The 55,161-nt window shown below is 33.2% G+C and overlaps 2 protein-coding genes across 3 annotated transcripts; both read left to right on the top strand.

The window, feature by feature from the left end:
* Positions 1 to 5,079: 5,079 nt before the first annotated feature.
* Positions 5,080 to 24,829, top strand: LOC118195056 (uncharacterized). Its single transcript, XM_035366289.2, has 6 exons — positions 5,080 to 5,138; positions 6,833 to 7,031; positions 15,263 to 15,537; positions 18,401 to 18,560; positions 19,359 to 19,508; positions 24,567 to 24,829. The coding sequence occupies exons 2-6, from the start codon at positions 6,847 to 6,849 to the stop codon at positions 24,673 to 24,675; spliced, it is 879 nt and encodes a 292-aa protein (XP_035222180.1). The 5' UTR covers positions 5,080 to 5,138; positions 6,833 to 6,846; the 3' UTR covers positions 24,676 to 24,829.
* Positions 24,830 to 32,533: 7,704 nt separating this feature from the next.
* LOC118195057 (uncharacterized) lies at positions 32,534 to 49,590 on the top strand. Of its 2 annotated transcripts, none has more exons than XM_035366291.2 (4): positions 32,534 to 32,691; positions 36,840 to 37,029; positions 40,189 to 40,454; positions 49,365 to 49,590. In XM_035366291.2, exons 2-4 carry the CDS (start codon positions 36,854 to 36,856, stop codon positions 49,370 to 49,372), a joined length of 450 nt encoding a protein of 149 aa, XP_035222182.1. In that variant the 5' UTR covers positions 32,534 to 32,691; positions 36,840 to 36,853; the 3' UTR covers positions 49,373 to 49,590. The 2 variants fall into 2 exon arrangements, with proteins under 2 accessions (XP_035222182.1, XP_035222181.1); XM_035366290.2 differs by having other exon boundaries at positions 32,538 to 32,695.
* The last annotated feature ends 5,571 nt before the right edge of the window (positions 49,591 to 55,161 follow it).

Raw genomic sequence — 55,161 nt, forward strand, 5'->3', positions numbered from 1 at the left:
GAGATTATTTACAGATGAAAAGAAATAACCGTTTTTTACACGCAACCATCTTTCAATACCGTCATCGCCCTAATAATCGAACCGTCTGTGTCGTAGCATCTGAAAGCAAAAGTTCCTTCACACAAGTTGGCGCGTCCTCCAATTATTATCGACGATGCCATCTCACAACTGCTCGTACATCCTTCTGGAATGCGACCTCGCATTCTGGTAGTAAGACCATCAACATCTGGGAATCTGAAAAATAAAATAAAAAGAGATTTTTAGTTTGCATTGAGGAAAAAGCATCTTAAATGGTTTATTTCAGCCATTTTCTCTCATCAGCTTAACATCTTCAGAAATAATGGCTCTATGTCTTCTTCAACATCAAAATCAGATGAAAAACCACAAAATTTAGGCAATCTCGCTCTATTTTTTCTATCACCTACAATTCCAAACACAATTTGATGTAAAAGTTTAATAGATTTCGTAGCCCCAGTTCTTAAAGAATTAGAAATTCTAGGAATAGAATTTAAAGTAGTCACCTTGATTCACAATACCGTAAAACACTATTCTTAGAATTAACAATGGGGAAATAATCGAAACAAACTTACTCGTTTTCTCTTGTAATATTCGTCATGGTTCTTCCTAGGCTCATCGCAGCCTAAGCTCCCGAAATCTGTAGGATCGGTATTTATTGTTTAAGGGCTTGAAATAACTAATCCTATTTATGGAAAACTCGAAAATTTAATGAAAGCCTGAATAGTTGCTGTAAACTACAAAGTAATTACATGAACACCTGGAAAAAGATGAGATTATTTACAGATGAAGAGAAGTAACCGTCTTTTACATGCAACTATCTTTTAGAACCGTCACCGTCCTAACGCCCGAATCGTCTGCGTCGTAGCATTGGTTAGTTCCTTCACACAGCTTGGCGCGTCGTCCAATTATTATCGATGATGTCATCATATATGTAGCATATATCTACTCCCTTATCCGGCTTTTATTTTCTCAATCATTGGTCGTAGTTACATACTTCCGGTTACAGAAGTGTTTTAAATGACGAAAGTATTCATGTTTTAACTACGCTCAAATTTATAAAAAAAAAAAAAAAAAAAAAAAAAAAAAAAAAGAATCTAACTTTTAATGCATTCTCTCGGTTCCTATACAGTAAGACCCCGCTTAACGCTGTTTCGTTTAACGCTGTTTCGGTTTAGCGCTCTTTTATTTCAACCCGGGGATTCCACGAAATCGCTCGCAGCATACGGGGATTCCCCGAAATATTATGCAGCTACAGGTTTCAAATACATATCCGAAAGAGTGTACTTGTATTTCTTGTTTGGTGCGGTATTGTACAGACATATTTTGAAGGGGTAAATGTGGAAGATGTCGAAGAAATAATTCAAGAAGCAGCGGCTAGTCTTTCTAATGATGAGCTCAAGGAATTAACTGAACAAGAAGAAAACAAAAATGTTGACAGCAGTGATTCAGAAGAAGAGCAAAAAGAACTTTCGATGGCGTTTTTAAAAAGGAGTTTGTCTACCATAACTGAAATAATGGATCAATTCATTGAAAATGATCCGAATTTTGACAGGAGCTCAAAAGTAAGGCGTGGTGTTAGAGATGCTCTATCCGTTTATGAAGAACTTTTAAGAGAACAACGCAAAAGAAAAAAGCAAACAACATTAGATGCTTTTGTCACAAAAAGGCAGAACACTGAAAACGCTGAAGGCTAACTAAATATGACTGACTTTTTTTTGTCTTTGAATTTTGAATTTTATTTGTCTTTTTTAAGAATATTTGTTTTGTTATTTATATTTTGTTTTTATTTTTGTAAGAAATAATAATGTGGTATTAATTTGGGCTTTAAGAAATAAATGTTTGGTTTTATTTTTATTAAAAAACATACTTTTTAAATTTAATACCTAACCAATTTCCTAGCCATCTTCCCCTAACCCCAATATTTACATGTAAAGATAGCCTCGTTTAGCGCTGTTTCGCATTACGCTCTACTTTGATGGAACGTATTCCCCGCGTTAAGCGGGGTCTTACTGTACTTGTATTTGGAAACTCGTTATAAAAATGAACTTATAAGAAATTTGATTACAGCCAAAATTGATCTTGATTAATTCCAAAATTTTCAGTTTTTGACATCATTTTCATTTTGCATTGAGGGATTAGTTAACTAAGTTAGAATAATTTCAGGAAATACGTTTAAATGAAGTGCAGCAAAACATATGTGTATAGTTTAACAGACTTTACAAGAAACTGATGTTGACACTATATTATTTTTTATTAAAGAAAAGGAAGATGTCTTTTCTAATCCAATGGTAGAATCAGGTATTTCCATTGGAAGAAAATGGTATATATATATATATATATATATATATATGCCAGTGATGAAAGATTACTTGGATTTTCAGAGCAATGGCCATTTTCCTATTTTTTGCCATCATTTTGAGAAATTCATTTAAAATTTTCGTAAAAGTCCTGGACATTATGCATTACTTTCACCTTTCTACAGTTCGCTCATGAGCACAGTAATGTTTTCACGTTTTTGAAACTACTGGCTTTCCGGTTTTACTAGCAACTAGGGCTGAAATTTTCTAGTTTTCAGCGGGGCGAAAACGATAGCGTAGAAGGAAATTATACTTTGCTCTCCCATCTTAACAAATCTCTCCCTTGAAATCCAGTGGTGGCAAACTAAGTATTTTTTAATCCGGCAAAAACCTGCAAAATAAACTCCAGTCATCGCAAATGAAGTTATCTTTCTTGTCGCACTTATCAATTAAACCAGGTATGTCTTTTTTGTGATTCATATTTGACATTTCATCAGGTGTCCTTTCTCCACTGAGACAGTGATTTTCAGTCCATGTTTAGCTTTTCAGGCCATCTCCAAGAAACTGAAATACAGTAGAACTCGAGTTATCCGAATCAATTGGCACCAGACCCCATTCGGAAAGTCAAAAATTCGGATAATTAGACTTTAATTAATTGCTGTATGTACTGTATGTTGATAATGAAAAAAAATCTATTTTTAAAGAAAAAGAGGTTTTAATTAATTAAAATGAAAACGCAACACTTTTAAGTACATGTTATATATCGTACTGCACGTTACTCGCAAGTGCTGAAAGCCATTGCTTGCAGAACATTTCGGTCAAAGTAAAGTTTTTGACAGTTTTCATCCGTTTTCCGGCAGCCAAGACAAGCGTCCGCTTGACAATGAGAAGTTGCATGTGGTCACACTCGGTCTGACGCTCCATCCACTTCAGCATAGTTTCAAGGTCGGCAAACCCTTCACTAGCTTATGATCCAGTGTCTGCTTCAACTTTCAGATTTAGGTCATTTTCTTTCTCGACACTTTGTTCTCTCATAATTTCATTTAGAATTCATTTAGAAGTTCATCATTTAGAATTTGAAACCCAAGGTCCGAATAATCACACACCATCCATTCTGCTGTATCCTCAGCTCTAACTTCTAAACGTCCAGGAATTTTCAAAAGAATGTTTCTCAATTCCTCAAGTGACACGTCATCCTCATCTTCTTCTCTTCCCTTTCCTTTACTTGAGCTTCTTTTTCCTTTTCTCCTTTTCCTTCTCTTCTTCAGTTGATTGTGAAAAATTCTGAAAGCGATTCGCATAGTCGGAGTTCGAATAATTGGAGTTGTACTGTATTTTCAGTTTGGGGCTATTAGGCAAAACGAATCACACACCATCCTTTTTATTTTACTAACGCACTGATAGCTGCAAAGCAGAAGCTCGCCTTTTTATGGAGCATTGTGTCAAAGCGGATTCCAAACTTTAACGAAATTCAGACCAGAAAAATTTCCCTTCTAACTCCTGATGGAATCATCTTTATTTCCCTATATCTCTTTCAAGGCATATACCGGCAAGTGGACTATTTTACCTCGATTCGGAAGTTCGATTTCATGCAATTAGGGTTTTTCTCCCTCTTGCTTGAATTATTTCTTTCTTCAATAAGATGGATAAAACCTTTCTTTCCTCATAAAATCTTTATATAAACACTTAAAATCGGAGACAAAAATTACAAGGATTTCCTTACAATACATTTAGAACGCACCAATACTCGGACAAGTAGAACAAGAAATGACTGGGAAAGAACCAAAGCTCTGCGTTGAGTGAAATTAGGAAGATAGAAGGGTAAGGTAACCAATGAAATAGTTGAAGCCTGGTGTTTTAAAGAAGCCCCTCTAAGAAAACATTTCTTAGATTGTTCAAAATACCATGACTATATAAGAATTATAAGGTGTAGTAAAATGGTAAAATGAGATTCATTTGTCTGAACACAAGTTCAGTATAAACTTAAGACAGCAGCCAGCAAGCGAGATACTTAAGCATTATTTTCCTATTACTAACGCAGGTACCTAGAAAAATCGTCTTCTAGAGAGTGAGTTCAGAAGTGACATATAACTGAAGTTTCTATGATTGTTTATTGCAGATTTTCACCTAAACTACACCGAATTTCACATAAAACTTTGTATTTTGTGAGTGAGATAGTTTGCTTTAATTTTAATTATTGTAGTATTAGTTTTGTATTTCAACTAATATTAATTCATTTAGAAGTCGACGAGAGTAGAAAATATAATAAAAGCAAAACGTTAAGATAACTGATTCAAATTAATAATATCTTACAGCTTCAGAAATTTTATTTCCAAAATGCAAAAATAATACTTAGGTATATTTGAGAAAACATTTTCTCGTGTTGTGACCATTAAGACATTTTATTTAAATTACAAGCATTGTTTACGGTTCATTACATAACTAAGAAAAAGAAATGTCATTTATCTTTAATAAATTCTAATGACAATAGATTTCATGAAACCCTATTTACTGAAAGGCCTCTCTTTTTGAATACCTTAAAAATCAAACATGCAGGCTGAGGCAGATGTTATTCAGGTAAAATAGATGGCAGAGATCGAGGTAATAAATAAATTACTATGGACACCTTGTCATCATTGTAAATATATAAACAGATGTTCCTGAAATACAATAGACAGCAAAAAAAAAAGAGCTGCATCAACACATGTTTTTGTTATAACGTGTACAAAAAGGCAACTGTATAAATAAGACTGAACTTCAAATTCCTGTTCTGGTACACTGATCTAAGAGAAAAGCTTCTTGTTGAATACAAATCAAAACCAGGTAAGGTACTATGAATATATTTATTTATCCGTATTATTTTATATTTCACTGTAACTATTGTAAAAACAAAAAAAACAACAACAAAAAAAAAAAAAAAAAACTAAAGCAGACAAACTGAAAATTCATTGCCGAATTAATGTAAATTTCAAATTTACATAATCTATTCATCTTTTAGAAACTCAATAATATCAAACGTCTGATCCAATGCAGAGAAATATCCAGTGATCTTTAAAAGAAGTAAACTCACAGACATACCATGTTCCTGCATTTTAAATATTTGCTTTAATTTTTGCCAAGCCTCTGAAACAATAAATCATAGAGATTTCTTTTCATGAAATATCATTATTTTTATGCAAGTAGAGAAATGTTTGAATATTGCAGTTTTTCTGTATGAAGCAACTAATGTCAGCAAAATAGAAGGGGTACTAGTATCATAAAGAACTGAAATAAAATCACTTGTTTAATTTTTTAACTATCGACTCATAATTGGTGACAAGAAAAATATCTCCGAAGGGCTTATTGTTTTCATTCTGGTATCAAATTTTGTTTGCGAAATGTACGCGCTGATGCCAACTGATAGTACATAATATTTTTTTCTTTTTTTGTTATAATACTTTGTTTATGTATGTATTATCAAAACGTATTATTTAATACAGAGTAAATGAAACTTTAAAAATTAATTTTACTTCGGTTATTTAATAATACTGTATCTTATTCACAAAATAAACCCACCCCTTTTTTTCTTTGATTTGAAAGCCTGTAATTAGACAGAAATAAATTACTCTATGTATGATATTTTTACGAACGGTTGTTAAAAGAACGTCTGATTTCTGCTATATATGCTGATCAGGAAATTATCAGCATATATGTTTTCGCCTTCAATAGATTATCTGATAGCTTTTTCTTTGGAATATATCACATTTTAAAACTCCCTCATTTTTGCTCTGGAAAATAATCCATGCATTTCAAATTTTCCAATATCTACATTTTGATGATGATACATGATGATGATGGAAACATGATGCGTCCTGAATAAGAGCAGGGAGCTTACTCAAGCTATGTTCAAGATTTGTGTGTAACAGATGACACAGACAGGAAGGGTATACGAAACCCTTTATTTTTTATATTTTTACAAGTACTCCCGAAGTTAGGGATACAAAGACCAACCACTTGTGGTCTGAACGTAAGAATATCAAACTACTAACTAAAACTCTAACTAAAAGCTAACTTTGAATTAGTATACAAATGCCTAGAACTAAGACTGGCCTTTATTTAAAAGGGTACGTATGTAGTCCGCCGAGCTGCTGAAACTACAATACGTTTACAAATATCAAGAGGGCTAAACCTCTGGCCTTAAAGGCCACCAGCAACTGAGTAAAACTCGTAAAACTGCAGTGGCAAGCGGCTTGCTTTCTAAATCTCCTTCTCTCTCTAACTCTTGGCAAAAAGCCACAACTTAAGTACTTGGGCGTTAGCAAGACAGTTTGCATAAACAAGTTAAGGCATTTAATTCTGGCCGGAAGTAGAATATAAGAAGTGATAGTACAGTTTTAAAATAAAATAAACGTTAGTAAAACTTAGGATCCTTACACACTGTAAAATATAAGCTTTTTTTCATGTTATTAGCTCCTGTTTCCTTTTTGTATTGCTATGCTCTTATTTTTTCATTCTTAAGAATTCCCTCTTTCTATTAGTTCATCAAAGAATCATGCAATATCTGACTATACTCTTGTCAGTGACAACTTTGGTATATGCTCAGAACGTGCAAACCAAGATATTTTCCATTCAGGAACTACCTGATGTAGCCAGCAAAGTTCTCCTAATAGTTACATGGTCAAATAATCCTCAAAAGGAAATACCAAAAATAACAAATTGTGAAATATTTTCAGATGAGTAAGTATTTCTTTAATAAAATTATATTTTTCATAACCTACATATAATTTAGGTAAAATAAGAAAATATCGATTATCCTATTAAATGAATAGCGTTATAATTTTATTTTCCCCGTAATTTAATTTTAATTTATGTTTACTCCGATATAATCAGGAAAGTCTTTATAGTGGTTAATGATCAGTGATGCAATCTATAAGCTTTCACGTCAAAATCGTGGCTAGCGATCCTCGGTTCATCCCTAGAAAGCAGCAAAAGATACATAGTTATAATATATTAATAAAAATCTGATGTGGACGCCACATGACTTCCTTTTGCGGTCTATTAAATTATATACATTTTGTAATGGACTTCATTTAAACCTATTTACTCGAAATATTCAACTTAATTAACCGATCTCTTGATCACGAAGTTGAAAATAATATCAAAATTGCAAATGTTGAAATTAAACACCCCTCTCAGTTTTTATCGTATGGGTGCCAAATTTCTTATAATATTATTTTGTGTCAAAACGAATATAAAACGTTTTCTAGTATAAGTATAGAAAACGGGAGATCGCACTGAAAGTTAGATTTTTGTTATTGGTGAAAAATTAATTTTTTTTCAAGTTTAACATTGCCCAAACATGAATATTTTCGTCACTGAAAACACTTCTGCAATAGGAAATATGTCTGTACGACCAACAGTTACAAAAACAAGGGTCGGCTAAAAGTGTAATCGCTGCTCAAAGGTAATCTCGTGCCTACCAAGTGTGAAGAGTGTCTGCGAAGTGTGGATAGCATTCACAGAATTACCTGTGTTAGAGTTGGATTATTCTTCTATAGAATGCTATGATATCATTAAGAGAGTCGACAATACTGTTATCAATGGCAGATATACTCAAGTTTCAACTATAATAAATTTATCCAAATGAATAGGAACACAATAAGAAAAACACTTCATGATTTGTTGTCTGTGTAAGTTAAATATATATTTTGCTATGGCTAATACGATTAGATTGCAAATCAAATTTCTTTCAGTTTAAAATAGAAGTTTGCAAATCAGTCAGTTTTAAGTTCTGTTGATAAAGCTCTAAACTGACTTTTACGAGATTAAAAACATTCAAAACAGACTTGGCTGTAAATTAGATGAATAATCTGTTGATTTTGATGCTGCTTAAACGAATGCTTTCCCATTTTTGAGGAATTTAATTGTAAAATACATTGTAGTGGATATGCTGCGAATAAATATTGACTACATTTCGGTGATTATATAAGATAGTTCATTTTTTTAAAATAATATTGAAATTACGGAAAACAACTTGAAATTTGTAAGATTAAGAGCCTGTACCAAAACCCTATCCTATGCGTAGACAGAAAAATAATTGTTGGGTTTAAAAGAACGAAAAGGCTGAAACTTTTTAATCCAGTGTTCAAATATGAGGTTTCTCAGTCAAATCAATTCCAGTAACATGTTTCATGCCAGTAACATGACGGAAAGAGACCGTTACGGTGGTCCTGGAGTGTTCTCATCTGGAAAAACATTATGCTGCACGGACGGACAGAGCTCCACGTTTTCGACAGAAGTTCTGTAATCGGAGATCGCTATTTTCAGGAGGTGATCCTTCCGCCATATGTGTCTGTTCCGAGGTGCCATGAAAGCAGAATTCGTTTTTATGGATGACAATGCACGGCCACACCGGACTTCTCCTGTTCAAAAGCTACTGGAAAGAGAAGATACACGCGAATGGATTGGCCAGCCTACTCCCCTGATCTAAATCCCATAAAACATATGGGATGCTTTGGGGGAGACGTCTTGTGGCCCGATTACATCCTCCGAGGAGTATTCAACAACTGAAAAAGATGCTGAGTGAGGGATGGGAGCTCTTACCTCTACATCTGTTGGATAATCTAGTGCTGTGTATGAAGAGACGCTGCGAAGCAACCATTGCGGTAAGTGGAGGGCATATCCCATACTAAGGAACATCTGCTTGCTGTTCATCCTCTGCTACAGACAATTATGTGTAACAATACTATGAGTACAATAAAGCCTTTTTACTTTGATTCCATACTGTACACATTGTAGCCATTTTTGTGTAACTATGCTTTCGTCATCGTTTAAATACAAAATTCTGTCTCTTATTTCTGAATTCCATGTCTCTCAGATGATTTTTTGTGGAGTTATGGCAAAAAGAACACCAGTTGCTTAAATTTTGCACACCAGTGTACTACGTATATATTCTCTAATAAGCTGAAAACTAATAGAAATTTTTCAACCAATTATATAAAATTCTATAACGATCAATATCTGACTTTGATAGTAAAGTAATAAATCTGCTACATATTTGTATTTTCCTTTGCGAAAGATGTGGCATCATCTTAACAACAGCGTTTTTAAGTAAAAAAATAATTCTTTTGGATTACTATTATATGGAATTCAACTGAAACTTATAACATTAATTTTACACAGTTTATTGTTCAGTTAAATGTACATTAAATTCTAAAATGATTAAAATATTCCAATAAATACTTAGCAAAAAGCTATAGCTGAGGATTGCTACCTAAAAGAAGTTATAGGAACAAATTTAGCGGTTTATACTTTATTGGTAGAAATATGAAAGTGCAAACTACTTCCGCAACCGATTGGAATTACCAAATATAAAATTTTATTGATTGGTATAACTGTGAAGTGTACTCAAAGCTTTTTTAAGAATGTAAATTTCCGTAACTTTAAACTAAGTTTAAAACAGAAGAAAATTTTTTGCCCTCTATATTATCACCGCTAATCTAAAAACTCACAATCTTCATCTTCAATTTGTTGGTTTTAATCGCACATATTTTGTAGATTATTTCTTAATACTTTAAAACATTGCTAAAACATAATGACATATTTTTAACACGAATATTACGAGTAATATATAACACTAACACGCTACAAACCCATTTTTCTCAAAACTAAACACTTAAAGCACTATTTTCCTTCCCCGGAACAGCTATTTTATAGATCTGCAATTTTGATCTAGTACTGACATTTATTGAATTGCTAAATTGTTTATCAGGTTAATCGTGTATTCATCGTGTATCTAGTAGTGTATAGATTCATTCAAATGCTGTGTAGATATTATTTTCCATTAATTAGATTTTATCTGCTTATGATGTCAATAAAATGTTTTATAAAATCTCAAAACAAAACTCTCAAAATTTGTTCTAGAACCTTGCGATCAAAGATACAACAAAAGAGACTGTTTACTCATATGAGACCTTTTCTGTTACACATTACACATTTTCGGGTATTTGTATTCGCAAAATCTCCCCAAAATTGCTTAAATCTTTAACTATATTCTACGGTCTCGCTTAGTATAACGAAAGTAAGCCTCAGAGGTTTTAAAGGCCTGTTGTCAGTCTGTCGCTCATTTGAAATACAGAATAAAGAAGAGAAGTTCCAAAGTCATATTTTAAAATTTCTAAATAAGTCAAGAATGAAAAACATTTTTTCAAATAGCTTTTTTTGGAAAATACAGAGAGTGTTAGCCCATTTTCAGAACAATTTCGATAAAAAATTATAATGTTAAGGTATAAAAAATTCTGACAATAACGCACAATTTGAAATGAGAAATACCGCCTGATAACTTTAAAATTTATTATTGTTTAAAAAATGTCGCACGTAAACGTACTTATGTTTGGTTTATTCCATTACGGTAAAGTAAGCCAGAGCTATCTGCTTGAGGGAAAAGGACGGACTTCATGAAGGACTTCTTGAATAAAACTGATTTGTATCCACGCGGAGTGATATGCTTTTTGCCCATAACGAGAAAATTATTCTTACTCCGTACTTCAAAAATAAACAACAAGCTTTATCGGAAAGGAAAAATTCGTCAAAAATTACTTTTGAATGGAACCAAATCCAAAACGACGGTGCTTCTAATGTTTTTAAAGTTATAAGGGAAATGCCCTAGTTATAATGGAAAGTTCGCAGCAGCAGAAATGAATTGCAAAATCTTTGAAGAGATCAGTATAGATAATAAACAAAGATTTCCGGAGTAAAATAAATTGTTAAAGAACAGAAAGTTTACCAACTTTCGCCAAAGACAATAATTGAACCTTAAAATATTGTGGAGCTAAGAACAAACATCGAAATAAATTTAATTTCATAATAATATCGCTGTTGAAACTGCTGTGGTTTGCTTTATTAGTATCTAGCTAAATTAATGTTACTTGAAGCTAGAAGTTGGTAGCCACTGTACAGACATTAGGGTTTTTTATAGGAGGAGACATGAAAAATGAGCAATGCCCTGGCCTGGACTCGAATCTGGACCTCTCGAATACGGGCCGAGTGTGCTACAGCACGAGTGCATATTGGAAGGAGAGAAAAAATAACATTATAACCTAAAATGACTACAATTATAAATGGTGTTACGAAACCATGAGCTGATAGACAAACGGCCCTGACTAACAGCGCTCGAGCAAGGCAGATGATTTTGAATAAAAATAAACAGTTGAGAACTTGAGTAACGGAAAAAATGGTCCCATGAAAAACAAATGAAGAGCTGTAATAAATTGTTGTGATGTATATGTTTTGTAAATAGACTGTAATAAAATTTGTTCTAATAGCTTCACATTATTGGATTTGTGAAGATCAACTTATTCAGAACTGTCGAAACTGGTCACACAATTATCGACGTAAAATGATTATTTTAATTTCCTGGCTGTTTCTTGAGTTTTCTTCTCCACATTATCCAAGTGATATGCTAAGAAGCACCTAATAAAAAAAGGGCTTGAAGTTACTCGAAATGGTACTCTGCAATGTCTATAGATTACTAAGTTATTTGGATCACCATTTTGATACCACAAGAGCCTCAAATAATCTCTATCTTGTGGATTCAAATTTATCTGCAAAAAGGCTTGACGTATATCAGCTGTTACTCCGTATCTTTTCAGTCAAAATCGTAAAAGTATAGAAGGTTCTAACAGATTGGGACCCTTTTCTAAGCAAGAACTGAGAGAAAAAAATTCTTTTCATGTGCTGAAGCGTCAAATACTGGTCTGAATTTAGTAGTGGAAGAATACTTTATTACTGGATAAGGCGGTAAATAGAGTCCGAATAGATATAGTAATGGAACTTTTTCTATATTACCTTGTAGAATACAGTCCTTAATAACTTCTTGATAATCATTCAAGTGACCGTTAGCAGCAAGTTTATGAACAGCAGTCAAAAGTCTCTTTTCAGAGAGTTTTCGACAATTAGAAATTGGCGGATGCGTTTTCAACCACGACAGCGATACTGTATATTTACCATCTTCATCTCGCTTTATGGTTTCGTGAAATTTATACAACGTAGCCGCTTGCAAGCCTTGTTTTAGAAGGCTTTCTGGAGGATCTGTGATACCTATAGCTTCAAGCTTCCAAAGATCGGCAACAGCACTTTCATTAATGAACAAGGAAAAAACAAAAATAGCATCTTCATGTGTATACACATTCCGCAATTTTCCTATTACTGTTCACCCTAAATAAGTTTCAATTGCAGTTAATCCGAATTTCAATTTCCTCACGCTGCCAGTGGCCGCTTGCAGATATTGCTTCCCAATAAGAAGTTGTATTTTTGCAGGTTGCAGTAGAAGATTTTCCTCCTTATTGTAATCACTTGTTCACTCTTTATTATAATCAGCCATTTTCCTTGTCGTCTAAGTTCTTTCGTCCACATTCTCTTTGTCACACTTTTTACAGCAGCCCATATTTCGTTTTGGTCATTAACTTCAAAATTTAATTTATAAGTACCTTCTATATTACTTATTATCACGCGATATTTTTATGTTCCTGTACTAATTCTGTACCTCCAAAAAGACTATGTTTCATTTTTTCTTCAACCACTGGTTTATACCCCATATCTGATGCCAGTTCTTTCGTAATATATGATATTTGAGACCCAGTGTCAACGAGGGCTCTAATAAGCTGTTGATTCTGATTTTCATGAATTCGGACCTTCAGAGTTTGCATCAGTATTTCAGGCATACTTGTCTGATTCGTCACAAAACGCCCTGTAATTTCGGCAATCTGATCATGTTTATCCTTTTCGGTTTCCCTGCACTCACTTACGTTGGGACACATAAGCAAATAATGTTTACTAAAAACACTTTGTACACTTAACAAATTTTCTACAATCTTTAGATAAATGACCTGGAGTTACACAAGTAAAACACACACCTTTCTTTAACAAAATCTGCTTTCTTTGATCTAAAGACATACATCTAGCAGATTTACATTCTACCCAATAGTGGTTCTCACCACAAAAAGTACAATTTCCCTTTTTGTAGGATTTACTTTTGTCGATTCGTTGTTTTAAAGTCCCGCAGCTGCCGGTATTTCATTCTGCCCTCCATGTTTATGTTTCTACATTAAACCCTTGTCTGACCATTGTTTTCTTTCTTCACCTTCAACTTCTTTCTTCAGAAATGTCATCAAAAGTTCTAATTTGTTTGTTGAAATACCTTGTCAGCTGAGGCTAATTTTTTTCCCCATATTCTCAAAATATGATCGGGTAAACAGGCTTCAACAAGAGGATACAGCATAGCTGCATACCTTTAAACCTTTAAACTTTCTAATGCACGTATATGTGTTTCTATTTTATCATACAGTTTAAATACCGAAATTTTATTCGCAGAATTACTACTATTTTTCTTCACTAAACAGCGTAGTTCCCTCACATAAATTTCAACCAAAAGATCGTCTCTTCCAAACCTATCTTTCAAATATTCGATAGCTGTATTATAGTTTTCAGAAGTAGGTACAAAACTCTCTACCAGATCTCTAGCTTTAGATACAGGTTCCGGGTACACTGTAGTAAATACTGATATTTATCTTCGGGGTCAATTTCCTGATCTTCATGAATTTTCCTAAATCGGCCCCAAAATCCCAACCATTCTTTTGCCTCGCCATTAAACTTTTTAATTCAATTTTAGGAAGTTTAAATTTCCTTTTAACAGCTTCATTTTTATCTTTAGGTAAAATATTTTACTTTTTACTAAAGTTCTGTTCAAGTCTAGTTACTTTCGTTTTAAAATATATAAATTTATCATTGTATGATTCAGTCGTTTCGATTTCTTTTGCAAATTCTTCATTAGAACACTTGGTATCTTAACTGTTCAATAACTCTAATACCTGTTTATCCAAAGTATTTATTTTTTTTCCATTTATCATCAAATTGAGCGAAAAGAACTGTAATCGTATCTAAATCTAATGTATCGACCTTTAAAAGTTCATCTAAATTATTCGCAGTTTTAGTAAAATTTGTTCTTAAACAACCTCTAAATCGTTAAACAACCTCTAAATCGTTAAAGTTCTTCCATAATTGAAATCAAAAGTAGTGTTATTACTGTCCGCAAACCAAATTCTTAATAAATAATTCAAAGTTCAACAAATGTTCATTACAGAATCAATCATTCAAATTTTAATAGTAATACCCTCTATTTAAAATAAAAAATCAAAACTCTCTATTTCACTGTAATAAATTTTGAATTAAAGCTACTTGGCGTCCTGTCCTGATGTATACGTTTTGTAAATAGACTGTAATAAAGTTTGTTCTAATAGCTTCATATTATTGGATTTGGGAAGATCTACCTGGTAGTTAGACTGAAAGTAAGTAAAAAGTAAATTCAATTTTGTTAATTTGATAATTTGTATTTTTACGTAACGTAACAAATGGTTTGTTTATTACCCAAAACAAGGAGAGAAAGATGTGCAAAGCTGCCAACGACAATGTTAAAATCCTTTCGAGGAGGAGTTTTTTACCGTAACAGGTTTCATCTTCAATATAAAATTTTAAAATAAAAAGGTCATTTAACATGAAACTCATGATGCAGACTTTAGTCTAGGAAAAGAACAATCAACAGAATACGTAAAAAAGTGTTCACACTTTAAATAATAATTTAACAGCTTTTGAAATTATTCTAAAAGTGTGTTAAAATTTGCAATTAGAAATTTGCAGTGATTATCGCAAGCATTATTTAAGAATACCTATTTATATCCGAAATTTGAATATGTCACATTCTTTGAAATACTCAGTTTTTTCAAAATTATTCAGTGCAAATGTTTCATAATTACAAGCAAAATTAGAGTATAAACATATGCTTTGTGCGTAATTCATTATATTTTGCCTGTAAATTTGTAAATCTAAATGTATAAATAAATATTATTTTTTATATAATTTACCATCAGTAAACTGAAAAAAAAAATTATAACTTTACTTGTACCTAAACTTAGGAAGATTGTCGGACACATTTTAAAGGAGGCTGGAGAGAGTACCGTCATTAAACCAAGCATAGAAGAAGTGGTACATCTTGTTAAAGATTGCACGGGACTTTTGTCCCGCAACTCAGAGACAGAAATATTTCGCACTGCACTTCAGAGATTTGAGCACTTTAGGGAGATCAGGAGAAGAGGATTTCCAATATCAAATGATGCAGAGATGAGGACTTCTGAGGAGACTATGGAAAAATGGAAATCTGACTCACATGATTCATGGTACATTTTTCCGGGTAATTAGACATACATTTACCCTTTTCGTGTCTTGTGATATTCATAAATTTATAATTTTAATTATGAATCTTAATCGTTGATGGTAAGATGATGTCAATCATTGATGTCTGCTATCTTGAACTATGCAAACTCAAAAAGGGGGTGAAAGACATCGACGTTCAACATCGATAGAAGAAATCAATGTTCCAGGTCTGTTTTTAAAAATATTTCTACCCTTGTATTGAGTTTTGGTCTTAACAAGACCCTTTCAATAAAATTTTTAGCTTTCTTTACTTTTTATTATAAATTATAAATTTTAAATTTAATTTTTGGTACATTCTCAAAGTTTAAACTCTATAAGCTAGTAGGTCCTCCCATAAAATTTTGTATTTTTTGACTAACAGCAAATCGCTATTTATTTTATTTTGTACATTGGCATTACTAGTCCATTATGTATAGTTATTATTACACCTTAATGTGTTTCTTCAAGCGGACGCGTCGGGAAATGGGAACAGAGAATTGAGACTAAAGTTTTCAATTAATATTTGAAAAGGAGTTTCACGATATGGAGTTAGCTGGATTCGAAAATCATAAAAAAAAATTTCCCCTGAAGAGTCCTTAATGAGATTCGAATTGGGCTAATCTACCACTTACAGCTTCTTTGTTTTTGTATTTTTGTATAAGTCTTTTGTCACACTTTAATTCTAATGTTTAAAGTATGCCTTACTTTGATCAGCATATTACTTACAATTAGTATTGAATTATATATATGTATATAAATAATATATAATTGTTTAAAAATATGGGATGTAAATAAATTACATATAGTTAGAAAATTATGTCAGTATCAAGCAGAACAAAATTTTGGCATTTTATAATTACAGGCTAAACCTATGATATCACAGAATTTGTATTGTTTCTAAAATTATTCAAATGCAATGTTTACATGATTTTTCAAAATTTTCTGAAATTATAATCAACTATCTCAGAGAAATCACTCATGCAAGCAGAAAATTCACATTTTTATGATATCTTAATCAGAAATGTAATTACTATTGAATCTTATTAGCACATTACTTGGTTAAAATTAATAAACTATTAATTTTTAAATATTATACTGAAACTGATATTGAACACTGATCTTAAAGATTATACTGAAAAGTTAACTTTTATGTCATGCGTAATGATATATTTGTATAAATTTGTATACAAAAAACATTTTATGTAAGCATTTAAAGAAAATATTCTTGATAGCGAATCGGTCAGACAACGAATAGCTCAACGGTAAAACGGTATGAAGGAGAAGCGGCACGGCAAAGGCTTACTCCCTTTACACCTAGCGGCAACCATATTACTTGCTAAGTTCTTAATGATGTCTAGGAACAATCTCGTATGCGTGGCTGATGCTTCCTCCGATCCGCAGGACTACGCGTCCAATATAGATCTCCGCCAAGCGCATCCAGTTAAAAGAATAGCCATATGGTTCCTCCTGAAAAAGATGAACGGATGTGAAATGAATCTGCGATTTATGAGGGAGAATAAATCTATATTGATTGTTCAGGGCTGTAGGGACATGAAGGAGCGGGCTACTACGGTATTGTACTACGGTATAGACATCTACGAGAAAAGATATACAAGTTGGGGGACCTTAACATAGACTCCCAGCAGTTCTCTTCGCCATTAAGAAGGGGCTCGATTGGATTGGTGGTTGCAGTTCCACAACAGAACAAGAACATCCATACACATTGTTGCTTTTCGTGTGGCATCGTACGTCGTTGCTTTTCGTGTGGCAAACCCAAATCACTGCCACTTTCTTGGTTAAGAAAATAAAACAACTATTTCGGCAGGCATTAACTATTACTGATGGGGGAGCTTAAATGGATCAAGGCGCATGGAGGCTACTGCGGCGACGAACTGGTCGATGATCGTGCGAAACGTGTCCCACTGAAAGATGTAGTTGATACAAATTTTCCCATACTCATCGCTAGATTCCCACAAAGTTTGAGGGATATAGTTCGCTGTGAATAGCAGACTCAAAGGGAGTCGTCCGAAACAGAATGTCTATCATTCCGTATAATTAACAAAGGTCGCCCGAGAATTCTGAATTAAATTCAATTGATTGCGAGAATGCAGCACTGTAACCATTATGCCAATCAGTTGATTACTGGCCATTTCAGATTTCCACATTACCTCCCGCGAGTCGCTGGGTTGGTCTGTGCGATGTGACTCTAGAAGAGGCGAAGGTGATGCGCTTCACTACCTAATGGAGTGCGAATTGACTCAGATGGCCCATGAGAAGCTCCGTTTCAATCGGACTAATCTGGGAGCTTTGTGGACGAACACTAATGTTCTCCATCCTTAGCAGCTTTCAAGATACGTCAGAGAGTTCCAGCAAATCTGGAGGTGAATATGGCAGGACTTTTCATTACTCGAGGCACAACAAAACATCTTCGGGTGTGTGATGTAGCCAGAAGTTCGATAGCCCAACGCAGCGGACATACTCAAATACTTCAAAGACCTAGACCTCACCATAAAACCCTAATATACACGTATTTGTTCACAGTGGGGCTGACACTCCAGACCTTTGTCCCATTCCATATTCCAAGAAGGAGCATAATCATATAGACTTACACAGAATTTCCGTCAAAAAATAATTCCGTTACGAATGACTGAACGAAACTGAATCCCCTCCCCTAAAATTCCATTTATCGCCAGCTACGACCAGGTCTTGCGTTGGAACATTATTCATATCTAAAAGTTAGCTCTTCGTTATTCTTAGCCTTGGCTGTCCAGTGAATCCTTAGGAACTCTTTACGTTTCCCACTTCACATGTGATAAAACATAACGTTTTCCTGCAGTGTTTTTTCATTCCACTGCTTTCAGGAACAAAATGGTGCGGACCGGGAGATGTAGCTCAAAGTTTTGATGATCTTGGTTCTAGTGCGGATACTGACAAGTGTTGTAGAGCTCATGACCTATGCGATGACCTACTCAGACCAGGAGAGAAGAAAGAGAATATAATCAACACATCATGGTTCACACTGTAAGAATTTCATATTTGATTTTATTATGATTATTTGTAATAAAATTATCTTTTCTATTTTTAATAAATACTGACAAAATTTTTCATTGTAATACAAGAATTTAAGTTTTTGAAATCCAACCGGGTTGCATGCAAATGAATGAACGTAAAACTTTGCCCTGAAATTTCACGATTTTACTAAGTTACTAATCAAAAAGATTTTAAAGCCAGCAGTGTTGCTGATTGGGTTGAGGGAAGGGATGGCTTAGCGCAGAAACTGTCAAGGGAAACATTTTTTCATTCTTGTTATACCTGAGGAATACCATCAAAACTCCTCCTGAAGAAACGGCATTGAGGCTGATTGAATTCCTCTTCCCTTATGTTAATTTTTTTTTTTAAATTTCATTGATTTTTTGAATTGGGATATTGCTTGTTTGAAGTGTTTTGGTTTTAACATTTATTAAATTCTTTTTTGCATTTATTGGATTATTTGAAATTTATTACTTACGAATTTCAGTTTTTGGTCTTTATGAAAAACTTGTTCTAAATTTATATATATGTATATATATATGCACATTAATCGTTTCATCGTTTTTTCTGTATCCTACTGAAAAACGACAGATCAGGATTACCCAATTAAAGCAGTCGATAGAAACATATCGAGGGTAGGGTAAATCTCTCATTGATATAAACAAGTCATAATAAGAAAACAGACTGAAGAACAATGCGCTTCTCATTATATGAACGTATTACAAACTTAGCATATCTAAACATTTTAATTTCGCGTGTAATTTCTAATTTGGCAAAAATTTATTTCAGGTTGAGTTGCGAGTGTGATGACGAATTTTATGACTGCTTGAAAAATGTTAGCTCAAATACTTCTAATTCCATTGGCAATGCGTATTTCAATCTAGGTGGGAGCAACTGTTACACTTTAAACTATCCACTTACAGACAAGTGTTTAAACAGGTAAGTCATTCTGCAACACCGAATGAAATAAAAGTTGAATAATCATGCACATATCCTCTTTTAAATTCATTAAATGTTCACTTGTTTACTTTATACCATCTATTCTAAGTTTTCAGGAATAAAGGAGGTGTTTACCCTTTTTATGAAAACTTATGAGGCAACAAAAGAATTCACGTTAATAACTGGTATTAGTTTCTTAAATACTTATTTTCGTAAGTCTTTTCATTAACTACTGAAGTGCATCTTATTTTAATGATCAAGCGACATTCCATAATTTGCAATTGAAATCCTTCCGCTTGTAGAGGCTTTAGGTTATTTTGAAGCAGAACATATAAAAAATGTGCAGCTCCCTCCCGGGGACTCGAATCACGGACCTTTCGAATATTCGTCAAGTATGCTTTCTCTTACACCATGAAGACATGCAGAAAGAAGGGAGAAAATCCGTTATATCTTCTCCTTTTCAAAGAGCGACTGTAATGAGAAGACATAATCTCCAAATCCTGGGCTCACAAAATATCCCAACCACCTTTTAGTTCGGGCGCTGCTTGTTGTTTCATTAGGTTATATTGAAGCAGGAGCCGTGAAAAATGTGCAGGGCCCTATCCGGAATTCGAACCATAGACCTCTCGAATACGCGTCAAATATGCTTTTAATTATATCACGAAGACATGAGGAAAGGAGGGAGAAAATACCTCATGTGCTCTTTGTCTCATTTTCATAATCTTTCAGTTGTCGTTGGTTGAAGTGAAACTGTTTTGAAATATTTGAAAGGAGAAACTCAATATCACTTTTCATCAGTTTCCATTTCCAGTTTTCCCAAAATTTTATTCTACATGTTGATATGTAAATCATACTTTTTTACAATGCGTGTAAAAATGAGATTTCTTTAATAAATATTGGAATTAAAACATTATTTTACGCAGGGTTCATCTTAAATTTTATTTCAAATCTTAATTTTTGTTTTCCATTTCCGAGAACACTCGTTATAATCATAAATTTTCAAAATCTTAAATCCAGGTTTCCATGTATCTTTCTCCACTTTTAAAACGGTGAATCATTCATTTTCTATAACAATAACTGAATTGTATTTTATCGTTTACAGTCACAAAATTCAATTTTCTTGTGAAATATGAATCGTAATTAATCCTACATCTGGTCTTACACTTTGATGCATGTCTGAACAGACGAGAATGAGCAGTATTTTTGCTTTCTTCTTTATATTAAACTTATTATTTATTACAGGAATTTTTAAAGCTGAGGATATCGCCCGTCGAATAGGCTGAGTAGGATGTTTCTCTTTTATAACCAAAGATTTTATTTTTGAAATTGTCTCTAACGTATACATTTTTAACAGATAAACATTTAGTGTTCTGTTTCCTATATAAAGCAATTTTTGTCAATTTGGCCTACATGCTGCATATAGTGCTGTCAGTCATGCTGCATATAGTGCCATTAGATACTTTCACGTAAGACTCGTACTTCTTTTTATTTATCGAAAACTGGTTAACAAGAAACTGAAAACTGTTGAGAGAACATTTTCTTATTATTTTCCTATTACAAAAATCGGATGTGGACATTGCATGACATCCTTGTAGGACCTATTAAATTATGCACATTTTTTACTGAACTTCATTTATATTTATTTCCTTAAATTATTCTAAATTAATTAATAATTCTTTCAAGGCAAGTTGAAAATGACATTAAAAATTAAAAATTTTAAGTTTTAAAAATACAATCCATTTCTGTCGAACGGTAAATCAAACTTCTTATTATTTTATTTTTTCATGACGCGTATAAAACTTACCCAAATATAGAAACCAAGAGACAGCATTAAAAGTTAGATTTCGTTATTTGTATAAAATTATTTTTTTAAATTGACGTTTTCCAAACATGAATATTTTTTTCATTTAAAACACTTTTGTACCTTGTAATATTACTACGACCAACGATTGTGAAGATAAAGGCCAGATAAGGACTTTAAAGTCGGATAAGGAGGTGGATATATACAATATATATATATAAACATACGTTCGGTATTGCCGATTGCAATTAAAAATAAAGAGAAACAACTAAATGTTATAGCAGCCTTATATGCAAAATTTCAACTTTCTACGGCTGATCGTTTTTCAGTCATCCGAGATGCATACATATGTACGTACACACGTCCTTAAAAATTGCTTTTGAATCAATTTTAAGTAAAATTTTACAATCCGTTTTGTTTTTTATTCCGTCCGCACGTACTGACGACACGCAAAAAGTTGCCAAAATGTATTTGGGAAAGGACAAAATGGATATTTTCTTTAAAATATGATAGCCGAAATTGTTCGCGATTACAATACTTTCTTTACTACGTATCATTAAGTTTTGTTAAATCCCGAAGAAGATGGCTTATTTTCACTCAAAGTATATAAATATTGTCCAGCTAAAATAAAACATAATTATGTCTCCAGAACTGATGGACAAGAATAGGCATAATATATAAAAAAGACCGTGTAAGCATTGCCGTTGAAGGAACATTAATGTCTTTAATCCAGCTCCCATGTAATCTAGAGTGCAAAAAAATTTCAGGGTGCTGACATTCGGCAATGTTTAAGAAATTTAAGATAGCTTCCTAATTTAATAAAAATAAAAATTAACTTCCTAATTTAATCAGTTTGCTATTGATTAAGAAACAAAGTGATTTGAAAGCACATGCCCGTTTTGATAATTTTATCGTTAACTGATGTAAATCAAAATACATTTAATTTATAATGCATCCAACTGACAACTTTTATGAATATTTACTTCTTTTTAAAATTAGCTAAAGATTTTCCCACTATGTGATGTGACGCCGTAGATATAGATAAGTTTTTAAAGTATTTATGATCTTCTGCACGTTTTAATTTTGAAAAAGTTTGCAAAGCTTTTTTTAATTAACAAATTATTGATATAAGCTTGAAATGTTTTAGAAGTAACTTCCCAGAGGGTACAGTGGTTAGGGTAGCCTGATTGCGATACCGAAAGGCCCGGTTTCGAATCCCGAAGAAGGCGTGGATGTAAAATTGTCATTTCTTTCATAATAGGTAACGGCTAAGACCTATCAGGTGTCTCCACAATAAAATGGCCACCACTTATGGCCTTAGGAGTGGCCAGTGTCATTATAGGCAAGTGCACACCATTGGAAAAATTGTTTTATAAGTTTAATAGTATTGTTTATTCTTTTACAGAATTATGAGAATCTCAGTTATTATATGCTTTATCAAAATAAAATGAGATAAATGTTAGAAACATTTGCAAAGAACTGGAAATTTAGTACAAAACTGTTTGCTACAGTTGCTGACAAACAGTCCTTGTGGAGCAGCTGTGCGAAGTACTTGTGTTAAAAATGCTTCGTAATCTGATTGCAAAGTTATTCTTCTTGCTATTCAACAGTGTCTTGGAGCACCATACATATCAGTTGCTGGTTAATGGCTGTGTTTTAGAAGACTTATACTATTTTTCGTGCTTTTAAGGTACTGTTGGTAAACCCCTGCCATAGTTCTGAATCACATGCCCAGCAGTTTGGCAGCTACTCATATCAAAATTCCCTTGTTGCAAGCACAGATGATTTTCGCGACCAGACGAGCTTAGATCACTGCTTTTAAGCATGATAACAATCGTTGGCATCGCTATCGAAGCTTTAATATCTATACATTGTGGCACTGATTACCAGAAGTGGTTCTCAAGTTACTGGTTCCACTGTGCTCTATTACATGGTTGCAGATGTATTAATAATTTGTCATTTTGCTGTATACTTTAATACTTAATATATTTTACATAAGACTCAGTACATTATTAATTAAACATAGAAGCTAAATGTATTATGCTACAATATATGAAGACATCAAAGTATAATAAGAGGCTATTTAAGAAAGATTGCGCTATGGTTGGTGGTGACTTTAGGTGTCATAAATCTTGCATATCATCATGCTTATTATGAGGTTTAATTATTTAATCGACTGGAGATTCTCAGATCTGCTTTAGTGCAGCTCTGAATATGTCTGAGCTCATATGCCTTCTTGCAAATATTGTTTTCCCATATGTAATCATTTTGCAATTGACTGCGGATATGCTAAGCAATTGTTGCTGCTTTCAGAACTGCAGTGATCGGAATCTCCGACCCGCTCCACATAGGCCTCGTACACTGTTCTGTATGATAGATAGGATGGCATTAGCTAATGTACAGGCTATGTTCCACCCGGAGCTATGTGAACTCAGATGTACTATTGCTTAATATACTTCTCTTATTGGTTTTAATTTTACGCTCTCATGCCAGTGTCATCGCTACCCCAGGAACTCTGCATTGCTCCATAAATATGTCCCTACCTGTCAGTTTTCGGATATGATCTATGTAATATTCCTGTAAATTCGTCTGGAGCATTCAATTTTGCAATGAAGTGTTCAAATTGAAAGCATTTAAATTTTCTCTTTTAACTTACATGTAAGGAAATTGAGATTCATGTCTCTTTAATGAAAGATTTCTGTCTCTCTTTATATAATAAAACAGTAGAAATATTCAACTTTAATGTAACGAATAATTCCTAACTTGCTTTAGTTTGACTCAAATACATTACTCATCACTTAACCGGACATCGGAACCCGATTTGAGAATCGGATAGAACTAGGGTCTGTATTGTGGTAACCCTTTACCAGTCCTTGCCTACAGCTTTGGTTTTGACTGTATATGTTAACTTGATATATTTTAAGAACTAGGCTTTACTACAAGCTATCGCTAGTCAAAGAAAATGCGAGATCAAGGAAAATGTCTGATTTTTATAGATAAGCATAAAACAAGGTTCAAAGTTTATAATTATATTCCGCTTTTATGCTACTCTTTAAAACCTAGAATTGAAAAATTTATACATACGGATTTAAATACTTTTAATTACTATAGAAGGAGTTGGAAGCTTCATTAAATGTACAGGTATGAAGAATTATGCTCAATCCACCTCTGCGAAAATCAGGCCTTGATGTTTGCTGTTTTTTAAATATGATGCTTGATGAAGTAAATTTATTAAATGACAAAATTCTTGTTTGTAGGTACTTAATCTATTGCGCAGAATACGAAAGAAACACGACAGCCCCAATGGTTTATGAATGGAGAAAGGCTAAGTTCTATGATAAATTTCCAATCGCGACGTATGGATAAAGTATATCGTTTTGTACTGAAACCACCCGGCAACTGTGTAAGAAACATCTCAATTTTTCCAGCTTTGTATATTCAAAATGGATTTGTATCTTAATAAATGTGATGCACAAAAGTACCTTATTAGTGTTCTATTAAAATATAATTATTTAGATTATTTGAAAGGCGTATTCATTTTTTTAAAATTCAGCTCTGTTTACGGCTTTAACTAAAAACTTTGTTCAGAAATCAAAAGGGAGAAATTCCTTTTTTTTTTCAGCATATATTAGAAAGTCTTCATTAAGGTTGCCAGAGAAAGCGAATGTACGCAGTAGAGAAGGCGAAAATTCTTTATTGAGTCATTAATTCACGAATGACTGAATTTTTACACAATGATTGTTCAGAAAATACACATGCTACAGAAGATATTTTCAAAATTTTAGAGCGAGTTCAAGGCGGTTTTAAGTAACGTTTAAAATGTAAAAAGTATTTTTTTTTAATTTTAAATTTTACAGCCTTTATTCTGGACCATAAGTATGCACGGCGATTTTCATGATAGAACGGCTTCTCTTAGAATTTTCAGGGGTAATTGATTTCCATTCCTCTTCAACTACTTTTCAGAGTATATAAACCATGGAGGATTTGCGCTTAAAATGAATTTTTTAGAAAGACCAAAGTAACAATAGTCCATCATATGACTTCGCAGGAATACATTGAAAAGATATATATACAATACCTGTACCAGCCTTCATTTTTTTCAAGAAATGCAGTGGTACTTTTCCAAGTACGACTTGTTGCTTTGTTTGATGAAGTTTTACTTTGTGAAAGTCACTGAGATAAAGAAATAGAATTTCATCTGTAAACATCTGACGTTAGATTTCTGTTCATAGTATGTTGAATTAATTTTATCATTTCTTTCCACTGTTTTTATTAACAATTTCACATTGCAAGAGTATCTCGCGTCTATCCCCACCCCCTACTGAAACTTTCTGTGCATTGACGAACCAGGGGTTTGTGCACATTTTTATTCTTCGTTTCCTATGATAAATAGGCCTTTTCCTGTTGCAGCCATTTAGGTAAACCAGTGTTTTATCAAGGGCGTCAATGCAATTCCATTTATCTCCCGCTAAATAGTTGTTATTCAGGATTTTGAAAATTGTTCTGCATTGAACCACTTGCTTCGGCAAAAGCTGGTGAACATTAAATTATTTTTAACTTAAGTTATAAATATTGGTTTATTATTTTAGTTAATGTTGCTATATTTGTATTTAAAACACTGCAATTGATTTCAGCGTCGAAGGATTTTCTCCTGTCAACAGACGATTTAACTTTAGAAACATTAGAAAAGGTGCTTTCTTTGATTGTTCTTTTGCAGTCTTCTTTCTATGTAGACGAAATGATTGACAGGATTTTCCTTTCCTATTAATAGTGTTGTTTAGTTTGCACTTCAAAATATTAATACTATGCTTTTGCTAGCGTTTCTTAATTGCAGAACAGGAACATATCTCTTCAGAAAGCGCAAAAACATATCGTGTTTACACGCGAAATTTTGACCGAAGAAGAAATTTAAAAGTAGGAAACGATATTTCTCATTTTAAATACTGAGCTGTTGCCAGCAATACATATTCCAAACCGTTTGCATTTTCTCAAATCTTTATCGAAATCATCTTAAAAATATATAACCAGCCTCTGTGCAAGTAGAAAAATTATATCAAAATAACAAATAATTTTTCTGGCATATCTCTACTACAACGTAAAATTCATTTAAAAAATAATAATAACTTTAACTATTAAAAAGTTACACTTATTAGTTAATATTAGTACAATTTTTATGCTTAGTTAACATTTTAAAAAAGAAGATAAATGTAACAGAAAGTTGAAAAAAAAAGAAAAACTAACTCTCCTAAAATATTGTTGCGAGCGTACTGGTTCGTAATGGATTGAATGCACAAGTCCGGTAATAGGTTAATAACATTTATTTTTATGAAAAGAAATATTTCAGAACTCTGGAATTTTGCATAAAAATGTCAGTAAAAGTGTTTACAGTATAATCAGTAGTTACAATTCAAATTACTGAGAACTTTAAACGCAACGCAATGCAAAGCTCATCTAAAGAGAACACTAACTCAGATCTATCTCTTAACGCGGAACCACAACTCGCAACAACAATAACTAAGCAATTTAGAGCAGGTTTCTGAACACAGGACAGAAACACTAACATTAATGTAATTCGTTATCAAAGTAAGCCATTTGGTGTCGTGCTACACTCTCGGTTAGAGGATCAGCTACCAAACTTAATTAAATCAAAAGCTCTAACAACACAGAACTGGAAGTGAGATTTTCATATAAAACACGGCCAAATATTTGGATTGACGTCTTTTTTCTTTTCTCATTTTGAAGGAAAAATGTAACACTACAGAACTTTGAAGTTTGTAATTTGCTACCCATTTACATAATATAAGAAGAACATACTTTAGGTTTGAATAAGCATAGTCGCTCTCTATATAATAATTTATAATTTTGTTAGGTTTTCATAGTTAAAACGGAACACGGTTTATTTAATGCTTCTGTACCACAATTTATGACAGTGTCCCCCCTCAACACTGTTCATTTCGCGATAGTTTTACCCACCACATTTTCCACGGAGACCAAATAAATCATGTCATGCCACGAAATACTCGATAATTATCCTTAGATGAAAAATATGATGTGACTTCCTTATACGCCTTATTAAATCCTACACACTTTTTGCTGCACTTCATTTAATATTATTACCTCAAATTATTCTGATGTAATTAACTGGTTCCTCAAGGCAAGTTGAAAATGAAATTAAATATTCGAAAGTTTGAAATTAAATACCCCAGCAAATTTTTGTTGGACGGGAGTCAGACTTCGACTAATTTTATTTTTTGCATACCAAATAAGTATAAGATTAATATATAGCATTGTTCTAATATAGGTATTTTGACAAAAAATCGGGCTTTTTCTGAAATGGCATGCCAATTGTTTTCCATATTTCGATTCTACGACTCAAATTATGCAAAACTGCCAAGTTTTGAAAAAGTAGCACGAGTAGTTTTAAAAAAAAATAGCTCTCAAAATTTTAGCTTCTCAATGTTAATTCAGTTTGGTATGTACGCTGCTGGCCACCCAAATTGCAACACCAAGAAAGACAAGAGGTATCACTACAAAATTTATTTAATTACCCTGTTGAAATATGGCTGTGGGCAAGCCTTGAAGATAAGGAAGAACAACTGGATCCAACACCTCGGAGATGTAGCGCTGGCTATTTAAAGTACCGGCAATACGTATTATAGTACGAGAGTGATATCCAATACCGCCCCAAATCATAATACACGGTGCAGGACCAGTGTGGCGCTGCACAACGCAGCTGTTCAGCATCCTCTCTCCACGGTGTCTCCAGACTCGAATCCGACTATGGTAGTGTCGCAGGCAGAAGCGTGACTCGTCAGTAAAGACAATTCCATTCCATTCTACCTTTCCCATCTTTCTTTCATCGCACCATCGGCGGCGCAGATGTCTGTGGTTCTGCTACAAGGGTAGACGAAGCAATGGACGTCTTGCGGACAGACCACTCTGCTGTAACCGGCGTCGAATGATATGCGCAGACACTGGGTGATGCGTTACAGACTGAATGTGCTGTGCTATGGTTCGTGATGTGACTGAGGGATCCATGGGCACAATGTTCCTGTCATCACCTGAAGTGGTGCACTGAGGTGGATGCGATCGAACACGTCGGTCCGCCGTACCCTCCTGCATCCAACGGTCATATATCCGCATTACAGTTGTTTGGTTTCGTCCAACACGGTTACCAATTTCCCTGAAAGATAATTCACACTCTCGGTAGGCCACTATCCTTAGTCTGTTGAACTCAGATACTTGATCAAACTATGGGAAATCGTCGAAAACTCCAAGCCTTAAATAGCGCTTTGAAGTGGCGCCACAGGCGCGTGTGATGTGCGTCTGCGTTGAAATTCTAATCATTTGCATATCTCAGGGTCTTGCATTTACGGTGCCCAGCAGTGTATTTGTTAATATCTCTTATTTTATTACACTAACTTGATTCCTTTTTTAACAGTTCGAAATTTAGGTTCATTCACGCATTTTTTGTATGAATTGTTTTTAAATTTTTTATTTTAAAATAATTTTTATAAATTTTTGGAAAACATTTTGAATTATAACCTATAAAATTTTTACCATTATCTTAAAGTAAATGTATTTCTAAACATACCTGCTAAAAATTAGAGCATTTTATTAAAACATTTTCGAATATATACTTGAATATATACGTATATACGTGAATTTATATATTGGCCCGATTTGAAATTTCGCTGTAAGCGATAATAACATCTAATGCTGTTAAAACTATTTGAAAGTAGGAACGATGTGACTTTTTTCCACTCATGCACAATGTAAAAAGGTAGGAACGATGTCACTTTTTTTTTCCGCTCCTGCGCAATGAAAAGGAAAGGAAAATAAGTTGGCATGTATTAGGAAGTTCGCCAAGTGAATTATTCTTGGTGCAATTCCTGAATTTCTCCGTACATTTCGCATCAAATTTTACAAAATTGAATACTTAGGCATAATCTGAGTCGTAGAATCGAAATATGAAAAAACACTGATATGTGATTTCAGAAAAAGACACATTTTGTGTCAAACTTCCTGTGCTAGAAAAAAGTTGTATATAAATCTAATATACATCCTAAGTCGCGCTTTCGAAACATGAAAAACGCAATTTGAATTTCGTCAATCGGCTCAGTAGAACGGAAGATACAGACCTGTCTCTTTTTTTTCGCAGCGTACCTTCAAATAGCAATATCTGAAACTTCATTTTGGTTGGTGGAGCGGACAGGCCCTAGGGTTTCATATTAGAGAGGAATTTTTTTATAACCACCTTCTTTACTTCAACATGTAAATAACGTAGACTTATCAGAGTACTTCGATAATACTCGGAGCCGGAAAGAATAAATATCATATGACGTGTAAATAAAAAATCTGCATCATTTCTTTGTTGCATTAGGTAAAATTACATATGTGTCAGCGAGCCACTCTCTGAAAGTCAATCACTAATGATAAATTCGTTGAAACTGTAAGCAGGTGACGGATATATGACGATCTCCTCATCTTTTAGTAAACAATGTCTGCTTGATTTTCAGTTTCGGTACTCAGATGTCACATTTCCTAATGGTATTTTGCTGTTTGTTTTTTCCCCTGCACTATTTGAATTTTCCCAGTGTAAAAACGTTTTACACAAAACGTTATGTAAATACACATGATTTCATATTATCTCGGTATAAACTCTGAGTAGTAATTAATAGGTAAATAATTACCCCCCAAACACACATACTAGCTTAAATATTCTAGATATGAAACACCAAAATTCCTAAATGTAAGAAAGCATATATATATTTTCATTTTGTCACAGTATTTGTGAATAAGTTGCTCAATTAAATATCTTTTCAAGACAGAAAGTGTCAATTAAACTTATCTGTATTATTATGTTTAATTCTTTCAACTTACTATAGACTTTTATTCATAGTAGCTAGAAAATCTTCAAAACCTACTCGAAAAAACATGTTTTTCATACATTCGTGTGCACAATTAAGAGCATTTGAACATTATGTTTTTTTGCGGAAAATTTGAAACAAAAATACTAACTATTCCGTGTAGAATTATGCAAATATTCAGAGTCGAATGAGTAAGCGAAAACGTGCTTGTCTGCAGAGGGAATGTATGCGCACTACAGATTTTCGACGATTATGTGTGCTCGTTCTCCTTAACGACATTTGCCATGTTTCTCGGGAGATTTGAGTTAATTTTATAAGGTACCAAGTAAAATGAGTAGCCACGAACGTATGGATGATGGAATGAGGTAGAGAATTTTCGGCAGATTAGAGGCAGGGCAATCATGAGCTTAGGTGGCTACAGAGCTAAATGTAACACCGACTGTCGTCTTAAATTTGTGAAAACAGTTTCAGGTTACTGGATGCATAGACGTGAACGAGTTCGAACGAGATCCACAACAAGGAATGAAGATAATTATTTGGCACATTCAGCGCGGCGACACAGGATTGCTACAGCTTCACAGCACTCATATGAGTTGTATGCTGCCACTGGAACCCGAGTTTCACAGTCTACTGTTGTCCGAAGGCTTTATGAAATAGGACTGTATTCTAGAAGACCTGGTGTTTGCGTCCCGCTCACTGCACAACATGAAAGCGCGTTTAGCATGGTGCAGACAACCTATACGCCTTGTACTAAACTTCAGTTTAGCACCGTGCGTTTTTTAGATGAATCGAGATTCAGCCTGGACAGTGATTCTCTACATACCCGTACTTGGAGAGAACCCACAGTGCCATCCCTCCCTCATCAGGGTAAAGGATCTTTACGGTATTGGAGATGAAATGGTTTGGACAGGAGTTATGTTGGTCGGCAGTACATCCTTATATATGTTTGACAAAGGTTCTCTGATTGCTATAACGTACAGAGAACACTTATTAGAGCCCTATGTTCAACATGTTAAGAGTGCAGTTGGTTCTGCGTTCTAGACAATCGAAGACAACGCTCGTCAACTTAGGGTTCAGCTGGTCGACGATTACAAGAAAAGTATAGATATTCGCCGCAAGGATTAGCCAACCAGATCTCCTGACTTTAATGCTATAGGGCATGTTTGGGACGTTCTTGCGACGGGATTTTTATCTCGATATTTCCTTTCGAGGATCATGATTGATTTGAAAACTACCTTGCCGCTGGAGTGGTATCGGCTTTCACAGTCAACTGTCAACTGTCTTCCGACCAGTAGACCAGTAGACCAGTATGCCATCACACTTCGTTTCTTGCATGGTTGTGAAAGAGGACTATACCCATATTAGACTCCTTTTCAAATGGATATCACAACCTTGACATCAAGCACTGTAAATTTTACGCACGTAATCATGCGTATATTAAAGGGCCTTTGAATAATACATCTTTTTCACTGTTGTAAATGTACATTCGTCCAAAATTTCATTAAATTTTGTCAATTAATTTTCCAAAAATTTGACAAAATATGCAAATTTTCTTAATTTTGCACACGAGTGTATTAGTGAAAAATACTGATAGTTTGATTCCGATAACTTCTCTCTTTGGTAGTTAACAAAAGACGACACAATGATAAGCTATATATCTTTTGGTAATCAAATTCATGCAGCTCACTCAGATTAAACCAATTGCTTACTGTAGCTAAACTACTATAAATTTCTCGTACGTCTTCGGAATTTACACTTACAAACTGCAAATGCTTATGAGGAACGACTGTCAAACAATGAACTCTCAGTACTAATGATACAAAAACATAAATCCCTTCATATAGAAATAAATACACAATACTGAAAATTATTACTTCGAATATTCTAGATATAGATAATTAATAAAATGAGAAAATTAACAATATTTGACTACAAAGCGATTTTTCAGATTTTCAAAATATAATTTAGAAAATTTGGAAAGCTGATACATTCACGTGCTATCCATTTGCAAAAAAGTACTGATGCCTTTTTGAAAATTGGCCATCATTTTCCAAGACACAAAGGTCCCCCCGACATAATGACACAAAGGCACACGTAACCTTTAAGAAGTTCAGCTTATATCCTTAATATAATGCGACAACAATACAATGGCGATAAAATTTTAACTCTTACAAACATTTTTAATTTTTTTTTGCATGTCATATGCAGGGGCTATTTGCCATCATTTTAGCTAAAGTGACATTTGTTCTACAAGTCAAATAGATGACAGCTATTGAAATCCAAGATAAAAACTTATGAGATCATTATGTCAATAAAGTGAGCAAAGAAACAGATGGGATTGAAATACAATGGGTGAAGGTGGCGAAAAGTCAGAAATAAATACTGTATGAATAAAACTACGGTACCCAAAATAAAGCTACTTTTAAAAATTTTCCGCTGTTGCATTGTGTAAAGTGGAATCTTCTGCCTGAAGCGGAGCAGCTTGAAAATTTCTTGTTGAATGCATACATACGCAAGTATAATTTTCTAATGTATTTTGTTTATATTTTCCTGTAAACACAATCATAAATACTAAGACAAACGGAATATTAATTATTTAAATTCAAAAATTATTTTATTAGATCATATTCTAGATTGACAATCGAAGTAAATGCGGATCAAACAAAAGAAATACAAATATTTATAAATACGTCGGTTCACATCTACTGAACGGTACATTGCGCATTAGATGATATCAGTATGATTTAATTTGTCATAAGGACTATTTTGAAACACCAGTGCTAATAAATTAATATTTTCATTATTCTAAAATTATTTTAGTTCAATTTCAAGAAGATGTGACAAAAGCAATATGATAAAATTTAAATTGAATGCTAAAACTACTTGGAAACGAATTGAATGTCATGAATTATTTTTATATTCTTCGCTGAAACTCGTTATCAATAAAGAAAAAGTTTTAATTTCAAGGCAAAGTGTAAGCAAATTAACATACGTATTTCTATCTTTCACGTTATATCCGCTAAAGATTTGTCTTTCAACAAAATATTTAGGTTTCGAGAAATCACCTGTATTCGGTTAGAAGGGCTACTTCTTTCACTTTACTATAGGTCGTCTAACGTACTGTATTTCGAGATTATATTAACTGGGCACAAACAAAGTTACAAATTAATTAATGTAGCTCAATGCTAAAGATTTGAGAACTTAATATGGGATTCCATGTGATTTTTACTGACGATTCTTGTATATCATATTTTCGTGACGAAAATCATAACACCTGATTAAAATTTTTATTTGCATTAAAATCCCTTTGTGAATATCTGAAATATATTACAAGACTAAGAGGACTCTTAGTTGTAATATAGCATAACATGCGTAATTTTTATACAATTTATTTAAACATGCAATAATGTCAATTTTAAATTACATTATTCTTCGTGCAATTTCACTTTTATTTAGTATTGCAAAGGCATTTTTACAAATGAATAGGGATGTAGTTTTAAATTTGAAATTTTGAATAATGTAAACGATTTCTTTAAATAAAACTCTGTAACGCTAATTTACAGATATTTTAATGTGTTTTGATACTTTTGAAAATTTTACAAATGAACAAATTTCGAATTTATAAATGAAATAAATGTGTGAAATTAGCTGATTAAGAGAGTCGCGTAGCATCAATCATAAACAAACCATAATATAAACCAACATCATTATTTTATATATTTAGCATAAGGATGTGTTAATTTTAATAAGAAAATTTATATATATTCAAAATGCATAACAATATAATTTTAAATGTAGGCTTTTGATATTGAGGTTTGATAAAAAATAACATGATCGTTTCTGTTATTTCAAATTTGAGTGCATTATAAATTTCGAAGAAGATTTAATTTCTGTAGTTCATTCTAATTACAGCTGCAAGTGAATTTTTGATTTTGTATAGTTGATGCTTAATAATCTGAAGATATCTGAAATCTAATACGAATCTAAGAGAAAGTTAATTTAACTCTCCGATTAAATAACACAGATTGCAAAACATATCCATTACACAGTAAATTTTCTGTATGATCACCGCCCACGATATGATATAGTTTTGATCTATATGAATGTGGATGTCTTTGTTTATTTGATTATGGCAAAGTATACGACGTTTATCTACCTAAGGGCAAGAGATGCAATTGTGTAGGACATTCTAAGGGAAAATTTCTCATATTCATATTACACGTGACGAAAACTATGAAAATGCACAAGCAGCCTGATATCTAACCAAAATTAGAACAGTAATCTATTTATTGACGTTCAGGTTTATTATCCGCTTGGCGACGCCACAGTGGGACCCAATTTCGTCTGGTTAAATTTATTCGTCTGGTTTTTCTTACGTTTCTAGAAATGCTGGTTACATTCAGAAGTAGTCGCCAAGACAGAGTTCAATATATACATATATTGGGTACTATTCGGTTTCGAGGGCCGTAAAAAATTACCAAACTATTGTTGATGCCAGTGCTGCCAAAAATAATTGCGGCAACCCTAACGCGAGAAAAGGAAGTATAATAGTAAATAACTATCTAAAGATTGATGTTTTAATTTAGATGAAAGGTTAGTTTCATATAATAAATTTTATTATTATAATTTATATAAAAAAGGCTAAACATGACTGAATGGAGGCATAAGAGTAAATAATTATTTCAGATCATTATTATAATTTATATAAAAGTTGCTAAACATAACTGAATGGATGCCTGCATCCTATTTCGCTACCGAGCTATTGCTAAAGCATACTTTCATCTCATTGGTTGTTAAAACATAATTTTCTACAATGAATGATACTTTTTCTTTGAAAACATTCTCTGTAAAAAGCAGAATCGCCCACTTATTTGTTTGCCGCTTTTTCAAAGGGTAAAAAAAATTGGATTTTTGTCAATTTTCTTTTACTTTTTAAGTGAAAATAGATCAAAGTATACATAGAGAAGGTCAAGGGTGTGCGCAGTACCGTTTTTGTGCAATTCTGGGATTTTTGTTTTGAAGTGAAAATAGGTCGATGTGTACATAGATACCGAGTATGTGCAATTCTTAAAAACGCGTCAAGCAGTGGGTGATTCTGCACTTTACCCAAAATTCTATTGTACACTTTTCGTCATGCGCAATTCCCAAATTGTTAAATCCATAGGATATCGAAAAAGAATTTAAAATAAAAAAAAAGAATTAAAATTTCAATTAGTATTTCAATGGCGTCTTAAGAAATATAGAACTATATAATCTTACGCCATCTGAAATCAGCGCGTACGCTAGATTTGGCGCGCTGTTAAATGAGGCGCGTTTGCTAGATTTGGCGCTTTTGTGCATACATTTTCGCTTCAATTTTTTTATGCCCTCAAAACGGAATTGTACCATATATTGTAACGAGCATGCGATTTGGTAATAGATTTGTAGAGACATTAGGATTTTTGTGGAAGCAGGCAAGATGAAAAATTAGCAATCGCCTTCTCTTTAAATCGAACCACGGACCTCTGAATACCGGCTCAGCGTGCAGAACGAATACACCACGAAGGCACGCTAGGAAAGCAGGAGACATACCCTATAGATTGAATGCACAGAGGTCCTATGATAGCTTAAATTTATTTTTATCAAAAGAAGCACTAAAATTTCTGGAATTTCCCGTAGAAATTCTCGTACAGGTTTTCGAGTATCACAGAGTACAACCAATAGTTACACTTCAAACTACTAAGAACGTTAAACACAAGTAAATGTAAACACAATGTAAAGCGTTAACAGAAAGTTAACCGCGAGATATCTCAGTTCCCGCTGAACTAATAACTTTCAAAACAATAACTGAAATCACATGCTCTCTCCAGCCTTATACGGCTTTCAACTGCCATTGAGATATTTATGGCATTTCCTGCCTCTCGAAATTACTGGAAAGCAATATACGGTTGCAGCTAATACAGTGATCAATTACATTTATTTAATTACAATACCTATTGCGGTGATACAGGAACCGTGATTGGCGACTTTTAATGACTTTTGGCGCAATATTTCGCGACAAAATAAGTCGGCAAAACTGTTGCCAACTTGGCGATCTGTAGCCAAATTACCCCCATTTACTCAATGTTAAATGAACCTGCCCCTGTATTCTTACTTCCCAGCTTAGCATATCTCTCTAGATTATTTATTTACGTTACATTACGTAGAAAAACACAACTCACCTATAATTCCCCTAAAAGCACCTATCTATGTACATAATAAGCAACAGTATGGTCTTGAGTAGATGCAGAATGTTTTAATTAAAACCAACAAGTTATTAGGAAGCATACATCAGCGAGCAGTATTTCAAAACCCAATCGCATCTATTTTGAGAAGTATGATAATAACATTTTGCATTTTGTGAACTAAAATTTCGTCCCCATACCACGTTTCCAAAAAGAAATAATTTAAATATATGTCCAAAAATTGAATTGAGGCTCTACCTTACAAGGTATTTCTCCCGCCTTCTTAGCGTGCCTTCGTGGTGTAGTGGTTCTGCACGCTGGGCGGTATTCTAGAGTTCGATTCCCGGCGAAGGCGATTGCTTATTTTCCCTCTTGCCTGCTTCCAAAATACCTAATGTCTCTACACTCTTTCTGTAACTTAGCTTTCGTTTAATTACAAATTCTTTTCTTTTAATAGCTAATCAACCAGCCATGCGATTTTACATTGGATTTATATTTTGCTTAATGGCAGTATTAACATATGCTCAGGATTCTCAGACCAAGACGTATTTTCTCCAACACCCCTTTGAGGAGCATGGCAAAGGAATTCTCGTGGTAGCCACATGGTCTGTACCGAAACTAATACATTGCGAAATGCACTCAGATAAGTAAGCATTTCATTGCTAAAATTGAAAGTAAAATTAAAAAATGACATGTCATAATTACGATTTGAATATGTAATTTTTTACGGTTGTGTCAATGTATGAAATTAATGACATGTTTTTGTCATCATTCACCAAAACTTTCTTACATTTCTTTTTCAATTCGAGTATGATGGCATTATCATGAATTCATGCAAGATTCATTAACCAAAACCTAGTCTGAAACCTTAATTTCGATACATCTTTTTTGATGGTTTATTAACTTATCCATTAACAGGTAAAATACGTTCATTATGAATTTGTTAAAATTTTTCCCGTTATGATACTTAACAGCTTTACGCTATCCATCTCTATTATAATGAATATAGCTTTATAATAGCAGAGATGCAGATTTAATATCCATAGAAAATATTGTTTAAATTTCAATGGAATTTTATTTTCCTACTTGAGGAGAAATTATCCTATGCTTTGAAATACAGAAAAAGAATAATAAGTTTGGATACGGTTCAACATCAGTTATGCATTGGTAGTGACATCAGATTTGTAACAGTATGCTTGACAATGCCGTACTATCTTCGAATTAGGCCTAAAATACCAGACTTTGCCAAAACATTTTGACTAATGGTAGAGGCAGTAATCTCTCATACATGTGTCAGTCAGTCGTTCAGTCATTCAGTCGTTCAAACACGTTGGGCAGAAATAGAATTCATGTTGAGATATCCCTCGCGTTTGAAAATAATATATTATTTTGCAGCAAATACCTATTAGATTACCATTGGAATGCTGTCGATTTAAATTACCAGAAATAAGTTATAATTTTATTATAAATGTGTATATTTATCAGATGTAATGTCACTATTAGTGAGTAAGAGGTATTAGTATTAGTTAATCATATTCCTCTTTCGAAAGTAGAAACTAAAGAGTAAAATCTGAAATTTTTCAGATTTTTTCTTATCACTTTTACCGCATTTAATCAATTTTAAATTCGTAGTTTATCTAAAAATATTACTTAACGCATTTTTGGCTTTGTTACTGCGCATGAGTGTATATCGGGTTTTAACGAAAGCTTCCCGCAGCCACAAATATCATCTGCTCAAACAGTTCGCGTAGGCGTGATTAATCATATTTTGTCAAACGAGTTTTGGCATTTGAAAGAACACATTTGAAAGAACACAACCTTTTTGTGAAATTATTAAAAAAATATCGTTATCATTAGGTACAATGTGTTTGAAATGGAACTATCACACTACCAGATTATAACCGCCATTTATTTCCAGATCTATTGCAAAACGTCAGCTACAGAATGTCACCAAATCATGTGTACAGCTTTAGGTTCTAATTTTATATCATAAGATACTGTGAAATTTTGGTATCAAAAGCTCAAACACAAGGACTATGACATTCAAGAAGCAGACCGCTCTGGTCGGCCTACTAATGTTGATGAGGCTCGTCTGCAAGAATGTGTGGGAAAAGATCAGTACTCAACCATTCGAGTTCTTGCTGAGGACTTAGACGTTAGTGAAATGTCCATTAGTCGCGCTATGCATTGCATAAACTTCACGTACAAGTTCAATCGTTGAGTGCCGCATAAGATGACATAAGCAGATAGAGACAAACGTGTCCAGGCCTTCACTAAATTTCTCGAATATCAGCATAAGGACAAAAGTCTGGACGAAAAAACGGTAATGTTCCATCATGATGAATCAAGACCACACTTGTCTGCATTCACTGGCTGGACTCTGTACGAAGTCGAATGGGAGCTTTTGCCACGCCAACCATATGACCCCGACATCGCTCCTTTTGACTTCTACATTTTTTCACACTTGCAAACTACATTTTGCTAATGCTATTTTCTATTCTGCACAGGACGTCAGAAATGAGATTGATCTCTTTTTAGACTCGCAACCACCAAGTTTGTGAGCCGAAGCTTTGAAAAACTACCAAGAAATTCGCAGAAAATCATAGATTTGAGTGGCGATTTCTACTCGCAATAAGGGTACTTGCCTTCATGTTTTATTGTTTCCTAACTTAATGTTTTTTGTCGGAAAACTTTCGTTACAACTAGATATACTTTGGTATTTCAAAACTTTGTATTCTTGTGTTACTCATTTTAAGAAATTTTCTATTTGTTATTTGTTATTTTAAATTATATTTTGTTTTGTGGATCAAATTTTCATTTAAGTCTTACATTTTTGCATATGTTGGATTACCTTTTTCCCATTTTTTTTGTTGAAATGCCAAATAGAAATTTTTAATAGGTTTTTGAATTTTTTGCTTGTTTATGAATTTTGGTATTATTTTTACCCGACCTATACGTTTTTAAGATTTGCATACAGTTTTTTTTTTTTTTTTTTCAATTTTGAATTAAAACATTTGCACATGGATTTGCTTTTTCAGATGTTGGATTATTATTTTTGTAAGTTTTGTTTTTGGCCTCGATCTACTCAAAATATGTTTTTAAAATTGTCTACGATCTTGCAATCTTTTTTAATTGGTCTGTGTTTTTGATGGTACAAATGTTACACTGCTTACTTCTGGCAATAGGGGCGAACCGATAAAGACACAGATTCCTTTGGCGGTTTTCTGAAGTTATTGTTTTTCCAAGATTATTTTTAAATTTTAAACTTTAATCTGTGTCTTTGTCAGTTCAAAAACAGTCTATTTTATTTTCTTCTTTCGTTGCGCCAATTTCCTGATGAGCACGCAGTGAAAGGTTGCAAATATAATTTTTAATTTTTATTTTTGGAATATGTTTTGTTCTTTATTGCTTGAAGTTTGCCAATGTGCTTCTCTTTTCTAATATTTATGTGTGGTTTATTGAGAAATGAATATGAGAAGAATTTTAATTGTGATTTTTATTTTTATTTTATTTCATTTTGCATTATTAACGCGATTTGTCGCTGCTATCTCCGCACAAATGGATTAGAGTTTTAACTGTTTTTTTAATACATATTATTTCCTGTTCAAAACAGTTGTTTCTTAATTGAAGTAAAATTTACACAAGAACATGAATCCTCCTCCATTGAAATCATTTTGTTTGTCAAAGAACGTGAGAGTTAATAACTCTTGCGTTTATGAGATGCAATAACTGAAATCGCTTCACTTGCATCTAGAACCAAGAATGTGTAAATACCAAGAAATCTAAAATTTTGAATTTTTAACTAGGGAGAATATTCTACCTATTCTGAACCAAGCGGAGGAAATAATTGAACCAACCGTACAAGAACTGGTAGATGTCATAAATGACTGCAGACAATTTCTAGACCGCAACTTAAGTGAGGAAACAAGTCGCATCTTACTTACGGGAATTGAACATTTTAGTGAAAGCAGCAGAAAAATTCCTGTTTCAAATGACGCAAAAATGAGGATTTCTGAAGACACCTTAGCGAAATGGAAATCCGAACCGCACAATTCCGGTATAATTTTCCCAGGTAGGGATATACGCATTTATATTTTATTAGTTTAAAACATTTTGTTACCGTCATTGTCATAGCAAATAAAATATCAATAAATCCAACAAAATAAGATGATAAATACTGTATTATAAATTTTTAAATTAACCATTTAATTTTGTTCCTAAATATTTAAGCGTTATTTATCGAAAAGAGGAAATTAGATTTTAAAGATTAAAATTAAATTATTCATTTTTTAGCTTATCTCATTTATTAGGTAATGAGTTAGTAGTATAAAGTCTACTAACTCATTACCTAATAATGAGTACTGAAAGTACTATGTATTTGGCTTAAATAATATTTAATTTCGTTCATACGCTAATATCTTTTATATTCTGAAACAGTTCAGATATATCATACAACATAAATTTTGGCTCAGCTATTTTCAGAAAATTTCTTTGATGAGCAAGAAATATGCTCTTGTACCTATTAATCTATCGCAAATCTTGAACTCATATAGCGTTTAACGACTTCTGCAGATTATGTTACAGTTAGATTATTGTCAATTATTGAATTTCAACCAAACTAAATGATATACCATCCCAGCTGGACAGGGTCAAAGAGGGGACAAATCACTAATAATAATAATCTAGTAACATACAAATGATCCGAAAACTTAGAGCAGTACAATCACTGTTGGCGAACTCTCTTGTACAAAAATTACATTGCAAGATCAAATTGTATGCAGATACCTATTCCCATTAGGCATCCGTCCTAGTGTTTCTATAAACTCCATTATAAGTAATATATAAGTAAAATCAGCCAACTTGCTAAATCAATATGATACTACGGACGCACGTTGCCAAATCATGCGTATAAAAATGCGAATATAACATAATAACAAATAAATGCATTGAACAGATATAAATGCCAAACTTAAATGTGATATACAATAGAAACGAATTCGTTAAGAATGAATACTTCAGGAAAAGACTTGAATATATTATGTGCTATGTAATATGCTGCTTACTGCTCTATTGATACAATGTCATCTTATACAGAAAGAAACTACTTATTACTAAAAAAATCTGAAAGCTTTTAGACTTTATATTACGCTCAAAGGCGCATTTTTTAACGTTTTGTGTAAAATATGAAATAGATAATAAAACAAATTCCAAATTTGGGCTTCCAGATGCACATATTCGAGTGAAGGACTATGTTATTCAGAATTTGATATCTCTAGGTACAGTCGATTTTTCATAATTCGAGAAACATACATACATCCATGCAAATTCTTCATTAATTCATTTACAAGATACAATGCAGGGCTGTAATATTTGGTGGCAATAATTTAAAAGTGAAGCCCGTTTATAGTGAATCAACGCAAAATGACAAACCGTAATTAATAGCTCTTCATCTGGGCTAATAATGCTAATTTTTTTAAAAAGATTCCGTTTTCAGGGAACTAATTACACCTCACTTAACCGTAGGAAAAGAAACGTAAACATTATAATGCACTATGATAATATTTACTGATAGTTTTGGACTTATGCTAAAACTCTAAACCGCAAGAAGGGAAAAACATGTATGTGACATATAATAATAAATATATACAAATTGTTACTGAATCATGATATTAATAGTTACAGTAAGGTACATGATACCAATACGGTTATATATATAATCCAATATTTTGAAAGCTACAAAGGTTAACAAATATGCAATTATGCAAGTTATATAAAGAAGATAAATGAAGCCAATTCGCTTAATATGGGAGTAAAACCTAAATAGTAAAAGTAATACCCTGTGCTTATCTCACATCTGTATGTTGCTAATGTTCCTCCCGCATTTCTAATGCAATAACATGCTTGTCCAATAGGGATCGTGTAAATGCGAAATAAAGCTAATTATAAACCTTTGGAAGCAGTTCTTAGGAAACTAACTATTCCTAACTTACCAACCAGTATAAGGGAAAACATTTTAAGCACTTATAAGAATATTTGCTCTTGTTTCGAACAGTTAATGTGTAACTGTTCTTCTATAAACACAAACGTCGGCTAGCTCTAAAAGTATTTATTAACAGAGCACATAAACAGTTGCTAAGAATATGCACATCAGAACAGAACATGCACTAAAACTAACACTTAGAACTAAAATTTAAAATTAAATGTTAGAATTATGGAGATATAATAATGGATAACCTATCCTCATCGCAACTGGAAGTTTGACGGTAAGTCGTTTTCATTGCCACTAGATGGCGTTCGATAAAATAGGTTCTGTTACAAATGTTTATACGATAATGCAATACTGCTGTAAGCAAAAGAAGTATAGGAATACTTTCAAAAACACTTTAAAATAATAATAATAATAGTGATACTTAAATAAAAACAATAAATTAAAAGAAAGAAAACCTGAAAGGTTTCAGATTTTAAATTACGTCTAAAGGGGCGTTTGTTTTAACATTTTGTTTGTTACCTTTATTTATTAAATTTCACTTTCTTTGCACTTAAACCATGAAATTCAATTCAAAAGCAAAATCGCAAAATAGTTTTAAAATGAGCATATCTTCAGAATTTCCGATGCAGAGACTAGCGCCCTGGAGATAAAAAATGTGTTTTCTGTACAACGTTGCCATTGCTCGCTTTGAAATCCTTGAGTTCGTTAATAAAAAATTCGCTAAAGTTTTACAAAATAGGAAATCGATAATAAAAAAAATTCAAAATTTCAAATTTGGTCTTTCACATACCCATATTTGTAGGATGATTACGTTATTCAAAATTCGATGGCTCTATGTACCGTTAATGCGAGAAATAGACATACATTTATGCAGATTTTTTCCTAATTTAATTTCTTCAAACATAATGCAGGACTCTAGCATTTGGTGGCAACAGTTTGAAAAGTGGTTCGCCGTTTATAGTGAATCGACGCAAAATCGCAAAACGAAAACAACAGTCCTTCAGGGACAAAGCCCCTTTGGACTAAAAAAAGTAATAATAATAAAAGTACAAAATATTGTTAAAAATTCTCATAAAACTAATTCATAATTAATCATAAATATTATTGTATTACGTCTGATGCTGATGCTGACTATATAATTACACTAACGTATGTTACGTTATTATATACTAACAATTAAATAGTATACATATTTTACTAAATACTATTACCTACGTTTCAGTGATGAATTTTATGCACACATAGCAGTTTCTATATTTTAGAAAATCTTACATCATATAGTCTATTTATATAGTCCAGAGTTCTTATTCATACACATTCTGAGTGCTTGAAACAAACACTATTGTCTTACACTTGTTGATGTACGAGAACAAGCCTTACTATTGTATTATAAAATTACAAATACATCGGGGATTATTTTGCTTGATAACTGTAGGCTCTAAACGTTACCCTGATTACTTGCATAAAATTCTGATCAATTCAAATATTCAAATAAATTAATTTACAGTGATTTCTGATTACCAGTGTCTTGAGAGTTTCTCTATTTTATCAAAAACTGCTCTGTTTTAGTCTGTTGGACATCAGTGTTGGCCAAGAACAATCTGCTGGTTTCTTTGAGTGCCAGATTCTTCTTTCAACACAATGGAAGTCATAAAGGTCTCTGTCGCCTAACTGTCCGCACTCATAGAAGGAAGTATCCCTAAGTCTGAATCTTTTGAGGTATATTGGGAACAGCCCATGATTTCTCAAGTACTGTGGGAGGGCTAGTACGATGGGTCTTGATTTCCATGTTAACTTTTGACAATAAGTGAAATGTCTTTCGATTTACATCTGCCTTTGATCATCCTCTACTTTGCCGATTTTGTAGCAAGCATATGAAAGTTGCCCTTTTAATGTAAGACCAAAGAATTTTGGTAGAGTATTAAAGGAAATTTAGCAATTCCATGCCATTAGCTGAATACTTAGCCAGGACGTCCGCCACCTTATTGCTTTGGAAACCTGTGACAGGGAACCCATTTTAGAGTGAGTCTTTGTGAGACAGGCATAGTCAGCAGCTATTTTTCAGTTCGGTGGATACCTGCTGTTTTATCCTGCGATATTTGCTAGACTTCACGCTGAGTTGCTGCGTGTGGATAATTTCTGTTGCTGATATGTGTTAGTGTGCCTTACTGCAGCGCTGATAACTAGCAGCTCTGCTTGTTTTACCGAGTTATTTAATCCTAGTTTTCTCTTCCACTCAAATGTTACAGTACCATTTTCCTACAGAAGCTAAATTCGCGAAAAATGTTTAAAAAGAAATATATAATTATGTGTTCAAACAGACTTTTAAATACTGCATCAAATGTAAATAAATAAATAAAATTTAAATTCTGAAAGATTTATGATCAAAAAAGAGTTCCTTTAACGCTTGATGATGCCGTCAAGATGGCATCCATCCTAGATTAGCCATGAGGAATTGAATCTCATCCTAGTAGGAAAATTTATTGAAAAAAAAAGATTTAACTAAACAAAGAAAATAATAAAATCGATACATAAACGAGCATAAAAATGATCTGCATATATTTTGTAATGTTTCATAGCAATGATATTACAAATTTATCAATATCATTAATTTCATTTATCTACATCTGCAATACTGACACACATCATTAAGCATATTTTTAAGTAGAGCATGTATAATGCTTGTTATAAGTATTTACCTAGCATCAGGATATATATAATACAACACACGTGAAAAAATGAAGGGAAAAACTAAACACAAAAAGTACATAAAATTAGATAAACTGTGTTTGAAGATATATACATTTCTTAAACAACGCAGCTTTTAATGATAGTGAGAAATTTTTGCACATGCTGGAGCATTTTCAATCCCAAACTGTATCGCTTTGGGAGTGTATTAAACTTTAAGAGAGCCCAATGTCCAGAAGCTGTCAATTTAAGATGATCGCCTCGAGTAAAGGGACATTCAAATATTTAGTGACCGGAATTGCTAAAAGATGCCCTTGTCTTTCTATCCAGATTGACTCAGACAGGTTAGAAAAAGACTGTGATCTTTTATAAATTGAGTAAATGATGCTTCAGCAGACCAGACGATGTAGTGGTAAGGGGAACTGCGGTACCGAAGGGCCCAGGTTCGAATCCTGGAGACGACATAGATGTTTGTGAATGTATAACGTGTTGATACAGGCACTGCTAATACGATCGGCAATATGTATTTTAATTTACTTAGAAGAAAATGTTATAAGTTAGATTATCCAACCGGCAAATGTTTAAGATATAAGTCAGCATAATTTTAATTCCTTTAAACAAATGTGAAATAGTATATACATGTTTCTTATATTAAGATCTGTAGATGATCACTTGCTTTCAATTTAGTTTGCTAAAGCACTTAAAAACAGTCCAGAGAAATCAACAATATAGATTAAACTGATCGTAAGCTATCTATTTTGTTCTTTTATTTATGAAAAATTAAATAGTTTAAACATCTTGCTTAACACTTTCTTGAAGAAAAGTAACAATGTATTCGAAATATGAAATTGAATTTTCAAGACATATGTAACCCTAATTTAAAGATATATGGAACACATTTCTTATAGATTTACTTAATTAATTTTCAAACTCAGAAAAGTAATAATTATTTAAATAAACAAAAGTATTTGTCCAGAAAAAAAAATCTTTTTGAATAAAAGGAAATATCTGAGCGGTATTGATTGAAATCTTAACCGTCACTTAAAACAAAAATTTAATAAACATAAGTAGTTAACTATTTAACTATACAAAGTTGATGAAACATTAGACTCTATTTTATTATATTACATTTTTTCTCTAGCACACTGAATATGATGAAAGCGGCTAAGTTGCATCAAATGTTCAAGTTTTGAGGAGGCTGACAATTTACAAAGCTCGAATAAACATTCCTCAGAAAGTGAAAAAATAAAGGTTTTATATTGCCATTAAATGAAACCAACTGAATTTTAATTTATTTAGACTTATTTTTGTTAGCAGCAATTAATACATGCATAATAAAAATTGCATAGCAACGCAAATTGTTTCGCTGACGCAATTAATTTGAAATGTTATAAATAGTTTTCGCATAGTTTGACGGTATTTTTTTAACTCCCGTTTTCCGTATTCTAATTACTGCTGCTAAATAAAATGAAAAAACAGGAAATCAATGTACATAATTGCATGGTATCTGTGTACCATTAATTGATCTTAACACCTCCAAACCAAATCTTAAAATATCTGTCTTCAAAGTATCTAACGACACAAATGATCGCAATATACAACGTAATCTGACAACTAAGAGAAAAAGTAAAAATTTAATAATCCAAAATTATAGACATTACCTCGATCGGTTTCCACAAGAATGGAAAAAATGACATTTTTTAACAACGGAAGATTTTTTTGAAGCTACATACTCCCTCCATTTGGCATGGTGTAACGATAGCACAGTCGGCGCCTATTCGAGAAGTCCAGGTTCGAGTACCTGCGAAGGCATTGCTTATTTTTCACATCACCTTCTTCAAAATAATGTAATGACTCTAAAACTATAGTTACAATTTTCATTGACAAGTAGTAGTTCAATTGTGCAAGACATTCGTATAGCAGAGTTCGCAATGCAGCTATAATTATAAATATCTAATGTGACGCCCATGAGCTTGGGCGTCTTACACTGCATGGTCTTACACTGCATGAATGTTACACTATGGAGCATATATGCCTCTCTTGCAAAGACGAAATCATGCTGTCTCTTGAAAGCATAGATAACTTTTATTTGTGATAGTAGCAATTTCAAATATACCTCTGTGCACTTCCTCAGATAAAAATAATTCCTATAATGAATGGCGCAGTGAACTCCCACGATACTGTCACCTTCGGTTGATGCAACAGGTACTTTTACAATTACGTGTCCGTTTTTACTTGTTCATATGCAGCATCTATCTGTGTGCATTTACGTTTCAATCAAGCAAAAGGTTACCCTGCTTCGTCCACACGATGTTTAACAATCAGTCTGCGTTGCTTCCCATCTGTTGAAAAAAAAAATTCCCAAATCCATTACTTCCCTCGAAATCAGTTGGTCTCCACAAATCAGTTGGATCTTACAGAGTCCCGTACAAAATGCCATTTCTCTGCGATAGCTGTAGCACGAAGACATGTCAGCGAAGCATTCAGAGGTTATGGAATAAATATTTTCGCATGAAAATAAATCCCCTATCTCTTGTGCATTTATATTAAAAAGACGTCGTGCTACTAGCTATACCTTTTAAATTGTTATTTATTTTTTTGTTACTTTTGGATCACCCAGTATTTTCTCAGTTCTAAGAAGTTTAAAGAATTTTCTAGTCACTGACCAGTAGGAAAGGGTATGCATTACCAGAAGATGTTGCAGGATACTGCGCAATATTATCTTGAGTCCTCATGATGTAGCATCAAAAACATTGGGGAGAAATGCCACTGTTAAAAATCCTGTTTTGAAAATAATCAAATACACAGTTAACACTCATTGTCTAGTAAGGATGCACGATTTGATTTTCAGTAATAATAAAAGATATTACGCTTTTTTACAATTACTTAAAGTAACATACTTATGATGGAAATGCATCATTTGCAGAAATGCATCATTATAAATGCATATTGAAATGCATATTTTTATGAAGAGATAGACTCATTAGCAGGTAAAATGCTTATTAAAAGATTAATAAGAACCGACACGCCAAACAGTTGCAAAAATAAGGTTCAATTTCTCCTTAATTATTTTGCGTGCTTTCTGGAGGACATTTCTAGTTAGACACAATTTTTTCTAAGAAATTTTAAATGGGGACTTTTCTGCATGATCATTTTCAGATTTCCTTCATGACATTCACCAAGTGTTATGTGTCCTGCATGTTTATCAGAGTATCTTTCTTTACAAAGCATCATACATCTTCGTAATTTATTCCGATACACATTTGAAAGCAAAGCAGACTGGTCAAATGAGCTTATAAGGTATTTTCTCCTTCCTTTCCGCATGCTTTCGTGGTGTAACGATAGCCGCGTATTCGAAAGGCCCAAGTTCGAGTCCCGGCGAGAGCAATGCTCATTTTTCCTGTCCTCTGCGTCAAATAATATACAGTGGCCCACAAACTTAAAGGTGGTGGATAATGATTCTTTATCACCAAGATTTGGCGATAGAGTTCCCTAATCCCCAGTCTCCCTTTAAAAGGGGGGTGCATAAGGTATTTTCTTGCTCCTTTCTGCATGCCCTCGTGGTGTTACGGTTAGCATACTCGGCGCGTATTCAAGAGGTCCAGGTTCGAGTCCGACGAGGACATTGTTCATTTTTCACATCTCCATCTTCAAAGTAATGTGATGTCTCTATAAGCTTTTGAGGAGTACCTGCCCAGTTTTAAGTCCAACAGATCGTTTCTCTTATTTCTTTTGAGGAACATGTTCAGAATTCGATATGAACGACACATATTACAGTTAGATATGAACATTCCTGATACATGCAACTTGCAATTCATTGTAATAAAAGACATTTTTCTCCAGGATTATTTGGGTATTTCAAACCACAGGGAACTTTTAAACAATATTTTTAATATGCTTCTCTAATTTCGAATAATACATGAGATATATACATGGATATCCCGTTTCGTTTCATGGCACTTCGTTTTCGTCAGAGTACCCGCTGCATGCTTTCTGTCATTATTTTCAAGGCCAAAATTCCAATTCCTTGAGTCCTATGCTAAATGCCCTGAAAATGTTTTCATTTAACACCTGTATTATTTCTACATTAAATACTATTTCTATAGTAAATATTATTTCTACAGTAATTATTAGTATTTGTACAGTAAATATTCTTTCTACATTCGTCAGTCAAAAGAATTCTAAAATTTTCGAAGAACTGTATCTTTTCCAAATGTCACTCTTCTCAAAATCTGACATTAATTCTTAGTTAAATCCTGTACTTTGAAAAGCATATTAATTAAATTTTAAAACAATTCTTTACAGGTTTCTAAGCTCATAATGTGAAGAATACAAAAGAGATATGACAACTCCAATGGTTTTACAATGGGCAGAAGCTAAACGGTTCAAGAAAATACTGTTCTTTGGATAAGATTCTTCTTCCAGTTCTAATCATCTCGAATTTTTCACTCCTGGATTTTCCACGGGATCATCTGAAAAATATGTACAAATATTATTTGATATTAAAGTGTTATTAAATTTCATTATTTAACTCATGTGTTACTATTTTTAGTTTTAAATTTAGTTTCAATCGTTTCTTTAATCCAGTGCTTTACCTGAAAAAAAAAAATGAGTACATGGCAAATTTGTGTTAGCGTCAGTCTAAAATGCAATGGAATTTGAAGCTTGGTAAATTTAATAATGTGACCTCAGAGCACTATAAAATTTGCAAGTAGATAACGTATAGCTTCACTGATTTTATTAAGCCCATCTACATAAATAGTATTTCGACTACTGTGTACCCGAATTATTAAAATGATTAAATTTCGTCCAATGTAAATTTTTAATATTTTTTACGCTTAAACACAATGCATATTAAAAATATTTCATTTATTTTATCCTTTATAGCATTTGTTGTTATAAGATTACTTATTTTACCGCCAGAACTGCTATTGAGGTGCTATTAGTTTCAATTCTCACTTTCTGCCCATGTCACATACCAAATAAAAGGATTTTGCCACGAAATGTTATCGCCATATACAGCGTTTCACAAAGACCCTGTTGTTTCAATATGTTTCCTTCGTCACCCAGTAAAAATGCTTATAACTTGCTGATAAATTAAACAAATGTTAATGTTCAATTATTTGACTTTTATTGAAAAAGTAACAAAAATTGTAATCAATGAAAGTGTCTTAAAGGGAAGTGTGATATAGTTTCTGTTGACTAGAGCTTTGTCTACAGAAAAGATGACAACTTTATTCTTAAACCTGGTGTGACATATCTAATCGATTTCTGTGTATATGTTTCAGAAAACTAAGTCGAAGGTAGTTTCACATTCGGGCGTTGTAACAAAAGGCATTAGAAACTTAATTGCTTTTTGTGCCAAAAGTTGACACAGAATAGGCAAAAATCTATACCAATGATATTTTGTCCAAGTTATTCACCATTTCTTGTACTGTATCACAAGACAGCTCAATACTGAATTCAATATCTGAAACCCATATTTTCGTCTCTGATTCTATATTAACTGATAAAAGGTTTCTTATCTATGCTTTGTTGCTTTGAAATGGAGTAAAATATTTTTTCTGATTTGCCTGCAATCCTGTCAGGTACTCCTTGATAGGAAATGAAATACCATTGCAACTCCTACCTTTTCTTACACTTAATATAAAGTTACGTCGTTGTTTTGTACCGAAAGATTATATTTATTTAAAAAATTATATATGTCACAACGATAAGATGGTTTCATCAACCAATTAACATTACTAACAATTAACAACATCTTTAAATTGAATTATTACATCTTTAATTATTGATGATGTTGGTTTGAAGACGCTTCTCTCATTTTTCAAATATCTCTTCAGTGTATTTTCTTTGAATATCCATGGCACGTAGCAGTCTAAAAGAATGTTATGCTCGCGCCTTTCTCTTTACATTATGCACTGAAGAACCTTGAATTCAAAGGACATTGTTTTATAAAATTTATAAATTTTATACACTCTTGCTTAGCAGTTTGTAAAAGCAATGTCATTTCTTCATAACCAATACTTTTCTGCATATGTTGCAATGCAGCCATATATATTCTTGTGACATGGCCTTTGTTTTTGGAAAATCCCTACACGGAATCCTGCTTTGCGCGAAAACCCTTCCTTCTCAGCCCCATGCATTTTTTTTAGTCAATGTGATATTCTTGTTCTAAGATCAATTTAAGTTAAACATTTCGCCTGTTGTTAATCTTGTAGTTAATGGTTTACAAAACAGAACTTCTTCATTATATATGTGCACAAATTGATATCTCACAAAGTGTTAAATTTACATTGTTTGATACGTCTGTGCTTTCATCGCCTAGAAAAGAAAAAGAAATGGATTGTTTTAAGCGACTTACAACAATTTCTTCATTTCCACGATTCTACATTCGCTATATTATTAATATATTTATGCAGTTTTTTTGGGGGGGGAGGTTATCAGAAATACGCCAACGCTTTTATCGCAGTAACTGTTGTTCGATTGTAAGAGGATATCCTGTTTTTGGAATTAATTGAGATGTTTCATAAGAAGTCATACCTAAATTTTCAGACAAACCCTTTGTAGAGACATTAGGTTATTTCGAAGCAGGAGACATGAAAAATGAGCAATGCCCTCACGGGACTCGAACCTCGGACTTCTCGAATACGCGTCCAGTGTGCTGACCATTACACCAAGAAGGGATGCTAAGAAGGCGGGAGAAATACCTTATACATTCTGAGAAAATTTCAAAAACATAATCTGTTTGCTAAATCTCAACGAATAGAAGAATATTTAAAACTCGACGACTTTATATATATATTCTTTCTTCCTATTTATAAATATATGTATTGGCTTGTTATTTTAGTTCAGATGTTTTAATTCCATGTGCTGCTTCAACTATGAATGTCGCAAAGACTCATTTGTTTAGGCCGTATAACGAATTATACAAAATGGTTTTTCCTAAACACCTTTCATGAAGCCATATTTTATATAATTGTCAGAATACTGTTGAATTCAGGACTTTTTTCCTTTTCGTAATTGTAATGAACAGTCACTCACACGGCTGTTTGTTAGAGTTGTTCTTAGAACTTGCGTTTTGGGTGAATGTCATTTTACTGTTTATTGTTAGTTGTCATCAACAAAAATGTTTCCTGTCTGTACATCCACTGATTGTTCACCGGCATTATAGATGCCACTTTTTTAAATTTTTGTTTTATTGTCCATTTATCCATTGATAATCTTATGTGATATAATATTATAATTATTGATAAATAGGTACAAAAAATGCACGCAGTATCTGAACTAATAACTAACAATCGAACGTTAATTAATAATCGTAAGGGTGAGAATTAATATGTCTCGCCACCAAGCGCTGACTGGAATATACTAACAACGTTTCTCCGCTTTAGTTCAAATTCGATATCGTCGTTCCTCATGCAAAAGTATTGGCTGAATCTGCTGCCTTACACCAGTCAAGCCTTATTAAGTTTCGGTGACGTCACAGATAATATTAAAATAGGAATTAAAAAATCTGATGCGAACACCACATGACTTCCTTGTACGGAATATTAAATTATACGCATTATTCTTGCATTTCATTTAAACTTATGGAATTAAATCTACTTCGTCGACAGCGCATAAACCACAATAGAATAAATGCACTCTTTAAAATTCACTCTATTTATTTACCATAGCGAGAATCTGGAGCTAGCTTCACCTAACAGTATTGTAGAATTTGACTTGATTCACAGCATGAGAGCACGAAGTAATAGTTAAATGATTTATTTAATAGAAAGAAATAAAAGTAAATAAGAAAAGTAAATAAAGATGAAGTTAACGGTATGCAGGATTAACATAATGATGCCCCAACAGTTTTTTTTTACACCTAAAGGCATAACATCAAAAGCTCAATCTAAGTTCATAAACTCTTGAAGACGTGTGAGCCGTCTGCTCACTTCTGCCCTCCACTCTCGACCAGGTCTCAGCGCTGTCTGGGATGATTCTTACTGCGCTGGGTGATGCTATACTGATGACGTCATAACGGGCAATTCTCATTCAGCATTGGACGGTATGATTTCCCACAGCTTCGGCCAGCCTGAAGAGGCATCGTCCTCGATGTCTGTTGAATGGACATCACCATCATGTACCTGCAAAAAGAATAAAAAAAAAAGAAAAGAAAAAAGAGTATCAGGTCCTTAGGCTTTGAGCTGATACAAGCATTAAATCAATTTGACCATGGCTTCATATGGTCAGCCGCAGTAGATGTCAAATTTGGTCCTTCATGGCATCCTACTTTCTCGACTTCATATCTGTCATTTGATCGAACAGCTATGATTTTATACGGTCCATGAAACTTAGGTCGTAGTTTCAAACCAATCCCATATTGAGTTCTCTGAATGGCTACCAAGTCGCCAATCTTGTATAGTTTCGGTTTCTTACGTTTTTTGTTGAATTGTTTTCGATTCTCTTCTTGTATCTTCAAAATGTTGTTTTTAGCATCTTCTCTCATCTCATCACGTTCTTGCATCAATTGCTTTAAATATTCTTCATTCAATACTTCACTAATTCTCAAATCTTCTTTGTTCTTCATTTTCGTGCCTATAAGAAGCTCAAACGGTAAATATTTCGTACTTCTCGTAGTTGTACTGTTGATTATTCTCTGAACATCTGGAACATACTTAAACCATTTCGTTGAATCTTCATGTGATAATTTTGACAAAACAGGAATCAAAATTCTATGAATTCGCTCAATTTGTCCGTTACCTCTTGGAATACCGGTAGTAATTTTGACATGTTCTATTCCTTCTTCAGTACAATAAGCTGAAAATTCTTTCGATGTAAAGGCACTACCTCGATCTGAAATGATTCTGGCTGGATTTCCAAATACAGTCTGTTGTTGCTTCAATTTTGAAATAACTTCTTGCGTAGTTGGTGATTTCACTGGATAGAACCAAGTAAATTTCGTAAAAGCGTCGACAACAGTTAAAATGTGTTGGTATCTCTTGTTCGTTGATGGAAGAGATCCAATAAAGTCGACATGATATGTACTCAACGGAACGTTTTCTTTCGGTACACGATGAAGAAATCTTTCTGCTTTTCCTTGCTTCTTGTTGTACAGTATACATTCTATACAGTTAGCAATTACTTTTTCAACTTTGCATTTCAGTCTGGGAATATAGAATTCTTGCTCTACAGCATTCACAGTTTTATCTAGAGCAAAGTGACCTTTTTTATGTACCTTCTGTATGATTTCATTCTGTAGGGATTCTGGCACTACTAGAAGATCTTTACCATTTTCAAATTTGTACAAAATATCATTTCTCACGAAGAATCCATTTTCTTCTCCCTTCTCAACTAAATTCTTTATCAATTTCACATGTTCATCTTCATTCTGTTGTTGCGCTAAACGAATCTTCTCAGTTACATCGGATGTGTATGATGTTAAAATTAGAGCATTTCTACTTAAAGCATCAGCATGTTTCATTTGGCTTCCTGAACGATGTACAATTTCGTAATCGAATTCTTCAATAAACATTGCCCATCTTGCAATTTTAGGAGTTAAATCTTTCTTATCTAAAGTTTTCTGAAAAGCACTACAATCAGTTACAATTTTGAATTTAGTCCCTAACAAATAGTTTCGAAATTTCTTCAGAGCTTCTATTACTGCAAGGGCTTCTAATTCGTAACTACAGAGTTTCTCTTGCTGCGGTGAAGTCTTCTTACTCATATACTGGATTGGGTGATAATTACCATCATCAGACAATTGGAGTAATACCGCACCAAAGCCTTGACTACTAGCATCAGTATGAAGTTCTAATGGATAAATATGTGTAGAACCTTGCTTAAATATGTGTAGAACAGGTGCTTGAGAGAGAATTTCTTTCAATCTGCAAAAAGCTTCCTGTTGTTCGGAATCGAACTTAAAACCAATACCTTTTCTAAGCAAGTCACTAAGAGGTTTAGCTATTTTAGCATACTGAGGAATGAATTTACGAAAATATCCCGTTAGTCCTAAAAAGCTTTGTAGTTGTTTACAGTTACGCTGTTGTGGAAAGTTTCGAACAGCAACAATTTTGGAAGGCGATGGTCGAATAGTTCCGTTTTCAATTACATGTCC

Source organism: Stegodyphus dumicola, chromosome 1 (genome assembly GCF_044657685.1).
Source record: "Stegodyphus dumicola isolate Sdum_Otavi_A_Nest chromosome 1, ASM4465768v1".
Classification (NCBI taxonomy): Eukaryota; Metazoa; Arthropoda; class Arachnida; order Araneae; family Eresidae; genus Stegodyphus; species Stegodyphus dumicola.

Coding starts and splice junctions, on each gene's coding strand:
- LOC118195057 (XM_035366290.2), top strand. Junction 37,030..40,188: donor TGCGAAATGCACTCAGATAA/GTAAGCATTTCA, acceptor ATTTTTAACTAG/GGAGAATATTCTACCTATTC.
- LOC118195056 (XM_035366289.2), top strand. CDS start 6,847: ATGCAATATCTGACTATACTCTTGTCAGTGACAACTTTGGTATATGCT. Junction 7,032..15,262: donor TGTGAAATATTTTCAGATGA/GTAAGTATTTCT, acceptor ACCTAAACTTAG/GAAGATTGTCGGACACATTT. Junction 19,509..24,566: donor ACAGACAAGTGTTTAAACAG/GTAAGTCATTCT, acceptor TCTTGTTTGTAG/GTACTTAATCTATTGCGCAG.